Source organism: Lygodium microphyllum, chromosome 26 (genome assembly GCF_053477565.2).
Source record: "Lygodium microphyllum isolate KBCC chromosome 26, Lygodium_microphyllum_v1.1.10, whole genome shotgun sequence".
Lineage (NCBI taxonomy): Eukaryota > Viridiplantae > Streptophyta > Polypodiopsida > Schizaeales > Lygodiaceae > Lygodium > Lygodium microphyllum.
The window spans coordinates 103,213,236-103,285,324 of NC_141160.1; the positions used below are offsets into that span (position 1 = coordinate 103,213,236).

General features: G+C 38.0%; 1 protein-coding gene across 1 annotated transcript; it reads left to right on the forward strand.

Annotated features, from left to right (window-relative positions):
* The first annotated feature begins 20,922 nt into the window (after positions 1 to 20,922).
* Positions 20,923 to 52,459, forward strand: LOC148013618 (KOW domain-containing protein). The gene is made up of 6 exons (XM_087667596.1): positions 20,923 to 21,223; positions 43,635 to 43,757; positions 50,419 to 50,514; positions 51,273 to 51,376; positions 51,470 to 51,606; positions 51,937 to 52,459. The coding sequence occupies exons 2-6, from the start codon at positions 43,698 to 43,700 to the stop codon at positions 52,104 to 52,106; spliced, it is 567 nt and encodes a 188-aa protein (XP_087523722.1). The 5' UTR covers positions 20,923 to 21,223; positions 43,635 to 43,697; the 3' UTR covers positions 52,107 to 52,459.
* Positions 52,460 to 72,089: the final 19,630 nt, after the last annotated feature.

Sequence of the window (72,089 nt, forward strand, 5' to 3'; positions counted from 1 at the left end):
ACAATTTCTGCACCAACACCTGCCAAATCTGGCTCTTCCAATAAGAGTAATTCGTACCATCAAGCTTAGTGATGTTGAAAATAGCATGATCAGTGGATAAACTCGCCATAATGCAAGCTGGAAGACTGTAGACAGTTCAAAATTGCTTGTTGTTTACTACAGAAAATGACCAAAAAATCACCAAAATCGAGAGAAAATGGCAAGAAAAGTGTACCCAACGCCGCTACCCACCAAGTACTAGTGAAAGTACATCATTTCATAATATTTCAGCATGAAAAATCCATATCAGTCCGGAGTTATATGCTTGCTATAATAAATGACAGTAGGGTACTGTGAGAGTCAATTGCTAACCAAATCACTGCACCAAGTCAATAAATGACAGCCAAGACATGACCAGCCATAAACGGGCGTAAATAAGCACCAAATAGTCATCAAGACCTTGAGCAAACACCCAAACATGTCACCAAACCATCCGTCAGTGAGTAGGCATACCCCTTGGAAAATAGGGCAAAGTATACATAACACTGGCAAGACCTGATACCAGTAGGTGTATGCTCACTAGAGTGCAAAGCCCAAGCTCAGGTCAAAAGCAATTTCAAGATATCAGTGCATGAACCATGCAACATGTAAGTGTAAGAGATCCCAAAGTCTCAAGTATCTGCAAAATGCTCAAATAGCATAAACCTCCTGCGCTCAATGTTAGTCAAGCATACAATATCCTCCCACTAGCACAAAAAGGCAGATAAACGAGCTCAACAGCTCAAGCAAACCAAGTCAAAGTACCAAAGACAGGTAACCAAGACAATGCCTCAATAGCATCCAAGGTCGTAATGGAAAAAGCCAAGTCGTAATGGAAAAATCCAAGTCAATGTCCAACTGCTCAAGGAAATACTCAAATGAATGTCAAGATGAGCTCAAACAACTGCCATCCACAGCCAAAGCATAAAGCATTCACCAAGACATCATAACTCGTACTAGGTAGCCTAGGCATAAACCATGTCATAGATGAAATGTCAGTTGCAAAGAAGTGACAGTCAAACCCAAATCGAGCTCTAATCTCAACTCAAAATCATTTCGAAGCATAAACAAGACATGTGGCATAGTCCAAATACATCATGACATCATACCGAGTAGCCGGGAGCACCCCGTGAGACTAATAGGCATAACCCAACTATAGCATAAATAACTTCAGCCGTGAAGTTTCCAGCAGCATATAACCTCTGTAAATTAAGCAAATCAGTGCTCAATCCAAGCTCAAATCCATAGGCAAACCAAAGGCATACATTCCCGTATGTATAGGCACCAACCGGGCATAATCGGGCATCAAATGCCAAGACCTGTAAGCATAAAATTGAAGTAACAGATGGCTGCCCTGTTTTGGACAAATCTGGGATTGTTCAAAACAGTCAATGGCTGAGCTAAATCGGCTCCAAATGTGTCTCACATAAAAGGCATAACATCCACAAGTGATCCGATATCAATAGACATCAATAGAGGCATCACATAAGCCATAGGCATACAAATACATGCTCTCTCGGACCTAAAATCTATTGAAAAATATTATGTCATCAGAATGTGGTAAATCCAACAACACCATCACGTTCAGAGCATGCCAAAACCCCAACTTAGACTCTTACCTTACCTGAATCGGGTTCTGAATGCCCGAGATATGACAAAAAGAGTGATTTTTGGGCCATATTTTGAAACAAGCGCAAAAAAAACATGAGCTAGCTGGGGGGTTTGCTGTCCCATGTGTCAACAATGGGGCCTAAAGGGAGCACAAATGGGGGCCAAAGAAGGCCTACACCAAGCCTCAGCAAGCCTTGATAAGTTGAAAACAAGATCCAGGTGAAGGAAGCTCCAAGAGGTGTGAGCTATGGCTGCCCACAACCTGTGAAAACCCTGTTTACCTAGACGTGTGGACTGAGATAAATCTCTGAAATAATGAAGCAATACCTCAATGTCAATGCCTTGATGGTGCCTCAATAGGCTGGGAAAAATCTCGGGAAGCCAAGGAGTGACGGGAGCTCAAGAGAATGAGCTATGGATGCCAGGAAGGAGACCCAATGCGGGAGTTGATGGGAAGCTGAGAATGCCACGAGCCAAGCTCAAGAATCAGGAAGCCGTGCTCTGATACCAGTTGAAAGGTGAGAAGGATCAAAGCTTGCACTCGAGAGCTATGGCAGGAGAGCAAGAGCAAGAAAGAGAGAGACAAGAAGTGGGAACTCCAACAGTCACAATGTGTGACTAGGCCTTCCTTTATTCAAACTGTCACTAAAAGAATAAAGAATAAAGTGACTGTGACGGGCGCCCACCACCTACAGTGTGCAGTGGCGATGACTGTCAATATAGTAATACACGGGCGGCTAGGCGGAGGTGCCTTTATCCCCAATAGTCTTCCATTGAGAAGTTGGTGGATTCCACTACCCAAACAAAGGCTTCAATTGACAAATTAGTAGGATCCAATACTCAAATGGTGGCTCAATTCTCCCAATGGATGTAAATGCAAATGGGAACCAAGGAAGAAGTTAAGGAGAAAGCTCATTCAAACAATGAACCTTCAGTCCAACTGCAGTCACCTAACCAAAATGGTCAAGGTCATGGTGTCATTGGATGAAGGGGAATTCCCAATAGTTAATATGAAGTAGGTGAGACTTCACAAAGGCATGATGACTATTTGGGCAGTTTGAATGGTGCTAATTCCCAAGCTTATGGGCTGAATTCCCAACCTCTTAGAGGTCCTCTACCAACGGGAAGGTTTCACACTAGTTCTCAGCCACCTATTGGAAGAGTACCATCTTATTTTGGAGGTTCAATGACTACTAACCATGAGCAATCCATTTTGGGACAACAACCCTTTCATGAAAGAGAGCTGAAGAATAAGATCATTTTGGCAAAGTACAATGGGCAATCATCTTCACCATTCAGTCTAGAGGAATGGATTTCAAAATTGGAATCTTACTTTGATATATTCCCTAGAACTGATGATATGAAGATTCATTTTGCATCTTTGCATTTGGAAGGATTTGCACATACTTGGTGGAGATACATCAAGAAAGAGAATATAGTTGTAGAGAATTGGGATGCATTCAAGACACTTATGGCTAAAATCTTTGTCTCTCCTCTTGAAAAAGAGAAATCGGCACGGAGATGGTATGGATTAGAGCAAAAAGCCCTAAGTGTATAGGATTATACAAATCAATTCCTCAACCTTACCATGTATGTAGAGAGTATTAGTGACAAAGCTAAACTCCACAAGTATATGTATGGTTTAGAACTTTCTTTATCAGCTGATGTTATGGCACAAAACCCTGCCCATCTCTTCAAAGCTATTGAGCTTACAGAGCATTATGGAAGGAAATATAGAAGGGAGTATCCATTTCAGCATAGTTATGGACAATCAAGGACTATTTTAAAAAGAGGGACAAGTTGGCAATGTTTATGGTAGCAATCATGTACCAAGTGGGAGCGTAAGAGTGCCAACTTATCCATTGTTCAATGCTTCAAGACCTCAAAGCAATTTCAGGACAACAAATAGTTCAAGAGTGGATTTTAAACAAGGGGCATCAAGTTTAAATCTACTCACAGCCAATATGAGTCCAAAGTCTATTCCTATGGACCTCTACAAAGAAAGGAAGGAAAAAGGTTTATGCTTCGAATGTGAGGAAAAGTATACAACTGATCATGCAACAAAGTGTGTATATAAAAATACAAAAGCCAAGGTTCATAGTATGTTAGTCTTTGAGGATTCAGAGGATGACACTAATGAGGTCAATGCATTAGTAACTATTGCTAAAAATGAGGATATTGAGAAAGAAGTTGGGCAAGAACATTTTAATGATTCTACCGATACTTTTCCTCTTGATCCGGATGGTAGTATTCCTTTCAATCTAGGAGGAACTCATGACGAGCCGCTTGCTTCCACTAATTGTTCCATTTCCATGGATGCTTGGATAGGTTCTAAGAGCCCTAATACACTTCGTATGAAGGGTAATATTCATGGGAAGGATATGTTTATCTTGATAGATAGTGGCAATACACACAGATTTATGAATAATTCCATTGTGTGGATAAGTTGAATTGTCTTCCCACTGACTTACAGCAACCCATAAGAGTTCAGGTAGCCAATGGTGAAGAAGAAATTAGCACTCAAATATGCCCATAGGTTTCTTTATAGCTAGCCAAAAATTATGAAGCAAAAGTAAACTTGATAACCTTAGAAATGGGGCCCATAGATATTGTACTTGGGTGTGATTGACTGATAACATTGTGCAAAATTACTATGGATTTCTCACACCTGTATATGGAGTTTATCTTTAATGGACAGCTCATCCATTTACAGACAATCTCTAGTAAATCAGATTTTCAGCTTATCACCATTCAACAACTCAAGGAGTACAAGAGGCGCTCACATATTTTAATTTTGCACATGGATAAAGAGTTTGAAGATCGGTCCACAAATTCAATAAATCATCCAGATTTGAAAGATCTTCTTGAGGAGTACAAGGATTTGTTTGAAGTACCTACTTCATTGCCTCCTAAGAGAGTAGTAAATCACCCAATTGATTTGGAGCCCAACTCAAAGCCAATTAATAAGCCATCCTATAGATTGTCCAAGTGTGAATGTGAAGAAGTAGCCAAGCATATCAAGGAGCTTCTTGAAATGGGATTCATTGCACCCAATTCTTCACCTTATGCATCTCCATTCTTGTTAGTTAAAAAGAAAGATAGATCTTTAAGCGTGTGTATTGATTACAAGGATCTAAACAAGATCACAATAAAGAATAGGTACCCAATACCCAGAATTGATGATTTGCTTGATGAGCTCAAGGGGATTAGATTCTTTACAAAGATTAACTTGAGGTTAGGGTATCATCAAATTCATATGTGAGAGGGTGATGAAATCAAGACTACCTTTAGGACTGATCGAGAGCTCCACCATTTTCTAGTGATACCATTTGGGCTTACTAATGCTCCAGTTACCTTCTAGAGTTTAATGAACAAGATCTTGCAACCTTTCCTCTTTCAGTTTGTCCTGGTCTTCTTTGATGACATTTTGATTTACAGTAAGACCCTTTAGGACCATATATCACACATGAGGAAGGTTTTTTATGTATTCAAGCATCACAGAATCTTTACTAAGGAGAAGAAATGCTCTTTCATGTAGACTGAGGTGGACTAGTTGGAACATATTGTTAGTGAAAAAGGGATCCAGACTAATCCCAAGAAGGTGTAGTGTGTTAAATATTGGCCAACATCTACGAGCACTACTCCACTTAGAGGGTTTCTTGGTCTATCCTCATTTTATCACTACCGATTCATTAAGCATTATGTGGCTATTGCAACTCCTTTGAATGATAGGTTGAAGAATGAAGCTTTCTTTTGGGATGCACTTGCGAACAGTAGCTTCAACCAGTTAAAGGAACTCCTTACTTCTATCCCTATTCTAGTATGCCTGGATGTTTCAAAGCAGTTTACTATTTAATGTGATGCCAATGACCAAGGCATAGGGGTTTTTTTATTATAGGAGCATGGAGTGATTGCATTTGAAAGTCTCAAGCTTACAGATAAGGAAATTGATATGAATGTCTATGACCAAGAGATGTTGGCTATCTTATATGTGATAAAGAAATGGTACCATTACTTGTATGGTAACTAGTTTAGAGTTGAAAGTAATCACATGATCCTAAAGTATTTCCTCACTCAACCCAATCTTACTCCTAAGCAACATAGGTGGATAGCTACACTACAAAATTATGATTTTGATATCACTCATATGAGGGGCAAAGACAATGTAGTGGATGATTCTCTTTCTCGTATATGGGCATGTAAAGTTTGAGCTATGACTGAGCTACATAGTGATCGGATTCAAGAATTACAAAAAGCCTATCTTTTGGATGAAGAGCACGGCCATGTTTTTCAAAAATTACAGCAAGGTCTCATGAAGGATAACTCCTATTATTAGGTTAAAAATGGCCTAATCTGGTTAAATGGCACAATTGTTATTCCCTCTACTTTTTCTTTTACATAGAAAATTATGGAGGAGTTGCATTCTTCGCCTTCTTTAGCTGGACACCTTGGAATTTTTAAAACCTATGATAAGATCAATAAAAGCTTTTATTGGAAAGGACTGCCAGGTAGTTTATTGCAGCCATTATCTAGTCCTACGAGAAAATGGATGCACATTACCATGGACTTTATTACTGGCTTGCCTACTACCAAAAAGGGATGGAATAGTATATATATGGTGGTGGATAGACTTATCAAGGCAGCTCATTTCATTCCAACCAAGACCTAGTTTACTGCTTCTCAAGTGGCCAGTTAGTTTATGGAGCAAATTTTTAGATTACATGGATTATCATAGGTGATTGTTCATGACAGAGATTCAAAGTTCATGAGTAACTTTTGGCAGGCGGTATTCACATCCATGGGTACTAAATTGGCTCCCTCTACAACCTATCATGGACAGATTGAAAGGGTAAACAAGTGGTTGGAGACTTGTCTTCGCCATTTCTGTCATGATGTGCAAAAATCATGGGATTCTTGGTTGCACTTGGCTGAGTTTGCCTATAATAGCTCCACTCATGCTAGCATTGGATTTTTCACCCTGTGAGACTATGTATGGTTATAAGGTGCCCTTACCCATAGTCATTTTCAATAAGAGAATCAATCCTCATTGGAAAGAATGCAAACCCTTCTTCAGCAATATAAGATAAATATTAGGAAAGCCCAACACCAAATGAAGATGTATATAGATGAGAAGAGGCGACCCTTAGAGTTCCAAGAAGGAGAATTAGTTTTGTTGAAGGTGTCCAAGTCTCAGTATTCTACCTTGAAGAATGGATCTAGTAACAAGCTTGCTCACTGATTTTATGGAGCCTATAAGATTTTGAAGTGCATTGGAGACTTAGCATGTAGATTAGAGCTACCCTCTTTCACTAAGATTCATAATGTATTCCATGTTAGTCAACTCAAGCCTTTCTATGGTGCTCCTTTTGATACAGTTGATGAGTTGCCACCTATTGATGAAGAAGGTCTTATCTTATTCAGTACATCCTTAAGGCTGTCATAGGTCAACGTGAGAAGAGGCTTCACTCTCACTCTATCATTGAATATTTGATTAAATGGAGAGGTTTGCCACTTGAGGAATCTTCTTAGAGGCTTGATTCTATACTAAATGAGTTTCCTTACCTACGGGACACATTGGTGGGGCTGAAGCATACTGACTATGGAGCCAGTTATAGTGCAAATTAGGTTGTCTTAACAGCAGATGTTTTAGAATAGTTTTTATTTTGCCTAATTTTTAGAATTATGCTACCTATATAAGGTCAAAGTACTCTTCAAGAGCTACATTTTGACATGTGGCATGCTTCATTTGGATACTTCTACCTGAAGTTATGGCAAATTTGGTTTAGGAGGTTCTGTTCTTACAAGAAGTTGTCTTCTTCATTTTGAGTCCATCTCTTGAAGACTTTAAGGCTCCAAATACTTTTGAAGGACTCTTGATCATGTATATAGTTGAGGCTTACTCTCATTCCTTCATTTCAATCCATATTTCTTTAATTTTTTCATTTATTTCCCTACTTGTATAGCTGAAAACGGAGTAGTACTCTATTTTATTTATCCTTTCCAACTTTTGTAAGTTTATTTTTAGGGCAAGAATCTTTGGGACAGAATGGATTGTAAGAAGCTAGGAAGAAGAGATGTTTAGTGTAAGAATGATAGTAATACAATGTCACACTAACATAGGTATAAAAGGGAGAGACGTGTAAATTTTCACATCTTTTGAAACATTAATACATTACTATCTCTTTCCTCATCACCTTGCACATAGCTTCTATGGCTTCTCACCTCTTTATATCTTTCTATCTCCATTTCTAGTATTTCTCTCTCCGCGTCACTCTCTTTTTCTCTCTCTCCTACACTTATTCTCTCCTTTACAATCTTCTCTCTCCTCTCTCTCTCTCTCCAGTCCACTCCTTGACATCACATTGTTTATACCTATGTTTGTGTGACAATGTATTATCGATAATCTCTCACTAAAATATAAGTCTTCCTAGCTTCTTACATGATTAAATTTATATTCCAATGCCATTTTGCAATTTGTTGTTGTTAGGGAAATGTAGAGTAGTTGTAATTGCTAAAACTATATATCAATGCTATTTTACATTTCTCCTAGATATGAGGATGGTGAAAAAGGAGTATTATTTAGTAGGTAAGCATATAAACTTCTACAATGTAGATTTACACAATAAAAAGATTATAATAGCCTTCTAAGCACCACAATCATTGTTGCTTTTAGCCAATATATAGATAAAAGTTATGAAACAAGCATCCTCCCCAAAATTTCATAATGCAATGGGTATCATGAGATTGTACAAGTGCAATGATTTTGTGAAGGCACTCACTTCCTATGGATTCCCAAGACAAATGAAAAAATCCAACCCATCAAGGTAAAAATACTCTTGGCATCACAACAACTAACAACAAGTTGCCAAACCTATCCATGCATAAAGAATAAACAAACAACAAAGGCCACCATTGTAACAACTTAGAAATCAAAGAAAGGTCCAAAAAGAAATCCAAAGATAAAGATCCCCAATGAAATTCTACACTCAACAAGAGCAAAAAACTAAAGTTAGAGGTCGAGAAATCAATAGAGGAATGAATTCAAACTCCAACACCCTAGAACTTAAGTAGGCGACAATGACACAAAAGCATAAGGAGCCCCCCAAGAAGGAACATGTGTGTTTCATAAAACCTTACCCTCCTTATGGTTTAAAACCAAATGTTCCTTGCTTGTAAATGACCATAAGAATGGCAAAAGCAACATGATAGCTATTCTCTTTGGGTCTTAATCAATTTGATGTCATGTTCAAGATAATAGCTAGGGCTTACAACTATACAAATGTGGGAGTGACTGTTGAGGCTATGGAAGAGGAGGTAGCAATTGCTATATTAATGACATGGGAAGAACACAAGGTTATATCCAAGAAGAACCCAATATAACATAGGAGTTTCTTGAGACACTATCAAACCAAAAAGCATAAAATCTAAATGTAATATATTCTTATAATAATAGCAGCCCATGCATATACAAAGGAAAATATGAGTTGGATCAAAGATAAGATCATAAAGGGCAGTGCTTTCAATTGAATATGGTATCTAAAAATGTTGGAAATATCTAGGAAGAGAGTCATATCATGACTAACATTGGAAGGTCTAGAGCTCAAAATATCATCCCATATTTGTAACACCAACCATAGTCTATTTGATAATGACTCAATGATGCCAGGAGGCATATTTCATGGTGGATTCCGTGCCACGGTGGATTCCGTGAGGTTTTACGGTGGATTCCGTAAACTTTGTTGACCGGGGCTCATACACAAAGTGGATTCTTTGTGCGAGAAGTTGATGGGGACGCCTATCCTTTTCGGGCGTTTCATTAATTTAATGTGTACATGGGTGATTCCATAGCGGGTGATTCCGCAAAATACATATTAAATTAATAAACGTTTATGAGTTTAGAGTGCGTACTCGTGATAAATTAAGATTAGGATTGATTTCTAACCAGTTGATTTATTTATGTAGCTGAAGACTGCTAGGTATTCACTTTTGTTAGTTTAATTGTATTATTTGACTAACGATCGTGAATGCTTCAGTTGATGTGTAGAGATAGCAGCAGTGGCGGAGGAAAGCATTGGAGGATAGTGTGTATTCGAGTTATCACTTATATTTTGATGGGCACATACCTTAGGCATGGCACCTATATTTTGTCGCTCCTATTTATTAAGGCATTGGATATTTATTTATTATTTTGTATGTGCATGGGTGCACGATTATGATATTTGTATTTGGACATTGTATTGGGTATGCCTGACTCTTTGGGCGCCTGCCCATTAGCTTTATTTCTATTTTGTGCTAAAGCAAACTCAAAAAGCCAATAGCGTGCTATTTTGTAATTTGGGCGATTATTTGAGCTTGAAGATGATTAATACATAAAATACATGCTTTGTGGAGCGCACACATGAAGGCATGGGGAGAGATTGCACCCAATCGGTCTTTTGTTCATGTCGTGCATGCTTTCTACCTTAAGTTTTGTGCAAAAAGTAGAGTTCTTTTGTTCTTGGGGACCTTCTGGCGCTCATTACGCGAGCATACAGCATCCGATCTGTGCACCAGTCAATTCTACCATACCCTTACAAGTGAACTCTTGTACCACCCCCTGTGTGAGGAGGGATTACACATGGTGAGTTATATTCTAGTTATTTTGCTAACCCTAGCATGCTCAAATCAATGATAAAATATAGATAGCCCTATTAGTGATAAGATTGAGTGCCTTAGATATACAACTTAAACTTCTATTAGTGGTATCTCCCTCTGAGTACTCAAAAAGTAGTGTATAGAGGTTAAAAAATAAAAACCACAAAAATGGAGAAAAACCATAAAACAAAATCTACTTTAAAAATACTCAAAATAAGAGAACTAATAAAACCATAAAACAAAAGCTACTTTAAAAATACCCAAAATAAGAGAACTAATAAAACTTAGCCAAAATTGGAAAATGGAGTAGCAGAAGCAAAAAAACACAAAACAATGCATACTGGTGGTGGTCTCCATAAATAACACAAGGAAAATATTAGTAATTCACATGTTTAAATTAAGTCTAAAAGAAACAAAAGTGTTATTTTTTTATAAAATCACTCTCATAGTCCGTGCAAGGGGAAATTTTTTAACTGTACACATAAGATCAAGCATACAAAAATAAAAATTGGGGCTGACAAGGCACGACGAGGTGAAAATACCTTCGCAATGTCATTTGGAGTGAAGAAATTAGCACCTTGAGGTGAAAGACATGAATTGAGAAAATCAAGGAAAACAAGACATGAGCATTAGAAAATCCAACATTTTTGTATCACACTTCTTTCTCAAGCCTGTAACTTCCATAATACAATTATTGATATGAATCTAAAGCCCAACCAAAATGGAGTGCCCTAAGTTTCCCTAACTAACGTGAAGAATAAGGGTGCATGCCCGATTCCTTACTTTCCATCCGTACAACCACATGACCAAAACATAGCATAAGTGGTCTAATGATATTGTTGCCAAAGATCTAGTTGGTGTAGTGTGCAAATGATCTAAATTCATCTTACTACTATATAATTTTAGCTATAGGTTTGGAAAGCCCCGAACCTCTAGAGGGCTTCCTGGACCTACCTCTTTTCCAAACCTCCATTTTTCAATCAAAACCCTCTCTCCTCCTCTCTTTCTCACGCGCAATATCTCATTTTTTCTTCCCCTTCCCTTTTTTCATTAAAGCCTTCCCCCTCCCCTCATCTCCCTTTTTTAAATTAAAACCCTTTCCCCTCTCTCTCACTTATAATCTCTCTCTTTCTTTCCCCATCCCCTTTTTATTTAAATTCTTCTCCCCTTCCCCCTCTCTCTCTCATGTGTAAGGCCTAGGTTCTCTCTCTCTCTCTCTCTCTCAAAGTGTGTGAAAAACTATGTTCGAAAAACTTTAAATTAAAAAAATGTTTTAAAATGTTTAATTAAAGAAAAGTTTAATCTAATTGAGAAGAAGAAGAAGAAGAAGAAGAAGAAGGATAAAAATAAAAAGATGAAGAGAGAAGGGGGAGAAAGAGAAAAGAGAATAGCTTTTTTTAATTAAACATTTTTCTTCTCCCCCTCCCCCTCTCTCTCATGCATAGGGCTTAAGTTCTCTCTCTCTCTCTCTCTCTCTCTCCTTATTTTAATTAAACAAAACGTTTACATTAAAAAGTTTAATCTAACATAGAGAGAGAGAGAGAGAGAAAGAGCAAAAAAAAAGAAGAGAGGGAGGGAGACAGAGAGAGGGGGAACAGAGAGAAAGAGAATTATAGAGAGAGGAAATATAAAATTTAAGAGAGAGAGAGAGAGAGAGGAAAAGAAAAAAGGAAAAGAGAGAAGAGAGAGGGAGAGTGACAAATAGAAGAAAATGAGAGAGAGAAAATAAGAAGAAGAAGAGAAAGAATTTGAACACAGTGAGAGAATTACAGCGAGAGGAAAGATAAAATTTAAAAGAAAGAAAGAGAATTATAGAGAGAGGAAATATAAATTTAAGAGAGAGAGAGAGAGAAGAAAATAAAAAAGGAAAAGAGAGGAGAGAGGGGGAGAGAGACAGAGAGAAGAAAATGAGAGAGAGAAAATAAGAAGAAGAATTATAGAGAAAGAATTTGAACATAGAGAGAGAATTATAGAGAAAGGAAATATAAAATTTAAAAAAAGAGAAAAGAAAAAAAAGAAAAAATAGAAACTTTATTTTTAATTAAAATAAGGAGAGAGAGAGAGAGAGAGAGAGAGAAAGAGCAAAAAGAGCAAAAAGAGCAAAAGAGCAAAAGAGAGAAAAAATATACACACACACAAAGAGCAAAAAAGAAAGAAAAGGAGAGGGAGGGAGGGAGAGAGAGGGGGAACAGAGAGAAAGAGAATTATAGAGAGAGAAAATATAAAATTTGAGAGAGAGAGAGAGAGAAAGAAAAAAGGAAAAGAGAGGAGAGAGGGGGGAGAGAGACAGAGAGAAGAAAATTGGAGAGAGAAAATAAGAAGAAGAGAGAATTTGAACACAGAGAGAATTATAGAGAGAGAAAAGATAAAATTTAAAAGAAAGAGAAAAGAAAAAAAATTTAAAGAGAGAAGAAAAAAAGAGGAAAGAGAAAGAAAGGAGAGGAGAGGGGAGAGAGAGAGAGAGAGAAGAAGAATAAGAAGAAAGAGAACAAGAGGAAGAGAGATGGGGAAAAAGAGAAAAGAGAAAATTCTTTTTAAAATTTAAATATTTTTTGAGAGAGGGAGGAAGGAGAGAGAGAGAGAGAGAGAGAGAGAGAGAGAAGATAAAATTTAAAAGAGAGAGAATGAGAGAAGAAAAATATAAAATTTAAAAGGGAGAGAGAGAGAAGAAAAAAAGGAAAATTAGGAGAAAGGGGAGAAGAAAAGGGGGCGGAGAGAGAGAGAGAGAGGAGAAGAAGAGAGAGAATATAAACATAAAGAGAGAATTATATATAGGAAAAAGATAAAATTTACATACTTTAAGAGAGACTGGGGGGGAAGAGAAGAAAGTGAAAGAAGAAGAAGAAGAAGAGAGAGAGAGAACATGTACAGAGAATTATAGAGAGAGAAAAGATAAAATTTAAAAAGAGAATAAAAATAAAGGAGAAAGAGAAGGAAAAGAGAGGAGAGAGGGGGAGAATAAAAGGGGAGAGAGAGAGAAGAAAAGCAGAGAGAGAAAAGAGAGAGAGAGAGAAAAAAAAATTAGACATAGGGAATTTGGAGGAGAGAGAGAGAGGAAAAAGAGAAGAGAGAAAGATGAGAAATGGATTGTTGATGTTGGAATTAACATCGATGTTGGAATCAACCCACCAACGATTTTGTAGCTCTATCTCCATGTGTTGTTGCTAACCCCCATACTTTCTTGAAGTCCCAGAGGACATGAACACGAGTCATTTTATTAGGTACTTGTATTCCTTCTTGTTGTGCACTTCTCTCCAAGTCCACCTTTCATTAAGTGTTTGCTTATTTCTTAAACAAATACATTCTTAGCCTTCTATATGCTCAATAACAAAGGAAGAAAAGGAAAGAGAAAAAAAACATAATGAATAATCCAAAAGAGAACAAAGTTCAACCTTGCATTATGTGCAATCCACGTGTGCCTAGGGGTCCTCAAGCTAGAGATGCTCAGTGGCACCAATTGATTGAGCCCATCTCTAATCCCCTAACCCTCCTTCCCCCATTATGTATTTCAACACATATAAAGGCCAGGAAGCAATTAAAGATCTCTTGCCATACTTGTTCCCCTAATTTGATTGCATCTTTCTTTGTTCCATTGGTTTGGCCCTCAAGTGCGGGACATACTTAGGGAACCTTGATCCACCTACCATTTGACCATCTCTTAATTGCATGTGAACTTGCACTCTTTGCACTTGTCTATCTGGCACCCTCCTTAGTTAGTACTCTAATTGTGGGTATCGATGAGGTAGCCACAACACCAACTCTCACACATATCCTCTTGTCCAAAAAACCAACTACTTCAAGACCCTCTTTGACCAAAGGAATTGACACATTCTAGGAAGGGGGGTATTGTTGCAATGATAGTAAGATACAATAAGGAAGGGGAAGATAGATACATAGATCAAAGGCAAAGAATAAAAAAAGTGATAGAAAAATATTTGAGGGTACTAACTGAATATACAAGTGAGAAATATGGTGCATGATTTTTGAAAACAATATAGGATCTACAAAATATATTGTAATATAACAATGAATGTTGGCTCTCTACCATGCAAGTTACTAAAAAAAAAAGCAAATAGGAATTCAAAAACACAAATATGCAACCAATATCTATAGTAGTAAAAGTCTAGCACATAGTTGAATATCCCATGGGTAGGTAGTAAAGGCCTAGAAGCAATGTAAGCACATAGAGCCATTGTAGAATGAACAAGACAAGTGAGAAGGGTTAAGGGTGGATGCCTAAAAATCCTATGTACTTAAAGTTCAAAAGCAAACAAGATGAGTCATTCTTGTGTGTATAGTTTTTCTCTTTAATCTCTTCCGTGTACTCTCTACCATTCCTTGGCCAATGAGTGAATGTGTATGCAAAGTGAAGATTTGAGCTTGGGAGTGAGTGTGTGGATCTATACAAGTGAGGATTAAGCTTGAGAGAGGGACGAGGGGTATAATCTCCCACCCTTTGACGAGCCATCTCATCTAGCACAACCTTGTTGACACAATAATCTCTTTAAGCAACATAACAAGGGAAATTTTGTCAATATCAAGTACCAAGGCACATCCTTAAGAAGCAATGGGCAAGTATGCACTTAGTTTACCAATAAATTTATCACCAGATCCTCCACATGAACCAAAATAATGGATCACATGATAACATTGCAAGTTAATAATGACCTTCTCTAACACTAACATAGAACTAAGTGAGTGAAGACCCCAATCATATCAATCATGGTGGGAGCATGAAAGGATTCCAAGCAGTAAGGCTTCCATGTTAGAAACTCGTGGCTATAGCCACCAGAAGTTGAGAATCAATAGAAAAAGACCCAAATAAACTTTGATTCAAAGCATAAGACAAACAAGGCACATGGTTAGAACAAAGTAGTAACAACCTTGAAAGAAGATATGGGTGTATTGAATTGTGTTACAAGTGAATAAGCCAAGAAGAACCATAAATATAGTTAAGTAAATAGTAGGCCTATAAGCTATATAAAATAAGTTAAGAGGAAGTCATAAACATACTTAACTAAACAAACATTTATTTCATACCTTAAGAAGAGAAGACATCATATTTGGGTTGAGTGTGAAGTGCTCAAGCATATAATGGTGGCTAAAATGGAGCTAGCCATATTGATGCCTTTGCCTTCAACAATCATGCTTTAAGATCCAACAGGGAGATGATTTCATACAAAATAGCTACACCACAACAACTACTAAAAATGAAATATCAACTTCATAATACGATGCACAACCTTGTAAGCAAGCAACAATAGATCACAAATAAGATCTTAGTAATCAAGTGCATGCTACTAGTAAAAAGTTCAAGAATATATAGAAATAGATTTAAGCACTTATGACCTACCATCTTCAATACCTCTTTTGTAAAAACCGAAACCTTTGTAAAACTTTGATAGACAAATAAAATGTCCTCTAGTTCTTTCCCACCCAACTACCAACCATGAGGACTCCCTATGATGGGATGAGTTGTTCATGCCATATGAAGGAAGACTGCAAAGACATGGGATTCTCAATGGACTTTTGGCTTAGTCTTTAGAGTACTTTTAAATAGACCCAATGAGAATTAAATATATCCATTGACTTTTTGCAATATACTTTGACCTACTATGCCAATCTTTCAATACATAGGTTATGCCAATTATAAGCATTAGCACATGTGACATGCCAAGTTAAAGGCAAGAGACCAATATTTTACAAGTATCTATTTAAGAAGTTACATTGATAGCTCGAGTTAATGACAAAAACAATGTTAAAGAGGATTCCTAAAGCAATGAAGTTAGGTTTTCACTTCTTTGATAGGATGATGTGCAAAAGTAAGGCCTTATTGAGTAATGCTTCAATATCTCATTTGCATTTTTTTAAAAATGTGCTAGAAACTAGGCAATTGGCATGACCACGAGGAATCCATTAGTATCATTAGTTTCATTATTTGAACTTGACTTAGCCTTCATTTTAACACGAAATGTACATGTATCAAGACTTTGCCCAACCAAAAATAAGAATATTGATGTTAGGTCACTAGAATGAATTGGTGAAATTTGGACCATGTGCCAAGTTGAGTAAGTGTTGCATGTTTTTGGTAATTCTACTTCACAACTATATCCAATAGGGCTTTCTTCTCATTCTAATGACATGCTTATACGCTCAAGATTTGGTGTCTTTCAAAAATTAAAGCGCAAACTTAGCATTATTTGAAAAGAAAAAAATGAAAGATATCTCACTTAATGTTGATCCCAAAACTACAAGTGATATATGCGCTGAATGTTGAATGTTGACCGCAAAACTACAAGTGACATGTGAATCTAATGTCCCTGCTTTTCTATTCTCATCCCACAAAACAGTTTTGAGGTTGGAGCAACTTAGCCATATGAAAACAATAAAGCATTGAATTGACAATAATAAATTTGAATCAAAGAGAGAGGGAGACTTGGGGGGGAAAACACTTGTTCTAGGAAATGCCATGATTAATGGAAAATTTTATAAAAACATAGAGAGGGAAACTTAAGGGGGGAAGGACACTTGCTATACTAGATGACACACCAAATGAGGTAAAAAGTATTAGGATATGAAAGTTCACCCTCCAAACATACATATCCCTTAAAAATCGTATAACCCTCCAAAAGTGCTCACTTATCATAAGCATTCGTGGTAATCCTAGTTCTCCTCTAATTTAGCCAACAATGTAAATATATATGCCACACCATCTCCATTCAATAAGGTACATTGGGCTCCATTAGTCAATGCATGGACAATGGGGTCCACATAGAAACTCTTTTAAGTCCATCAAACTATTAACACGAGCATTTCAAATTCTCCTCATGCATGGTACTAATAGGATGGCCACCCTAGCCCAAGATATGAGAATAAAGGAGAAGCAAATAGCTAATGCTAGAAAATGGAAAAAAAGTTAAAGTTACTAAGCTCCATCTAATGAAAACACAAGGTACTGATGGAATACAATGGCATGGGGATCTTTGATTTGTTGAGGTGTTGCTCGTAGTGTCTCTACCAAATATTGCTTCATATGACCATTTAGTGATCCATACAATCTAACTCCATGGGTAGTGCTCTAATACTGGTAACCATAATGGTACTATCCTGGATGTACTCTATCATTCAACAACAACTTCACTCCTCTCTAAAGCCTAAGAGAACCAAGCTTACAAGCAAGGAGGAGGATCATTTAAAAGGAACTAGTGAAGCTCAAAGAGCAAAGAGACAATTATGAGATACTCGAGTTCACATGTTGTGTAACAAAAGTAGGGAAAGGTGAAAAGAACATTTGCTATGCATCACTACAATTGATTCATCCTTTCCACTTTCTTATGCTCTTGTTAAAATTTATACGCATGCACTTATTGACATTTGCAAGGATGGTCACTTAAGAAAATCCTTATCACATGTATTTTTCTCATATTGAATAATTATCACTGTGTGTGTAACTCAAAAAACATGCATTACTATCATCATGGTGCCACCTAGATTGCTAGGTGCTCTTAGTAGTGTAGGGTGTCAACTTTTTTGACTTAGAGCCATTGTGAATAGTTGGGCTTTATGCTTCGATGTTTTTTAATGTGTCCCTAATATGCAAAACCTGCTCATGTTGGGTGATTTAATTATTAGTGAAATGCCAACAAACGCTAATGTTCTATCAATGTGGCAAATGAAAGAGGCAACTTTGGAATGCTTTTATTTGTACTGCTCATGAAGCAAGGCACTTATATTGGTTGCACTTGGATCATTACAACTTTACATACGTTTTCAACAATATGTAAATTGATGAACTTTCTTGTGTGGATGTGCGCAAGCTTCACTCCTATCAGAGGCATTATAATATAAGTGAATACCATGCCCTTTAAGAAAATCATACCTTAGTGTCAAAATTGTTGCCTTGCTTAGGTGAGGTCCCTTTGTGATTTAATCAATCCTTTTTGAATGATGAGATTTTTCATATATCCACATTGCAACATGTTTTGGTAATTATTTTCATGCTATATGTAGTTTGGTGTTTGGGCATGGAAGATATTTATTTTGACTTGGAGAAATTGGCCCACCATGATGGTATCTTAAATTCATGTTATATCAAGAAGCAAGTTGAGCATGTGGATAGGCTCTATCTCTTATCATTATCGTAGATCATAATTATTTTGTCAATACACAATGCAAGTAGGTAATGTTGTACAAATTTCAGGTGTTTTGGTTTGGAAGGTATTTGGAGATTCATGTCATGTCAAGAGAAGTGTAATATGTGGAGATGATGTACCTTTTTAGAGTTTGTAGATCTTGATGCATTTTGTTAGCATACATTGCCACTCATTAGGTAATTTGATATTATAGTGCAAATTTCTACTATTTAGGCATTTGAAGGTATTTGGAGATACTTTCTTGTATGCTTTTTTATGTGAAGAAGCAATGGCAACTTGTGGAGTGATGACATACTTTTTTTTTGTTATTATTCATTGTTGTCAAAAGATTTTTTCACTGGCATATGTTGCAACTTATGCGAGATTCGAGCTCGTTACACATATTTTGGCATTTTGAATTGGGTGGTGACATATCAAAGTTTTGACTAGGGAGGTTGCAATTGCAACATATTAATATTTTGTGTGAGAGATGCAACTTAAGGAAAAGTTGACATTGCTACACATACTTTTTCATTTTAACCTGGGAGGTGTTAACTTGAAGAAGTTTGTCGCATGAAATTGCTATTGAAATGTTATGCTTTGAAAATCCTTATTGGCTAGTCACATGAGGTTGAGCACGATAGAAGAGCACAATAGAACTATAATGCTTTGAAAATCCTTATTGGCTAGTCACACGAGGTTGAGCACGATAGAAGAGCACAATAGAACTATAATGCTTTGAAAATCCTTATTGGCTAGTCACACGAGGTTGAGCACGATAGAAGAGCAAATACTAGTTTTAAACATGCCAATGGATGGTTGATTAATATATCTATACAATATAACAAACTCAATATGTGCATTATTAGTTGTTTGCTCAAATGGATGCTAGTGCCTTATTAGCTTGCAATTCTTAATGCCATGCCCCTATACTACACCAGAAGTTTAATAGGGAGTTATCAAGTGCATCTAAGATTAATGAGGGTATCGGTTAATGTTCCAACAACGGATGCAGATTTGTGCATGGATTTTCTAATTGAAATTGATAGTAGCTTAGGAGGTCGCTTGTCACATAGGGAATTCATTTTCAAGAAAGTATATTTCATTTGGTACATATTCCTGTGTTGAATAAGTTGGAAGAATGCCTTGCCAATGAAAGTTGTATCGAGTTCTCAAATATCAAGCTACTTTAGCCAACCAATTGTTGTGATGTAGGAATACTTGGATGTTCCAATACACATTAACACTACTTAATAAATAGGGAAAATTTTCATGCATGGTTGCCTGACAATTGGCATTACTACATGGATATGTGTGTTTCCCTAACAATTGCATTGCTATACAGATATGTGTTTTGCAGGGTAACCTTGCAAAATTAGAAGCATAGCACGAATAGGATTAGAACGACAACTCAAACATAAATGGATGCCTTTTACTATACATTGACAATATGCTTCATCCAAGCACAAATTCCCATCATAATATATATAGTAAGTGCAAAAGACCTCTCAATTTAACAACAATGTAAAAAGCTGATATGATTAGCATTTAAACAGCCAGGCACAAAAGTCTAGAATGTTTTGTAATCCTCAAGCACATTAGAAGCATATTTAAGATGAAGGATTGAAAGAAATACGAACCAAAACCTCACTCAATGAGAAGAGAAACCTGAGCACTGCACCCCAACATTATCACATACTTTCAGGTGTCACAATACTCATCATTTTAAGAAGCTTTGTTTTCAAGAACTTGTAGATACTTGTGCAAGAGACAATAGGGCCAATAGAGTGGCACTTACAATGGTGGCCCTTGACAGTAGTCAACAAAAATTTATTCACACATTAGTGCATACTTGACCCATTAAAAGGAAAAAGCCATAGAATGATGACAAAATATATTTGCAAATCGGAAAGTTTCGATTATAGGACCATCATATTGCTGGACTTGAGCCCTTGTTTGTTATGCCAGAGCTTGATATATTAGCAAAAGCAAGAGGAACCTGAGGTCCTTAAGTGTCAACCATTTAAATGGCTTATGTTAGATTTCTTTTTGGGGGTTGTTACTTTGTTGGACCCGAACCCTAGTTCATGTAAGATTAGTGTTAGATTTCTTTTTGGGAGCCATGACTCTGTTGGCCTCCACAGCATAGTTCATGTAAGACTAGTGTGTCACACGACATAGTATACATGCACAGAGACACAGGCACAATCTCAAGGGGTTGGTGAGAGGCAACCCTGAAGCCATCCATCAACTTTGACTAGACGCTCCGCGCCTAGACTCAGCTCGTCGCTTCATGTCGGGGCGGGTGCGATTTTATAGGCAGGGGCGGGTGCTGGACGCGTGGCACCCACCCCCATGTTCTCTTTTTTTCTTGTGGGGGCTACCAGGTGGGGGCTACCAGGTGGCACCTGCCCCCCACCTCTCGTTAACTAATAGTAAAGATGTGTCCAAGGGGGAAGCTAACATGAGAACAAAGTGGAAAGCAAATTGAAGAGAGACCAAGTTTAGTAGAGCTAACAAAGGAAATTTACTCTTCTTACCTTATGTGCTATTTATCGCAGCGAATATATTTTTCCGTCTTCGCCGAGCTTTCATGGCGACCTCGTGTATCCTCTAGGGTTTAGATCGTCGGTGTCTCAGCGGCTGTTGTGAATTCTGTTATCGGGTGCCTGCGTGACGCGGAGCCTCTGTTTCGTGGCGCACTGTATACCTATACCTGCGGGCCTGTGAGGTGCCTTTGACATACAGCGCAGAGAGGAGATGCGCTCTGTCCTATCGCGAACACTGGAAGGAGACGGCAAAGAGCTGAAAAGACTGCTCACTTCGAGGTACTCTCCGTTTTGTACTGTTGTGCAAGAGAAATCGAGGAGTTCACACAGGGAAACATGGATACGTTTCATTCGCCTCAGTACTTGGCACCACGATCAACAAAATTAGTCTAGCCTTTTTGAGTTGCATGCATCTAGTTCATCACTTTACCCTGTCCTTGCTCCAGATGGAAACGTTATTTCTCAATAGAAGAGCGTGGAACGGTCAATCGTATACTTCTACATAGTGAAGATTGCTTTTAATTGTAATTAAAGATTTAAAAAGGCAAGCTTTAGGGAAGGCAAAGTGTATCTATAAGTAACTGCCGTGAAATGTACTTGCCTGATGATAATCAAACAGGGGAACCTAGCTTATGTTGGCAGTATGGTTCAGGTGCTAAGGGATCATTGTCTCTTGAGCAAATTTGCTGAGTCAAAAACTATATTACGAACTAGTGGAAGTTGCTATTATCTGTAGCTACAATATCCTAAATGTATTCGCATTTTGGATGTTTGGCATTTTCCATTTGAATTGTGGTATCTATGATCAGATTGGTTTGTTGTAGAAGCCGGGGATTCAATCATGTCTTGAGACATGATTGGATGGTTTGTGGAAGTCTAAGAGGATTCAGCGAGATTACATTGCTCGTGCAGAGTAAATTATGGATTGATGGGTCGTAAGATGTGGATCAAGAGCTTGTTTTGGTATAGGAGGTTGGAGATAGAGAGGAGCTTGGTTCCATTGAGAGGAGTTATATTTGATTGCTCATTATAGTTTTTTTGGCTTCAATTTTTGGATGCTTTTTGAGCTAGAGTTGCTTGGCCATTTGAGGTCAATTCTAAGAAGTTTGCATGAGGGGATTTGGTTTGTTAGATATGCTCAGTGCCCCACCCTCGTAAGGTGCCACTAATGATCCATGGTGCTCTAAGTTGTAAGGTGCCCATTATGAGGAGAAGCCATGTGTGAGCACAGACATTGGGTGGATCTTGACTAGTATGTCAAATGAGGTCTATGTGATAGGATGGCAAAAAGATGACTTGTGTGGATCTAGTCTTTGGGTTAGATAGAGTAGTTATGTTGGCAGCAACTTGAGGTACAACGCATTGAGTTGTAGGGTGTGGGAGTTATCAGGGGTCCCTATTTTGGGTTTTGGGGATTGCGGAAGCGGCCCTTGGTTGGGGGGTCTCAAGAGGGCCAGGGGCACCCGACATGGGTTTGGGGGTAGTGCCCCCAGCCCGGTGGTAAAGGGAATATTCCTTGGCCAATCAAGGAAGGTTCATTATATGGTTGGACATGTTGACTAGACTACTTTCTTGGGCTATAAAAGGAAGACTCCTCTAAAGCCATTGTTAATCTCTCTCTCACCCAGTCAAAGTTTTTCTAGCTATCCTTAAGCACTTTGCCTATGTAACGTGCTCGGTCCTCAAATCGCAGGACACGTCTTAGAAGTCCATCGAGAGATATATCTAGAAGGCACCGCCCGGCACTCCCAAGGAATGACACAGGGTTTGCCAACTAGGGTTTCTCGAGTCTGCTCCGCAACGGAACTTATCCGGCCGTTCCTACTAGGATCGACCTGAAGTCCGGGTTCCTAGTCAACATTATCCAAGGTCATAGACCGACTTTTTCCTAACATTTCTCGTTAACATTTCCTTTGAGGAAAGCTCTCGGCTAACCGAGACCACCCTTCCGTAGGATAGACCCATCGGTCACATCTACCACGCTTCCCTTGGGGTTGTTTTAGTTATCTAATTATCTACCGCATTATGTTTGACATATAAAGGCAGCTTCCTTAATTAACCCATTAATCACAGGTTCCTTTACGTAATTTAGGCCACAGACACAAATACAAGATAAAACAAGAGCAAACACTTCCTTAACTTATCTTCGGATTAATGTGTTTCCTGCCCATACAGGAGAATTAAGTGTTCCTTTTTGCCTCCGTAGAAAAATCCTTCCGTCTCTCGGTAACAAAACCCGAAGGTTTATCCTCCCAAGATTCCGCTTTGTAACTAGTATCAAGGCCTCGAGATCCCATCTCGAGTCACGTAGAACACTTGTGCAGGGCCCGGAGACATTGGGATTTATGGCTAGAGCCCCCACTAGCGCCCAAGCGTTCTCCTACGCCAAGTAATTTCTACGGAGAGACCTCTTGCGGCGGGTTCGGTCCACATTCCCGGTGCGGATTCATAACCCCCTTGGTTATGGTTTGGCAGTTCGCGGGGGGTAGCCAACGCCATCCTTCCTTAATTATCCCTTTAGGAAATCAACCACAGTTGAAACAACCACCTCAAAAACAATTACTAGGGAAAACATCCCTTTTGTTTCCATGGCAATCAGACATCTTAGACCCAGCTATGCAATCATCAATCACACCCCACTTGGGTTAACATCCAAAACCACATTAACAAACAGTTGAATGCACAACCTCTTGCTTCAAGGCATCGCAATCCCATTGCATGCACAATCAGAATTTAACTTGGATGTATCAAAACACTTGCTTAAGGAATTTACAATCTTTTCAAACAACCAAGCATTACTTGGGTCAACAATCCATCTTTAACAAGATCAACCTTCGTTAAAACCATTTCAACAGTTTCAAGCAACATGCTTAGCATGAATCAACTATCGTAAAGTTCGCTCTTCCCCTTGGGTTAGGGCTTGTACCCCGTTGACCCCTAAATTATCCCTACCTTAGGTTTTCCTATAGTATAGTCAAATAGTTCCTGGATAGTTCGGTCGTCCTAAACTTGGTAGGTCAATTTTCTTTCTTGGCAATTCACAACTATCCTAAATCCATAGGTCTAATGGACTATATCTTGGATTCAATCTAAGGTCCCTTTGTCTTGCGCGGCCCTTGACAGTTGTGACTTACTTGTCAATCTGTCTAGTTTATTGAGTTTCACAACCATAGAGCCTTTGATGAATAACCCTTTGTTGGAAAAGAAACGACTAAGCCCTTGGGGTTGGGTTTTTAGGTTTTCAAGGTATGGCAATAAACCCTCCTTGTTGGTCATTAGTTGGACATTAACTTTAAGTAAATGCAACATCTTCTAACCTTCTATCTTTGAGTGTGATACTTTGCAGGATTTCTACTCTTTATCTTTTTCTTTCCTTCCGCCTAAGCCATGAATGCAATAAACATTCGTACGCAGTGAATGTTAATCAAAGGCCTATGATTCATTTAACTCTATGAAATATAAATTATGATTGCCTTATATCTCCCTAATGCAATTGTGATACCTTCCTTTTCTGTCATTGCAACCCCTAGTGCACCCTTATCTTTCCGTTCCCAATGTGTGCAATGTAACCTAAATATCCTCCTTGCTAAAATAGACAAACAAAGACCTAGTTTGATACCTACCTGTTAAGCAATGATCCTTCAGGAAAGGTGACCTCCTATTGCTTGCTTGTCTCTCTCTTCCTCCGTTGCGTACAAGGTGCTAGAGTGAAAGAGGGACACCCCTTTCCTTCTCTCTTTCCCTCTTCTTCCTCTCTTCTTCTTCTCTCTCCTTCTTCTTCTCTCTCTCCCTCTTCTTCTCCTTCTTCTCTTCTCTTCTCCCTCTTCTCCTCTTCCTCTTCTACTACTTTTCCTCCTCTTCTCCTTCTTCTCCTCCCTCTTCTTCTTCTCCCTTCTCTCTCTCCTTCTCTTCTTCTCTCCCTCTCCTCTTCCTCTTCTCTCTCCCTTCTTCACCTCCCTCTTCTCTCCTACCTCTTTTGCTTCTTCTTCACTTCTCCTTCTCACTCTCTCCTCTTTCTCTCCTTCCCTTCCTCTTTTCTCTCTCCTTCTCTTCTCTCTCCCTCTCCTTCTCTCCTTCCCCTTCTCTCCCTCTTCTTCTCTTCTCTTCTCCCTCTTTTCTTCCTCTCCTTCTTTCCCACTTCTCCTTCTCACCCTCTTCTTCTCTTTTCTCTCTCTCCTCTCCTTCCCTTCCTCTTCTTCTCTTCTCTCTCCCTCCACTTCTTCTCTTCCACTTCTCTTTTCTGCTCACGGGGGGGTGCTGACATCATGCCAAGGGGGGGGCCCGCAGTTGACTTGCGACGAGAAGGGGGAGGGGGTGGTGGAGTATGCTGATGGAAGGCCCCAAGGGGGGGTGCTTCTGGCCGCCTGATGAACGAGGAGGGGGGGTGTATTGGCGAATGCCCAAGGCCACTGCTGTCGCACGGCGGATGACGAATCACGGGGGGTGGAGAAGAAGTTGCTGTCGATGCCCTCAGGGGCCGTTGCTGCAGGGAGAAGGTGGCGTCCTAGGGAGGGGGGGCGGCGTTTTATAGGTGGAGGGGGAGGCGGCGAGGCGGTGCTACCGGTGCGACCCGCCACCTGGGGGGCTGCATGGCCCCCCTTCTCCCACTACTCTCACTCTCTCTCCTTGCCATGCAGTCGGCAGGGGGAGAGAGAGGGAGTAAAAAAATTTGAAAAAAATTTGATTTTTTTTTTCTTAGGGAGAGGTCTCATGAGGCACGGGGGACATTACAGCCTATTATTTGTTTGGATCGCCATCTAGGCTTCACATTGGAAGCGCACATGTGGATTGAGCTATCTTTATATTAGTTTGTTTGTACCATTGTCATTATTGATTTATGAGTATGCATTTTACATGGAGTAGGGGACAAAGTTAACCCAAAAGTTATACACTTTATGGATAGAATGTTTGATTTGTGCATTGCATAATGTTGAAACTTGTGCAAATTTGAAGTACACCAGTAAGATCATAGCTATGTTTGGGATTGTCGAGCAAACTGCCATGTTGATTATGCATTTGTCATGATAAATTGTAGAACTAAGTGGTAACTTACATAATTGTCTTTTGTGTTATCTTCTATTTTGTTTTGCAATGTCTTTAGTGTTAGATGTGGTTTTCTTTTCTCTTTTTTCATTATAGGTATGATGGCGATGCTACAACACATCAATGCCATTGTTCATAGGAAATGAGACTTTTTGAGAGTATGGTGCAACTTTATTATGTAAGAAACATCGTTCTCTTCTGGCATCAACCCACTTGTGACTTCAACCTTAATCCATCCTTCTTGGTCCTTATTATTGACACAAAGTGTACTAGAGGTTAAATGCTTCACAAAATTGAGACCATTGATGACATAGGCAATGTGATATTCCGAAGGTCCATGCACTAGGGTTGGGTTAGCTTAATGAGGTTGACATTGGCTAACCATTTGTTTTGAGGTTAGCATTGGCTAGTCGGGTGCTAGTACTAGTTGCTTTTTGGTCTAGACGTCTAATGGGTGAGACAAAGGACTAGAAACTAAAGTAAGAAGGGCTGACCCTGTAAAACCAACATTTCTTCCTGGAGAGGGTGATAAAACAATCAACAAATAAACATAAATTGAAATGGACAATTTATCTTAATAATTTGGGACATTGGACACCCTGTTGGCTCCAAAACTAGTGCCCCTTTTGGTATTTCTTTAACTTCAATTGCCAATGGATTGGTTGCAAGTTGAGATTCCACAAGCTCCTTGGCTAATCCAAAAGCTCGTTACTGGTCCAACAATCAATAAAGAAATTGGACAACTCGCCCCTTGATTTTCATTGAGGACTTACTTTAATTGGACCCCAAATGGCCAATGGTACCCCAAATTTACAATGGATGGCTAGGCATATGAAATCCTCGACAATACAACTTGTAGGTGCTGATTCTAGTATATGATGGCTTCTCTTGTTGGCAACCATAATGTTTGTAGAAATTTAGGGTTTATAGTATAAATCCCTTTGCTGTTCACCAAATATGGTTGAGATTTGCTCCAAATAGCCGAGAAATGCTGAGATCTCAAGGATGGGCTGGAATAGATGAGAGAATAATAGAGAGAGAAAATTCAGAGTTTCCACACGGGGAAACCCCTAAATCTAACTGTAGCTTGCACCAATCAGTATTTAATGTTGCCATCTGTTGCCTTGAGCCTCCAAAATGTTGTTGCCTTTTGTTGATCTTAGCCTCCAATGGTTGTGTTCTTTGTAGAAAATTGAACCAGTTGTGAAGATATGCTCGGGTTTGAACTGAGGAAACACAGCTTGTACGACCAAGATTGAAGCACAAAGACTCAAACAGAGACAACCCTAAACTCAAAATGCAAAATGCAAAAACTCAAAACTCAAATACAGAGAGAGAAAACTTTGAAGTGAATGAATGCTGTAAATGAACGTAAGAGTGCATAGAATGCCCAAGAGTAGAGCAATGCATCATCAGAGAGTGACGTCCACTGGAGATGGATTCCAAGTGCAGTAACCACGAGTTGGAGATGAGAGTGTTGAGGCAGAGAACTATTAGGTGACAACATGAGAGGTGTTTGCTGATGTAGACAGCTTGCTGGACAACAAAAACGTAGGAATGACAGTGATCGCTCAGTGGAAGAGATGACAATAGCTTGTAGTTCGGTATTAGATACTGAAAACGTAGAGGCTTATGAGGTGCTATGATGATGTAGCAAATGGAGACCTCCAAATAGCAGGGAAATTGGCTGAAAACCGGCTGTTTAGGGTTGGAAAGTGATGTGCTGTAGTTGGTGATGGCCCATGGCAGAAATTTGCATAGTAGAGTGAGAAACCTGTACGAAAGGATGAGGTTGAATGGTGGCCAGCCCCTCTATTTATAGATATTGAAGGGTGCCCCAAAAATTAGGGTTTTGGAGGACCATTGAAACTCTCTCTAACTGCACATTAAATTTGTGTTTTTCATTAATTAAGTGTGTTTTGGGATTGTTTAAAATTGTTAATTAGTTGTAAAGCGTGTTTTAGCTTAATATCCCGTCTCAAGCCTAAAATTGAGCCTAAAAGGAAAGATTAGCAATGTTTATCCCAAGGTGTCCCACCCCAAAGTAGCCAAGGTATCGGACCAAGGGCGCACATTAACTGTCTAGTGGCCTGCCAAGGCTATAGAGGTGATAGTTATCTTACCAAAGGAGTCCAAGTAGTTACCCTAGAGAGAACAGGGCATTGAACAAAGGGTGCTCGTTGGCTGCTCAGTGGCCTATCATGCCCTACAAAAGCGGATGGAACCACATTGAACTTTTTTATCTTTTTTTTTTTGGTTTTTTGGGGTGAAAAGTTAATTTTAAGAGTGGCGGCCGATTAAATAATAGTGACCCAAAAGACGGGAGTAGGGATGGTATACCCAACACATCACAAAACAATATAAGCTAACCCAAACATTTGAGGATGTCTATGACGAGGGAAAGGTGATGAAGTATCATTTGATAAAGGATGGTGGTGTAATCCATTGATGGAAACTACTCACTTAATTACAACAATTAACCAATTCACAAAATTGAAATGCACACTTTACGATACAATCTTGGACATTGGACAACTCGTGGACCCTAAAACTGGTATCCTTTGCATTATTTCTTTATCTTATATTGTAAATGGAAGGAGTACAACTAAGATCTTGTGATCTCGTCCGCTAATCCAAGTGTCTCTTACTGTCAAAATTAACAAGTAAGCCTTCAACAAACCAATTTGGCCCTTGGTTTGCTTGGGGATTAGCCTTCACTCTACTCCTTGAAAGACAAATGTAGCCCTAAATTTGATATTGGTTGGTTGACCTTTTGAATCTCCTTGAAATTTCTTTATTTTAGTTGTTGGAATTCAAGTCCCAGGCTCTCAAATTTGAGCACATATCACGAGACAACTGTCAAAGTTTTAATTTTTGTTGTAAATTAGGGTTTACATCAGAGATAGATTGAAATATCTTCTAATGGTTCAAACTGTTGGAAAATGCTAAGATAACTTGAGAGATGGCCGGGAGATGAGAGAGAATGCTGCAAAGATAGATATTTCATAGTTTCATCATAAGAAACGTTGAAAAACTGTTGTTGCTCAGCTCAAATAACCATGGAAGCTGTTATCTACAGCCTAGGACTATTAGAAAGAGTGCTTTTCTATCCTATACATTATCATGTGCACTAAAAGGACCTTGGGCTGCTATTACTTGCACTTGAGGGCTCCAAATTGCTGTCCTGTAGGACTGATCCCTGGTGGCTGCAAATCACGTGAATAGCATCTTCTTGGTCTCTAACAGTCTCCTCCTCTCTTACAATGGCTAGAATAGACTTTCGCTAGCCACTTAAAACCTTTTTTTCACTTGCATGGGTAAGTTTTACCAAGTGGCAGTCTTCTAATTCCATTTTTAAACATTATTCAGCTTATTAAATTACATTTTAGAATATTAATTTTATAATTATTCTAATGCTCAAAAAATTAATTCTACCAGTTAATAATTAAATTGATTAGACCAATTTGTATTTCAAGTATTTTTGTGTAACAAACCTTTTGTATATTAATTGTTACTGAGACATATTGGCTCAATGATTCCAAATTAATTTGATGCTCATGTGCTTTGAAAGATGATTTGTTTGATTTAAGTGTTTTAAAGTATGATTAAATGTTCATCTTTCTGTTTAAGGGTGACCTACAGCTAGTATGCTCTATAATTATACTTGGATTATCATTGACGAGATATTGAAGAGAAATTGAATGTTTAGTTGAATGGTAAAATTAACTAAAAGCTCAGATGACCAAGACTTTTACACTCAGATAGTCACATTGACTAGAAGTCCATATAATGAGTGATTTCAGAAAGTGAAATCAAATACTCATGATCAAAGAAACTAACCTTGAATTGGTGAATCTATATAATGAAGCTCTCTAGAAGCTAAATTTGATGGCTTCTAAAATATAGGAGGTTACTATTTTTGAAAGTTGCTTAAATGGAAATTCTGTTTATGTCAAAGGCTCCAAAATTTCGCAAGGAACAATTAAGTCTTAAGCATTTGAGAGATTTTTAGAGTAAAAGATTTGGAAGCTTCTTTCTCTAGGAAAGTGACATATAGTATCTAGAAGATGACGTGTTAGTTTGAAGAGACACGTGTTCTTACACTTGTCATTTTCAATAAATACTTGTCATTTGTGGTCTCTACTTTTCACTTTTGAGCACCCAAGCCCATACCTATATATTTGAGATCTCTCTTTTCATTTGGAATAAGCTCTCATGTTGAAATTTCAGCCATATGTTTTGTATTCTTCTATCTATCTCTCATGCAAGAAGCACTTTCTACTTAGTTTGATTTAATCCAAACACTAAAGCAAAAACTGAGCTTGTTGCCTGAGTTTGCAAAAATTAGGGTTTTAGAATCCTAATTTTTAGAATGGTAGCAAATTAGCCTTTTGTATATGGTTTAAGCACTTGGTGTCCGTGGTTTTGTTTCAATAAACTCTTTAAAGGGAGAGGGGTTTGTTTCCCCTCTCAATGTGGTGTTGACTCCTCTCTCTCTCTCTGTCCGTGTCCTAATTATTATGGTGATAATTGATCAAGTTGGTTAAATTCAAAGTATTGTTATTTTCACGTTTTTTTCCGCGCTTACATCTTGAGCAATTATTGACTCTTAGATAATTAATTAATGCCTAGTCTCTAATTTACCACTGATATCAATGGCCATTAAATTAGTCTATATAAAAATCTAACATTGGGTATCACCTAGTACACGTTAGATATAACTTATTATAACTTTTGCCTTTGCCACCAATTGATATCTCAAGGTCCTAGGTCCCACATTGAAATAATTGACTTGTATCTCACATGTGCAAATCACATTAGTACATTTGATTAACGTTTAATCAGATGTTAAGCAAAGCAATTAGATTTCACGTCTTCATGGCATGGACAACAAAAACGTAGGTACTGCAGCAATCACGTGGTAGGAGAGATGAGAACAGCTTGTCGCTTGGTAGTAGATGTTGAAAACGTAGGCTTATCAAGTGCTATGATGATATAACAAATGGAGACCTTCAAATAGCAAGGTGATGGTTGAGAACAGGCCACCTAGGGCTAGATAGTGATGTGCTGTAGTCAATGATGGCTGGACAACAAATGGTAGGTTTACGATTGGAATCTACATGGTAGAGAGAAACTTCCACAAAAAGGTGAGGTTGAATGGTGGGCATCCCGTCTATTTATAGATGTGGAGGGGTGTCCTAAAAATTATGGTTTTGGGGGACCATTGAAACTCTCTTGAACCTCGTACGAATTATTATGTTTTTCATTAATTAAGCCTGTTTTGGGGCTGCTTAAAAATGTTAATTAGCTATAAAGTGTGTTTTAGTTCAACAATAGCAGCCTCTTCTCTCTCCCTCCCTCTCTCTCTCTCATAGCTTCCAAGTTGATTGAATGGTTGAGATCAAGCCTAAAAAACGTTTTCTCAGTTTGTATGGGCATTTTTACTAAGTGGTAGCTTGTTAAACCCATTTTTCAGCATTATCCAGCCATTAAATTAAATTTCAAAATTAAATACTTTTAAAAATTAATTATAGTTCTTGTGATTGTACTTAAAATTAAATGTGTCCATCCATAATTAAATCGGTTGGGCCATTTGCAACATGGAGTGGTCCCCAATCTTTGTTGATTCTTAGATTTAATTGATTAATTAATGCTAGTCCCTAGTGTCACCATTGACACTTATTGGTCAAACAACTGTCCTAGGGTCGAAACTGACACCAATTGACCATGAAAACCCAGTTAGTATAACTTATCACAACTTTTGTCTTTGAGATCCATTGTATCCTTGGGGTCCTTGGCCTTTTACTATGAAACAACTACCATGTGCATCACATGTGCTAAACCACCTTTCACATTCGATTGATAACTCAATCAAATCTTATTGATAAGGTTGTAGTATCTCAAAAGCATATTAAAATTTCACGTTCTTGTGGTAGACCTCCCCCTTGAAATCCTTGCAATAGTCCTTGATTGCGTTGCATTGTGCCAAAGGAAAAGCATATTGCACTAGAATTTCCGTGAGGCATCACAGTCACAACATTGGCCAGTGTTGTCTAAGCATGCTATATGCTCCATAACTTTACTGAAAGTTTCCAGCTAGCATAAATATCAAATAATACCAAGAAACAGTTCAAAATTGTTGCTAGAAACCCATTGGATGCATTTGTAACTCATGTTTCTCAACTATTCTAACTTTGCAACCATAGTAAAGCATATTCTTAGCATAAACCATGGTTGAACTTGCCAATGGCATTCACTAATGTGCTACTGTCCATGGAACTAGTTGTAAAACATTGAAGTCTAAGAATAATTTGATTACTCACCAATTTGAGAACTGATCACAAACTGCTGCAAATGTGACCCTAAACTGATCACAAACTAAGTGCAAAAATTGATTTAGCAATGATGCAAAATTGACCTCAAAAGTGACTATAAATGGTTTTTAAATTGATAAAAAGTTGAGCTAAAACTGATTAGAATTTGATCTCAAAATTGAGACAAAAGATTATGTGCAGTTGATCATGAACCGATCCTAAATTGGTGCAAAAGGGTAGTCTAAGAGCCACAACAACAATCGTACTTATTTGCATACATTTCATAGTCAGTAGCACACCAAAATATAACCTTATGGCATACATACTGTCAGCATAGTATCTTGGATGCATGCTAAATACATTCGAGATCCACTATATACGAGAGCTATTCAAAATTGGTGGAGTGGAGGTGCTACCTCCCCCTCGAGCATCAGATAATGCTTTGGACCCTTGCTCTACTAAACTTGACTGATCTTGAACTGAAGTAGCTCTAATTGAAAGACATCTAGGTGAAGGTGCAACAACTGAGGATGGTCTGCCAAGTCATCTTCTTCCTCCATTTTGTATTCATTGGTGGATAGTTTTGAAACTTCACCAAGTATATCCGGGAAACTTTACCTTTAATCTTTCTTTTCTTATGCGCCAAGATTTGCTCAGGTATCAAGATCTCATTCAGGTTCTTAACCTCAAGCTGAATTTCAGCAGATACATCCTCTGGCACATCACCATGAAAAGGCCTTAACAAACTAACATGAAAGGCATTGTGTATTTTCCAATGTGGAGATAATTTTTGTCGATATACCACATCGTTGATCTTCTCTAACACTTGGAAAGACCCATAGTATCTCATAGCTATCTTCAGATATAGTCTCTTTCTTTCTTTTATCTTTTTCAGCCTTGCCTTTTCAAAATGCAGCAATACATAATTGCCCTTTGCAAATTGCAAAGCACGTCTATGGTGATCAACTATCTTCTTTTGCTTTTTCTATGATCTCTAAAGTGCATACTTTATCTTTGCATAGACTGCAGCCGAATTTCAGCATAGACTTTATCTTATCCTTAGTTTGCAAGATAGGTGATACTTTCTTGTCACCCTCAACCACCTCAAATGGAGCTTTGTTAGGGGAACTATGCATTGTGTTGTTGTAAGCAAACTCAACCAATAGCAAATACCGCTCCCTTGTGTTATCTACTTTGAAACATAGCATCTCAAAAGTTTCAACACTGTGGAATTTGCTTCCTCAGACTAGCCATTTGTCTATAGATACAAGGATGATGAGAATTTCAGCATGGTATCCTTATTTTCAAACAATCTCTTCCAAAATAAATTGATCATTCGAGGGTTTCGATCACTGACGATGGACTATGGTATACCATGATACTTAAAGATGTGTTGCAAAAACAATTGTGCCATATGATTGGCCTTTATTTTATTCCTCACCGGAATGAAATGGCCTTGTTTGCTAAACTTGCAAATGATAGTCAATATCCCATCATTTCTTGTAGGTGTCCTAGAAAGCTCAGAAATAAAGTTCATCGCAATGCTCTACAAGGGTCCGTCTAGAATAGGCAAGGGTTGCAACAAGCTTGGCATCTTTTGCCTATCATGCTTTCCCTTTTGACATACAATGCATGTCCTAACAGACTGCTATACATCACACTTTAATGTTGGCTAATTAAAAAAATGCTCCGCTGCCTTGACTATGGCATTAATACTTTTGTGTCTTGCATACGGAGGAGCATGATTTTCAATGATAACTCTAGGCCTCAATCGCTTTGTGATAGATAGTCATCCATACATTATCAGAAAGAAATCCATCTCTAAACAAAAATTGCGTATGTCTCTAGCCATTGCAAAGCTGATCATAAACATTAGCAAAGTCTGAATCAACAACATTTTGGTCTTTCATGACATCCAACTCAGTGTGATAAACCATGCTGACAGCTATAATTTGTGGTTTATGTGACAGTGTATGAGTCGCAATACTCTTTTTACCATCAATGTATACAATCTAAAACGAAACATAGAGAGAATTCACCCATCTCATATGTTTCTTTGACAACTTTGTCTGTGTCAAAAAGTACCTCAAGCCTGATAATTTGTTTGCATTGTAACAAATGATGTTTCCATGTAGACAACGCATGAGTTGTAGTTAAGAGCTCTTTCTCATAGACTTACAAATTCTTCTTTGCACCATGGAGAATTCGACTCTCATAAGCCACAACTCGATTGTCGTGCATGAGAATAGTCCTAATGTTGTTACCACATGCATCACACTGAACCACGAATGACTTTCTTAGATCATGCAACACAAGCACAAGATATGAAGTCATCTTTTTCCTTAACTTTTCAAACATTGTAATTTTTATGCTGTCCATCTAAATGGCACATTTTTCTTTTGCAAATCATGTGATAGAGATGTAATTTCAGCAAATCCACGTGCATAGTTCTTGTAGTAAGAACATAAACCCAAGAAGTTGTGGATCTCATGTATATTTCTCAAAGGTGGCCATAATCATATTGTCTCGATCTTTGTAGGGTCCATATGAATACCATCGGCTGATACAATGTGTCCCAAAAAGTAGAGTTAATGCAAAAAGAATTTACTTTTCTTAGAAGTCATTGATAACCAGCCTATTCTTATGCTGTTCATTGAACATAATGTCCAAGTGTTTTTTATGCTTTGCCTCATTCTTTAAATAGACAATTATGTCATTAAAAAAAGTGCCCACAAATGCCCTATGCGGCTTGAAGATGCGATTCATCATTTGATTGAAAGTGGAAGGAGCATTCGTAAGTTGAAAAGGCATGACAAGAAACTCATATAATCCAAAATATGTCATGAAAGTTGTCTTAGGCACATTCTCCAGTCTAATGCGTATCTGGATACACACTTTTCAAATCTATATGGCTGAATATGGTTGTTTCCTGCAATATATTCTTAACATCATTGATCGAAGGGATTGGAAACCAAATTTTTTTAATGATCTTATTCAAAGCATGATAGTCAATGCACATATACCATGGACCATTCTTTTGTTGCATCAAAAGCATTGGAGATTAAAAAGGAGGTGAGCTAGGTTTAATCCACTTTTTTTCTAATAGCTCATTCACTCGACTTATAATCTTTGTTGGGTTGCATGGACTTTGTAGGGTGTCTTATTAGGTGGGCTACTTTCAAGGATAAGATCTATGCCATGATCTTTAGGCCTTTTAGGTGGTAGCTGCCCTAGAAGTGACTAAGAGAAGCAATCAACATACATTTTTAAAAATGACATGCGATTCTTCTCTAACTTGGACATATTCTCAACATTCTCACTATAATCTTTATCCTTGGTAAAAATTAAGTATGTTGAAAGATGATTTTTCATTACTTTAGAAATGGCAATTGCTATAGATACAACGAGGACAAGATTCCCCTTTCAACTTTACATCAAGTATGAGTGTCTTTTCCTTTTGTTGAATAGTGGTCTCTTTTATGTGTGAATCAATAATTGCATACATACAATGACACCATTGCATACGAAGCAATACATTACAACCCTCTTCGTTGTTCACGTATCCTTGTATATGGAACTGAAGCTTTCCAATGTGTGGTGTGATGGGTTTTACATGTCATTCCAACTTTTCCCATAGGTCCCATCTCATCCTCTTTGATGTCTAGACGAGTTGCCATGTCTACAGAAATGAAGTTGGCTCGTGCGCCATTATTAAAGAATATCATTGCATGTTGATTGCTAATTTTGCTCCGTACTCTGTACAACTCTATAGCATCATCATTGGACTGATCACAAACAACATTTGGCACTGATCCCATTGATGTTTTCGGTTTCTTTCCCTTAGAATCTCCTTGATTCTTTGATTTTCCAACTTGCTGCTATTGGGACAGTCCCTTGCAATGTGACCCTCTTGTAAACAAATAAGGCATTAATTTGCAGCCATCAATTCCGCATGTTGTGCTAATGTTTTGAAACTTTTCTTTACTGTTTTGGCCTCTTTTCAAGCTGATTTTCAGATCTGCCCTTTTTCTCGACCTTAAATAACTTTTTATTCGGCTTCTCCCCACTCTCTATGAAGCCTCAATCCTTTCCACGTAACAAAGCATTTGCTGTAGTAGTCGTCTCTATGAACTAATAAATGCTAGAGACCGTGGATTTAATGCAAAAATCCTTGATTGCTTTAGGTAGTCCACAAATATATTTTTCCACTTGCCCATGAAGGGGTATGGGGAGATGAGAAGTGACAGGCAGCAATGTATCCCAAAACTTCTTATTGTATTGTTTCAAATATTTGCATTCCTTAGTATCTAGCTTATTCCAAGCTGTCATGATGTCCACTTTAAGAGTACTTGTGAACCAATTCGATGCAAACATTTGCTTGAATTGTATCCATGTTGACAATACCCTATCTTGTATCAAAAGTGTGGACCACCACTGCAATGCATTTTCCTTAAAGCAAATGGTTGCCTTTCGAATCTTTGAGGACTCAGTGGAATTTGCCCTTGAATAGGCTGCATCAGACTGTGGAATGAAAGTCAAAGCTTTCAACCTATCTTGTGCACCACTGAAGGACTCAAACTTCATTGCTTTTCCACCCTCATCATAGTCCTTTGCTACCCCTTTGGGTGTCAAGGTATCATACACTGGCTGCTACAAAAAGGGTGCATTTGCTGAATTTACATCAAAACCAACACCAAATGGAGCATTTAAATGACTAGTACTCATTCCTTGAGCCCCATAAACATTCGGGGGTGGAGATGCATTACCAAATATGCTACTTTGTGCCCCAGGTATCAAGCCAATGCTTCTATGTATAGGGTTTTGCACATTTTCATCCATACCTGAATACATTGGCCTTGCACACCATGCATTGGCTGTTACATACCATAGGGATTTATGCTATACATTTTCCTATGAGCCCCTATCTAACCATAGTATGAAAACTGGTGCTTCCACCAAAGTATCTTGGCTGCCCCATCATGGCATGTATGCTATGCTGTCCAAAATCCATTGGATTGGCACTTCCCTGATGGCCTTGCACTTACATTCCTTGCCTCATAGGTACCAACTGTTTTACTTTATTAGCATCTTTGGGAGCTTCAAGTGAAGGCTTTGGCATTACCTTCGGTGCACCTTGTGTCCCGAAGGTGTAGAAGATGACTTCTTTTTCTTGCCCTTGCTGTCCTTCTTTAGAGCATTGAAAAATCGGGTGAACTGAGTATCCTTTGCCAATTCGGCAAAGAGATTTGCCGCTGTTCTCATTGGATTCTTGAACTGGCCCTCAAATTTCTCCACTTTGTTGGTCATCAGTCTCATTGCCTTGAAGGTCTTTCATCGTGCCCAACAACAACATTTTCAGCTTGCTGTCCATGGTCTGAGCCTTGTCCAAAATAAAACATTCCATTTCCTTAACCTCATGTGAATGTCCATACTAAGAGGCATTGTCATTGCTTGATTCTCTCTCATTGTTTGAAGACATATTGCTGTAATTTCTCAGCTGAGAGCAAAAATCAGTAGTAGGACAAAGCTTTGGCTTGCAATCAAGTTTCCTCGGGCCCACTAAATTAAGGGATTGAGTGGTATCCTAGCAATGGAACTATGAAACAAGTCTTTCTCTTAGAGAGGATGGTAATTCCTTGATCAAGCACTTAATCACAGCAATAAACAAATAAACATAAATTGAAATGCACAATTTATCTTAATAATCTTAGACATTGGACACCTTGTTGGCCCCAAAACTGTTGCCTCTTTCAATATTTTTTAACTTCAATTGCCAATAGATTGGTTACAAGCCAAGATTCGACGATCTCCTTGGCTAATCCAAAAGCCCCTTGTTGGTCCAACAATCAGCAAACAAATTGGGCAATTTGCCCCTTGATTTTCATTGAGGACTTGCTCTAATTGGATCCCAACTAGCCAAATGTTGCCCCAAATTTACAATTGATAGCGGAGCATCTGAAGTCCTTGATAATACAACAAATTGTAGGTGCTAATTTTAGTGTATGATGCTTTCTCTTGTTGGCACAGGTCTTAAGGTGGAACCATCCTTCCTTCCGTGGATGGGTGGTAAATCTTTGATTACAACTTAATTACAACAGCAAACAATAAATGCAAATCTGAAAATACAAATTTACCTACTGATCTTGGACAATGCACACCCAATCGGCCCCAAAATTGGCGGTCCTTTCGGTATTTCTTTAGCTTTATTGAATAAGAAGTTGATTTACAATGGAATTCTCCTGATCTCCTTCGCAATCCAAACTCCCCTTAGTGTCCAAAGTGACCAGCAAGTCTTCAATCTGATTTGCCCCTTGATTTGGGCACTTAATTGGCCTTCACCCACTTCATAGATGATGGACATGCCTCAAATTCAATGGCCTAGCTAGTCCTCCACCTGAATTTAGCTTAAATTCACCTTCAACCTTGAAAAATCCAAGTCTTGGAGCTTTCAATTTTTTGGTATGCTTCTTGAGGCTGTTGCCAAATCCTAATTTTTGTTGCAAATTAGGGTTTATAGCAGAGAAAATTGCAGTTTCTTAGTCTCCAAGGGTCCAAATGGTGAGATCTTCGGAGCAAGGATGTGAAATGACTAGGAGATGAGAGAGAAAGCTGTAGAGAGAGAAAATTCAGAGTTTTGTTGCAAAGAATGACTGAAAATTAGTCAAATGCAGTTGCTGCCTTGCCACAACAGCATTAAATGATGTCGCCTACAGCTGAGACATCCAAATTAGCTGTCACCTTGTACCTGGATGCAATCGTCTAGCTATGGAGGGTTCGAATTTGCAATCGCCTCCTCAAAACTCACTCATGGCTGGTTGCAATGGCTGAAAATAGGCTGGCCATGGTTGCTCACAGCTCTCCCACATTTGCTACAATAGTTTTTCGAACATTATTCATAATTAAATATTGATTTTCAGTCTTTAATTACTGGAAATTAATCTAATAATTATTTCGGTGCCCAAAAAAATAATTTGATTGGCCAATAATTAAATTGGCTAGGTATCTTTCACTCTTGAGTCTCTCTGTGCCATCTTTGACCATTAGATCGGCGTTAGGTACCATTAAATGCCACATCTCTAATGTCACCAACTGACACTTATGGCCAAATGAATGACCTAGGCCAACAATTGACACCAGATACCACAAAGTACCTGTGCAACATAACTTATAGCAACTTTTGCCTCTGACATCTCGCGATTTTCTCGGGTCTCGGACTTGTAAATTTACTCTGACTCCAATTGCACCTTACATGTGTAACATTTACTTAATCGTGATTAAAAAATTTATCCACATGTTAAGTGAGGTTTCAAAAATACATGTCCTCATGAAACAAGGTGGTTGTTAAACCTTAATTTTTGATTTACAATAGAAATCCCTCTACCATCCACCAAATATGGCTGAGATTTGCTCTAAATAGTTGAGAAATGTTGAGATCTCTTGAGGATGGGTTGAAATAGGTGAGAGAATCTTAGAGAGAGAAAATTCAGAGTTTCCATACGGGAGAATTCCTAAATCGCACCAATCAGCATTGAATGCTGTTGCCTATTGTGTGGAGTCTCCAGAATGCTGTTGCCTATTGTTGAATGTTGTCGCCTGCTGTTGATAAAGGTCTTCCCATTGTCACCAGCCCAAAAATGGCTCTTGTTTGCTACCTTAGCTTCCAATGGTTGTGTTCTTTGTAGAAAATTGAACAAGTAGCCTCCTCTCTCTCTCTCTCTCTCTCTCTCTCTCGTGTAGGCACCAAACTGACTGAATGGTTGAGATCTCCAAACTGATTGAATGGTTGACATCTAGACCAAAAACGTTTTCTTAGTTTGCATGGGCTTTTTTGCCAAGTGGCAGCCTTCTAAGCTTATTTTTCAGCATTATCTAGTCATTAAATTAATTTACAAAATTAAATAATTTTGAAAGTTATTTTTCAACCCTTTTAACCCTACCCCAAATTAAATGTGCAAATCCGTAATTAGATTGACTAGCCCATTTGCAATCTGGAGTGGTCTCCAACCTCTTTGACCTTTAGACAAGCATGCATTAATTAATTAATTAATGCTAGTCGCTACTGTCACTAGTGATACTTATTGGGCAAACAATTGTCACAGGGTCAAAATTGATACCAATTGACCACCAAAACCTAGTTGGTATAACTTATCACAACTTTTGCCTTTGACACTCACTCATTGCATGCGCAAGGGCGTTGACTTGTTACCATGAAATAATTGCCATGTTTATCACTCGTGCTAAAGAACCTTTCACATTTAATTACTAACTTTATCAAATATTATCGGCAAGATTAAATCATCTTAAAGTTTCACCCGTGACACCCCTTCATGTTGAATGGATAACTATTGTCACCTCCTTGTGCTTTCAAATTATGATATTACATAGCTACCTACATAAATTCTCATTTATGAGAATTGGAGGATAAAAAGGGAACTCTATGATAACAATCTTGCCCTAGTGAGCTATTGCTTGAAGGGATTATGTCCTCTTTGAATACACTTCAAATCTTGGATTTGAGAACATGTTACTCAAATATTTAATATGGTTGCGACCATAGAATTCAACCTATGCACTATGGAAACTTACTGCACATTACCCTAGCCTAGAATGGCTATAAAGCAAGTAGAACATCTCACTCTAAGAAATGGGGCAAAAAGTCCTAATTGAGAACATATCAGCTTCATTGAAGGAAACGGTATAGTAGATAGCCTTGATTGATGAAGACAAAGCTGCTATAACTTCCGGCGATGCTAAGTTGTGGTGGATCTTTCATGATTAGGTGTGTGGTGGTAGATGTAGTCGCTTGATCATGAGGAAGTTGTGGACAGCTTTGACTTATGCTGAGATGGGTTGTTGATGTTGGCTATTTATCTCATTGTGTGCTAGTGTGTATGAACACAACGCAATTGTGCGTATGTGTGTGTGTGAAGTTTTTTCAAGTCACTCTTCACCTCCTCATTCTAAGGGACAAGGAGTAGGGACTTGGAAGAGTGATGCCATCCCAGGAATTGAATATCTCAAGAATACATTGCCCAATTTGTGCTGCAAGCTTTTTTCTGGGAGAGGGTGGAGGATGCATGCCTAAGAGGTGATGGCATGATGTTGATCTGCTAATTAGAAGGCATGTGTAGCCAAGAAAGATGGGAAGTACGGTGCTGGACGTTAGGCAGATTGGTCATGCTCTGCATCTTGATCCATATCATAAGATGTAGGGTCCTCACATTGATCCTCATGATTTACATGATCGCAGACTTTGCAAATGATATTCCCATTCTCAGTGGTCTTCGTGATGATCCTCATATTTGAGATGGCCAAAATGCTCGTCTTCACAAACTTAGTCATCACTTTGAGGGTCCTCACAATCGTTGTGGGAGTCCTTCTCCATTTAATCTTAACAATAGTACTGGTTTGTGAAGTGTATCCTTTAGAGAACCTGCAAAAATAACAATGAAAAATGCTACGTTTTGATGGGGACTGCCTCCTAGAGTGGTTGATGCTCTGCTAACTGCTGCATTTTGACTACAATGGCCTCTAGGGAGCAAAGATGACCTGCTATTCCAAAAGTTCTGCTTTTAGGTCAGCTAAGCCGGCTGCATGAATTGTCCTGGTGGGGAGGATAGATGATGGCTGGAAGGTTGTGACAGGCTGTGCTTTGAAGATAGTAGAGTAGAGACTGCTGAATACTGCATTTTGGAAAGGACAACCTGCTACGAAAAAAACAGCCTGCTTTCCTTTGAATACAACCTGCTGTATCTCGGAGAATACCTGCATTTTGAGGATATCAGTAGGAAAAGAACCGATGTCAACTGCCAGGTGGACAACATGACGTTGCTAGGATGCAGGAAATCCAAGTGCAGCAGATTAGATTGAAAATGCTGCAGTAGAAGGGGCTCTCTGACACTTTTCTTTGGCAATGATACCATGTGAAAGTGTACAATGGGAATAGGAACACATAGAGGGGAGAAGAGTGGATGAATCATAAAGGAAACAAAAGAAAAAACACTGATCTGAACACTGATACAAGGCTGCACACAGTCAGCCCCTACAGACACTGGGGGGTGTTAGTGTGGTTTCCGGACTGATGGCAAAAGATGGGAATCTGAACAAGGAAGATCATTGAGAATGATGGCTGGTTGGAATGATATGATAGTGTGATGGATGTGTAGAGGCATGAACCACATTGCCTATAAATAGGCTATAGGAGCAAGAATATGCCAACCTGATGGAGAATCATGGTGCCAACCAAACTGGCTGTCCAAGATGATAGATGTTGCCTAGCTGCCTCCGTGGCTAAAGTAGGAAACGCAGATCAGTTTGCAGTGTGAACAGGCTAAATGAACTAGTGGATGAAATGATCAAGTTGCTTTTTTAGGGTCAGGCAAGGCGGCTGAGTGAAGTGTCCTGCTGGGGACTGTATACAACAGCTGGAAAGGGTGTGACAGGTTGTGTATTGCTAAGTGGGCACTGCTGAATGCTGCATTTTGGAGAGGACACCTGCTGTGGACTGAATATGACCAAAACAACCTGCTTTCATCTGAATACAACCTGATGCACCTAAAGGAATACTTGTATTTTGATTACATCTGTCAGAAAAGGGACTGATGGCTGCTGTAGGGGGGGCAAGATGAGGTCATTAGGATGCTAGAAATCTGAGCGCAGCAGATTAGATTGAAAATGCTGCAGTAGAAGGGTGCTTTGACACTTCTTTTGGTGATGATACCATTTTGGAGTGCACAACAGGAGTAGGGATACAGAGAGGAGAGGAGCAGATGAAACAGAAAAGAAAACACACTGATCTGAACATTGATATAAGGCTGCACATGATCAGCCCCTGCATGCTGTGTATTGTCTTAGTGAGGGCGCTAGACTGATGGCCAAAGATGAGAATGTGAGGAAGATCAATGAGAGTGATGGTTGGCTGGATTTAGTTCAGCGGTGAGGAATGTGCTACGATTCTTTTACTTCGAGCTTTAGTGGGCTTTTGTGATCATTAATTGTTTTGTTGTTGGTCATGTAACTGCTACACATTTATATGATCCTCCTCAGTTCTGAAATCTTTATGATTCTGTCATTCCTTAACTGCTTTAGACCTCTTTTTTATTGTTGCATGATATGGCCTTATGGTAAGCCATTACTGCCACTGTGTGAGCTCTTCAACATAATATTTCTTTTACAAGCTGTGGTGCAAGATTTTTAAACATGTTTGCTGTAGTTTAATTTTGGAGACTGAAATTTATGCTTCTTGTGTTCCATTTGGAAGCTTGCCAATATTAGGCCAATGATTAACAAAATGAGAGGAAACATTCCTGGCTGTGGTGTGCTATTGCTTACAGGCAAAGTACTTGTAGACCAATTCTCCAAGTCTTGTAAGTTGGAAGCTCTTTGCTGTACCTGGTATGGGCTGGAAGAAACCCCAAGTGGTATTTAAGCACTGGAAAATCCTTCGAGGTGACAAGGTACTGTGTCATATTTTTTTTTGTGTAGTATTCTTATCATTCCTCACAATTCTAATTATCATAGTTTAGGAGTGTTCATTCAGTGCTCACCAGGGAATGAGGACTAGTCAATTTCTTTTAATGTGCAGTATTTGTATTATTCATTAAAATTCTAAGTAACGATAGTGCTCAATATTTATATCGTTAATTAAAATTTATATTGATAGTGTCCACTCTCCCATGAAAGTTAAATGGCTGATTGTAATTTGTAATGTAAAACCTCTGTTCCATACTACATGAAAAATGAACCTTCAAAGGATGGAAAAGTATTGGGTCTCCAGCTGTGAGGCTATTTACTTTTTTGTTTGTTTAATGCTGATAAATTGTCATCCAAGGATTAATTTGTGGTTTTTGGAATTTTGTGCAAATTGGTCAAACTGAAAACGAAGTAGAAGAGGAAGAAGGCTACAGAGTTAATATTGGTAAATTACAAGGATTATTGAGCGAGCTTGGGATCATGTGACAACCCATCAAACTAAGAGAGGGGAAACGAGAGAAAGGTAGACACAATAATTAAATAGAAAGCATTAGTCACAGCAAGGTGATCACTGCTAGGTGTAAAGTCCCTTAAATCTTTGTGTGTATAAACTTATATGGGTGTGAACACACTCTTATTTGTACCCTAACATAGAAATGCATTTTATTCTTTGTGTACCGTGACTTGCTGGTACACTCATCTTGGGATTCTCTCACTCTCACTCTCAACATTGCTCCTACTCCATTTTTGACTCGCATTCCATTGTGCACCCATCCCAACAAATTGGTATCATAGCTGCGGCAAAGGTGTGTGTGCTTCCCGAGGCAAGCAACGGTCTACCAACAGTGTTTCAGGCTCGTTTTTTACTCGCACAAGTCAAGTTGTCAGTTTTCAGACACGTGTGTACTACGCAAGGCAGGCGATAGGTCAGTTTTGACTAGGCAAGGCAGGTGACACGTCAATTTTGAGCAGATGATAGCGTTTTCAGGCAGGTGACGGCTTGGCGGGGACTAGGCGATAGCAGGCAAATGCTCACGGTACATCAATGGCTGCTTTTTCGTCATGTTTTGGGCAGATTTTTTTCAGTTTTAAATATTAAAAAAAAAAAGCAGGCCCTTGCTCACTGACAGGGGTTTGCGTGTGTAAGCATAGTTCTCAGATTTGTGCATATTTGTGCTTGAAAATTTAGGGGTTTTCCCAGATTTGATGTTGTCCATGTATAACAGTGACATTGGACTCGGAAATTGCAGAAATTGTGCACATTGGGCTTGAAAATTTTGGGGCTTTTGCAAAATTTGCTTGTTTTATATTCTCGGGAACATGTATTAATACAATTGAGGCAGATTGGTTAGTGAAGTTTGGGGCTTTTGCTGAAATTTGTGAATTTTGGTAAAATTGATGTGTGAAATGCACATTGGGGACATTGGTAAAGCAATCTTGGTGCTGTAAACAGTGAAATTCAAGTTTATTATCTCCAACTTGTGAGATTTTGAAGAAATTGCAGAGAATTTTGGTGTTTTTGTGAATCAAAAGTGTTGTTGGGCACATATGTATGCAGTACACATGTTAGGCAGCTCCTATTGACTTGATGTACTGTGGAATATTCATGGTGCAGAAGTCTTAGTGATCATTTGTATATCTAGGATTGTTGCAAATGTATTTTTGGCGATATTGCTGAAGTGGGAGTCACCTTGTAGTGATGTATGCATGGATTGTGTGCTGAAATCTCAATTATATTGATGAAAGTCATTCTTTCTACTATTGTACATGTATTTGGATCAAATCCTGCTCTTATTTCTTGAAAGTTTGGGCTGAAATCAGCTGAATATTTAGCCTAATATTTACTATCATAAAATACAGCATTGGTACCTTGCACTTTGTTGAATAATGGCCACTAATGCTTCTAGCAGCAGTGACACTAAATCCCTTTTTGAAATCAAGAGGTTTGATGGCACTGTCTTTGATCTGTGTGGAAGGATAGGATGCAAGGCATTTTGTTTCTCAAGGGCTGAGATGATACTCTCTTGGAAACCAAGGTTGCATCTATGACAGATGAGGATTGGACTAGACTCAATAAAAAGGCCATTATATACATTAAAATGGTTGTATCTGATGATGTACTTATAGACATTAAGCGCCTTGATACGGTTTATGCCATATGAAAAAGTTGATGGATACTTATAAAAACACAACTCTAGTGAATGAAGTGCATCTCATGGGCAAGCTTGTGAATATGGAGGTGGATGAGTCTAAGCTAGCATTTGAGCATTTGAGTGCTTTCATAGGGATTTTGTGTCAGTTGTTGCAGGACTTTGGTTTGCAGCCCTTCAATGATAAACTTGAAGGCTATTTTCTTATTGATGACTTTGCCTAATGGTTGGGAGTCTTTGGTTGTTTCACTAAGCAATAACTTACTTTAACCTTTGATGGTGTTAGGGGCTCTATTCTCAATGAGGAGATATGAAAAAAGTCTAGTGGAGAAAGTAGTGGTTCAGCCTATCATCTTAGAGGCAAGTTAGAGAAGAGAGGTGATGCAGGAAATAAATGCAAAAGTAGGAGTAAAAGCAAGGGCAAACAATAGGATGTTACTTGCTATCAGTTTGGGGCTTAACGATTGTTGGTATTACAAGAAAGAGCAAGAAAGGAAGAAACATGAATGAAAGAAAAAGAAGGATGACAAGAAAGATGATGATAGCTCTCCTTAAAAGAAGTTGCAAAGGCAAATGTTGCATCTAGTGTGGTCATTGAAGAGCTCTCTGACATTGGAGAGATATTTGTTGCAGCCTTATGCAATGATGTAGATGTTATGGCAGCATCAGGTGATATGCACGGAGGTGATTGATGCTTTACTTTCAGCTCATGATGGGCTGTTCCAATCATGGATAGTGTATAGTGGTGCTGCTTGTTATATTACTTCCTCTTTGGAGTCTTTTTCAGAATACACTGCAGGTTGCCTAGGCAAGGTTTACTTGGGCAACAACTATGCATGTGAGATAGAGGGCATAGGTATCATTCAATTGACTCTTGAAAAAGGCCAAGAGCTGATTTTACAGGATATCAGATATGTACCTGGTATAAAGAAAAGTCTATTGTTAGTTGGGTAGCTTGATGCAAGAGGATATTTTACTATATTTGGTGGTGGATCTTGGAAGGTCCACAAGGGCTCTATGTTAATTGTCAAAGGCAACAAAAAGGAGACTTTATACTATTTGCATTGTAAAGCATTAACTTATTTTTTTAATTTGTCCAATTCAAATTTTTTTATTACTTGGCAAGTTTTTGGTTGTGGCTGAAGTTCATTCACAGATGGAACTTTGGCACAAAAGACTTGGTGGTATGAGCTAGAAAGGCCTTCAGGTTCTCTCTTTAGGGAAGTTTGATGTAAAAGGCTTTGGTCTCAATTTTTATAATGATTGCATATATGGAAAACATGTGAATTCTTCTTATTACTTTGGTGTCACTGAGAAGTCCAATGCTCTTGATTTAGTACACTGTGATGTGTGCACTATGCTTGTTATTTCATATGGGGATACATGATACTTTGTCACTTTTATTGATGATTTTAGTAGAAAGTCATGGGTGTATGTGTTAATGAGCAAAAAGGAAGTGTTGGATGCCTTTAAAAGGTTTCATGCTTTTGTTACCACATAGAAAGGGCTTAAGTTAAAAGCTATAAGAACGGATAATGGGGGTGAGTATGTCTCTAATGAGTTCAAAAAGTTTTGTGAGATACATGGCATTAAGAGGGAGTTGACAACCCCTTATAATCTTACAGCAAATGGCGTGGTTGAAAGATATAATTACACTCTTTGTGAGAGAGTTAGATGCATGTTGTTCACAACTAATCTCTTATAGTAGTTTTGGGGAGAGACTATTAAAACTGCAGTTCTTGTATGCAATTGCTCTCCCAATCGTGCATTGGAAAATGGCATTCTTGAAGAGGTTTGGTTTGGCAAACTTGCTTCATATGACTATTTGCGAGTCTTTGGTTGTGATGCCTCTGTGTATGTTCGTGTAAATCAGAGGACTAAACTAGACATGAAATCCATCAAGGGCATCTTCATGGGATATGGAGATGAGGGATAGATGGGTTATAGAGTTTGGCTTCCTTAGGACATGAAGATAGTACATAGTTGAGATGTAGTATTTAATGAGGCAAAGTTGCTGAAAAATGCTACACAGAGTGACCTTGAGAAAAAGAAGGTAAATTTCAGCATGAACAGCCAACCATTCAGCAACTATTAGCTGAAGATTCTGTTCCTTTTGATGTTGAAAAGGAGCAGCAACCTATTGTGCTATAGCCAAAAGATAATGGACAGCAAATAGATGCATAGGATGGAATAGGACAGCAAGAAGAACATGTTGAAAACAGGTTACAACAACAAGAAAATGTTGAAAATCAGTCACCAAGTGATGGTATGCACATACCTGAGGATGTAAGCCCATTGGCTAACAATACAGATCATTGGGTAAGGCCTACATGTGTTAAAAGGCAGCCATAGAGGTTTCAGCCATCTTTGGATTGCATTTTATTGATCGATGAAGATGAGCCTTTGACATTTAGAGAGTCACAATTATGTGAAAACAAGAGAAAGTGGGAGCTTGCTATGTAGAAAGAGATGAAGTCTCTGTATGCAAGTAAGAAATGGGAGCTTGTACCTTTGCCCAAGGATAGGAAAGCTATCCCTAACAAATGGGTTTACAAGGTGAAATGTATTGATGGGAAGCCCAATTACAAGGCACGTTTGGTTATTAAGGGCTATACACAGAAGGAAGGCATAGACTTTCAGGAGGCTTTTTCACCAATGGTGAAAATGACTACGCTTCATGTTTTGTTTGCTCTCATCGCATCCCTGGATTTTGAGTTGGATCAGATGGATGCGAAGATTGCTTTTCTTCATGGTGACCTGGATGAAGAGTTGTACATGAAACATCCTGAAGGTTTTGCTATTCTAGGGAAAGAGCATTTGGTTTGTAAGTTGAAACGTGGCTCATATAGGCTGAAACAAGCCCCTAGACAGCGATATAAAAAGTTTTTTCCTCAGCCATGAACGTAAACGTAGTTATGCAGATCATTGCTTATACACTAAAAAGTTTGATGATGGAAGCCTTATTGTGCTGATCTTATATATGGATGACATGCTGATTGCAGAAAAGCATAAGAATACTTTAAATGCTCTTAAAAGGTAGTTGAGTTCAGCCTTCTCAATGAAAGATTTAGGAGCAATTGAACACATTTTGGGCATGCGGATTAAAAGAGATAAGAGGGCAACACTACTTGTTTCTCTCACAGGACAAGTATATTAGCAAAGTATTTGATAGATTTAATATGGGAATTTTGTGATTTAGACATGGCAACAGATCTTGACACTAGAAAATCTACCAGTGGGTATGTCTTTACTTTGGTTGGTGGGGCTATTTCTTGGTGTTCAAGGTTGTAGAAAATTGTGGCACTGAGTATTATAGAGGCTGAATATATTTTAGCCACAGAAGCTTCTAAAGAAGCTATTTGGCTTGGCTGTTTGGTCAAGGATTTTGGTCTCTCTTCATGTACTCCAATGCTTGGTTGTGATAGCCAGAGTGCAGTATGTCTGGCTAAGAATGCCATGTTTCATGCACGTACCAAAGACATAGATGCTTGGTACCACTTCATTCCATAGGTCTTGGATGATGGACTTGTCACATTGATTAAGGTCAAAACCCAAGATAACCTTGTAGATGTTCTCACTAAGAGTCTTGGAAGGACTTAGCATGAGCATTGCATACAATTAGTGGGAGTTGGCTAGCTTAAAGGTACCACTTCAGGCCTTTGAGTGGGAGGTTGTTGGGTGTAAAGTCCCTTAATCTCCGTGTGTGTAAACTTATACGGGTGTGAACACACCCTTATTTGTACCCTAACATATAAATACGTTTTATTCTTTGTGTACCGTGACTTGCTGGTACACATCTTGGGATTCTCTCACTTTCACTCTCAACACTGCTCTTGCTCCATTTCTGACTCGCATTCCATTGCACACTCATCCCAACAATTATCTGCCTAAAATTGTACACGTTAAATATGTAAGACTTTGCCTTAGAGCAGCTTCTGGGAAGAATTTGAACAGCGTTTGTGGTGTTTTTGGTCTTAAGGGAAGTTTTGTCTATCTCAGGACCCGGGATGTGGTCCTGAACAATGATGAATGCTTAATGTTGAAGCTAGTTGGATATAGTAAAGTGGTTTTCTCTAGGTTACTTGCAATGTTGGGTCCTCATTTGTAGTGCCTGAGAAGGTTAATGCTTCTATGCTCTCTCTTTAGTTTCAGAAATCGTCTAACTGTGATTTGACTCACAGTTAGACTCATTGCTGCAATCATCACATGTAGTTCCTCTTCCTTTTATTGTTGTCTGCTGTTGTGGCTCTAAACCATTAGCAGATTAGTGAACTTCGTAATTATTTCTACCTCAAACCTACAAGTGGTCCTTTAGGCACTTTAGCTTCTAGTTTGTATGAAACGAAAGCATTTGCCTTTGCCCTTTACAACAAGATTGAAAAGTCTAATCACTTCCACTTTTCATGTGAGGTTTGATTGTGTTAGGACTCAAAATCGAAGTTTAGCAAACTATTATGGCTGAATGATTTGTTTGTTTTGAATCATGATTGAGCAGGTAATGATAAATTCTGGGCGTGACAAGGGGCTGACTGGTGTTGTAACTCGTGTTATTCGCTCTCAGAATCGTGTACTTGTTCAGGGGAGGAATTTGGTTAGTGCTTTCAAAATTCTCAATGATGATGATGATTATGTAATCTAATTGAAGGGAGCAGGTAGAATTCTGACAACCTGATAATCCATCTCCATCAATTTGATTAACCTTTAAGACTGCAAATAGTTTCTTGACCAATCGGTACAGTCACAGCTTTAAAATATGAGGAAGTTGAATATGCTAATATAAAAGGATAGTGGCTTGAGGGTTCAGAGTGTCATTTTGCAAGGCACTTTAACCTAATAAGAATGCCTTTCATCACATTATTTCACAACTCCAAAATTTACAAGGGAGCAGGTAGAATTCTGACAACTTGATAATCCATGTTCATCAATTTGATTAAACTTTAAGACTGCAAAGAGTTTCTTGACCATTCAGTAAACTCACAGCTTTAAAATATGAGCAATTTGAATAGCTAATATAAAAGAATAGTGGCAGGGTTCAGAGAGTCATTTTGCAAGGCATTTTAATGTAGTAAGAATGCCTTTCATCATATTATTTCACAACTCTGAGAATTACAACATTACCTTCTAAAGTTTTCCCAACCAGTAGTAGCTTTTTAAATATCCTAGACAGCCACAACACCCACCTTAACATCATCATTTTGTTCTTTCAGCAATGTTTATGGACTGTTTAGAGTAAGAATGTGCCATTTTGTGCAGTCATGTTGAATAATCCTTTTCTAGCCAGGAGTGACTTCTTATATAACTAGGCAGAATAAAAACGAATGTAAAAGAAAGATACTTCTTGTGTTACAGGTGAAGAAGCACGTGAAGAGAACTGAGACGCAACAAGGCGGTATATTTACCAAAGAGGCTCCCCTGCATGTGTCAAATGTGCAGCTGCTTGATCCTGTCACGGGGTGAGCTTTAGTAGGATGTCTATGAGAAGCATCCATGAACTTTAAACTTCTGGCCATGATCATCAACAACTGGAATCCATGGTTTCTGTGCAGTGCTCCATGCAAAGTGGGTTATCGGTTCTTGGAGGATGGAACAAAAGTCCGTGTTTCTAGAGGCATGAATGCTTCAGGAAGCATAATCCCAAAGCCCGAAATCCTCAAGGAGAGGAAGAAACCACGCGTTACAGAGTGTAAGCTTTCGAAACTTTGACTTGCAGTATGATTAATATCTGTTCACAGAAAACATTTTGGGAGCAGATACAAAAACCTCGACTTCAAATTGTAGGAGGAATTTTTAAATCAAAATGTATATAATTGCCATTTTTATACTAAAATTTGCAAAAGTTAAAAAAGGTTTTGAACCTTCTTTAAATTTTGAAGTTTCTTTATAACTTCAGCAATTCATTTTACATTAAACCTTTGTTTTTATGAACACTGTTTAGCCCATGATGGGACTGGTGACATAAGTGGATGAATACCAATTTTCAGAATTTGGTGGGATGATACGTTTTGCTTTACAGGTGGGCCAAGAGATACTCCAAAAGAAGAGGTTTTAAGGAGGACATATGATCCTTTTGAGGATGGGAAAAAGGGATTGCCTGAGCTCTTACGATATAGCATTAAGAAAACCGTAGTGGCGGCACATCTGCGAAAACAGGCAGAGTTTTCAATACCGGGGTTTGATGGTTGATGGCTGATGGCTGATGGCTGATGGCTGATGGCTGGCACTTTGTAGCCTGCCTATGCAAGGCCTCAGTGGTATTGTAAAGTTTTTGATTTTTCCTTAGAACATGAGATAAAGTACATTTCAGAAAGAAAGAAAAATGGATCTAATGTTAGGACAGATGTTTCAGTGGTTGGCTTCCTTACATTTCTGACTAGGAAGTGTAAATGTTGGGACCTTCTCAAACATGCGAAATCCATATTCATCACCAGAAAAATCAAAACCCAAAAAAGGCTAAAGTGTGATAGGAAACATGGCAGTAAGAGTATCTTGCACCACCATACATGAGGAATGATTGAAGTTGTGAACTCTCTCTCTCTCTCTCTCTCTCTCTCTCTCTCTCTCTCTCTAAGTTTGTTTTACATATGATGTGTTTACCTATTACGTTTAGGGATTTTTGGTAGGTTCTTTCTTTGTTAGTGGATACTCAAGATCTTTGTGAAACTATTATTTTCAAGAATTTTTTGAGAATGATTGCATTTACATATACCTTATTTAAAACTGCATCATTTTGCAGCTACATTATCGAGTAGATTTCATCTCTTTGTTACTTTCAAGGTTGACACATAATTTGAATAACCTTGTTTACTAGTTTTTTCTTTGTTGCATTGTTAGACCTAAAAAGCAATGGATATTTTGTTTATTTGATTTAGGTCTTAGGCTATTTTACTTAATTAAAAAAAATATACATATCCAATTGTGAATAAATTTATTAGAATGATGGAAGATTAATTAGGTGGAATGTTTGATAGGTTGTCAAATGTGATAATAGTGTCGAAGTTGGAAATGAAATCTATTGATTTGTTTTTAAACCTTCTTGAGAGGAATTTGCACCTAGCCTTTTGGAACTTTGGAATTGTGAAATTGACACCTTGCTTGGTGATTGGAACATGATTGATCATCCTAGGAATAGGTTGCATGGCCTAAGCACCATGACCAAGGAGGTCCAATGGGAGTAGCTTACTCTATTGCATTGGCTTGGAAGATGTGATCAATGTGGTTAATTGAAAGGGAAATAACATCTTTACCTAGTATAGCCACCAGCATGGGGCAACATGAAGGGTAGCCAGGTTTGATAGGTTCTATGCTAACAATAGTCCATGGTGGCTATTTGGTGGTTGTACCTTGCCACAGTGAGTGACGTAGCTTGCTTAGACCATCTTCCCATCCAATTGACCTTTTTGAATGATTGAATTTAGAACATAGGAGGGTCCCCCCATCCTTGAGAGAGAATGTACTCTTTCTTGAAGACCCCCAGTGCATAGAAAGATTTAAAATAGTGTGGTAGGAAGCAAAGGTGGATGGGATGGACCTTGTTATTATGTGGCTAAGATGCAATGAAGCTACAAGTGTGGAGGTGAAAAAGGCATGGCAAAACTCTTGCCCATTAAAGGATGGTCATGCATAATGTTGCTTGAGCCAGAAAGAGCCTTCTACATGCTCTTGGCTTAACATGTAACAACCCTTGTTCTCTATTATTTTGCTTGAAGTTGAGACCTTTGTCTAGAAGTAGGAAGCAAATCGTGCACATGGGACTAAGATTCAATTGAAATCCAAGAGGCAAGTTTAGGGGGATGCTCCAACAATCTTTTTCTTCAATGTCTTAGCCAATAAGCATAAGAGGGAGTGCGTTCCATCTATAGTGGATGGTTATGGAGTTGTTCACTCCATTATAGAAATCTTAAATGCTTTTCATCACCAGTTGGTAGGAATCGTGGGCTCCTAGCCTTCCTTGGTGGTTGATTATGAATCGAAGAACCAAGAGTTCCTTACAAGATACAACATTGATATTTGTAAAAGGGGAATACTGTGGCTCCACAAACTAATGATTGTAGATGAGGTAGAGGAAATAGTAGGGGAGAAGAAAGATGGTAAAACCCTTGGAGTAGATGGCCTTTTGGTTGAGCTATACAAAGCTCTTTGGGAGATGTGGGAAGGACTATGTGAGGTTTATCAACCACTATTTTCCACAGCAAAGCGTCCCACAAAAGATCAATCTTGCTAAGGTCATTTTTAAGTCTATCCAAAAGTTCTAAATCTCGTAGTGGAGGCCATTGACAATACTTACAATATCCTACAAAATCTCATGGCCAAAGTCATTGCTAGGTGAATCAAGTACATGTTGCCTAAGGTATTCCACAATAAATAGTACGGTTTCATCCATGGATGTGAGATTCAGGACGTTGTATCGGACCTTGTAGCAATGGCGGATTGGGCCTTGGCAAGTGGACAATGTGCACTGTTAATCAACCTTGATTTTTGATAATGCGTATGATCAGGTTGGATGGGAATTCATCTTGCTTATGCTTAGCACTATTGGGTTTGACCAATATTTGCCAACATGGTGAGCACGCTTTTTGTTAATATCTTAGCTTGTGTGCATGTTTATTCAAGGCTTTTGACTTGAAAAGGTCAGTGAGGTAGGGGTGTCCTTTGGCCCCCTCTTGTTTGCGGGCCCATTCTTGTTTGCGGTCATAATAGATCCCTTCTTGCCACATATGTGATAGCATATATGGCTACAAGTGCATTTCTTGCCACTAGTTCCTCAATGACTTACACTCTCCAATGGAGAAAAGTTGACCTTTGCTTTTTGCAGATGACGATTCTAGTTTGGTCAATGTAAAACTAGAGGAGGTGGACACCCTATTGAAACAATTTGAGCTCTTCGAATTGTTTGGCTCGTTGTTGAGTCATAAGAAGACTAAGATGCTTTACATAGGATGGAAGGAAAGTCCTTCGTGCATGGCCAACTACGAAGCCGAGATTGTAAAGAAGGGGAGATCATCACGAATCTAGGTTATTCTCTTGGTATAGGAGTAGCCTAGAGCCAAAGGTTCAATTGGTTCAAAGAGAAGTTCTCATCTAAGATACAAAGATGGAAATTAGATAGCTGCTCCTTTGTGGGGAGACTTGTTATTATGGCATCCATGTTGCTCTCAATGGTAGTCTTTGGAGTTGCTATCTTTGCATTTAGCAAAACGTGTTAGGCAAATTTGGAGAAGAAAAATAGGGACTTTCTTTAGAGTAAAGGAGAAACTCACAAATGGCACGTTGTAGCATGGGGTTGGTAAATGTGTCGAAGAGAGACAGTGGGTTGGGGATCAAAGGCTTGACGCGAAAGGCAAAGAGGTTGATTTTCCATTTGATGCATAGAATTGAAACTCCGTAGTTGTGGGCATGCATTATTAGATCCCTAATATCATAAATCAAACTCTTGGTGGGGAGGTATGAAGTATCTCATTAGGATATTCCGTTGTGTAAATACATCAAGGTCAAGGTACTAGACTCCATGGAAATACAAAGAATAGTGGAGGTCTAGAAAGGATTTAGTGATGATGCAAGTTGGTGTGGAAGGCCAAGGTTGGTTGGTGGCCCTAGTTTGGGGTAGTTAGTGTGGACCTTCTCAGAAGCCTATGAGGATAATGTATTGCCCATTGTAATGAATCCTAGGCTAGCCAAGAGGTTGCATGATCAGAGCATTCGAATGTATTTGATGCTAAAACATTGAATTGGGTTGATGAGAATGAGTTAATCAGGAAGGTGCACCACATGTTGACATGACTTCAGACCGAAATAAGGAAGAAGTTGGTTGATTGCAAGAAGATTGAAGATTTCTCAATCAGAGGGTCAGACATGTGTGGCATCTTATACCTTAAAAGTGACTCAACTTGGTCTTATGGAAAACATTAATGAACAAGTTTTCAACAAGAGAGAGATTGAGAAAGTCCAAGAAGGTCTCAGATCTATGTGAAGTGTGCAAGGGGGAAAGAAACTATCAAACATTTGCTTTGGGATTGTGTTAAAGTTCGAGGAGTTTGGAAGAAACTCTAGAAATGGATTGAGAAGGCTGGCTTCCATGTTGTGGCCTGAGCTAAAACAGTGATCTTTGGTGATGGGAGTACAATGAATGAAGGCTCAATTGGTTTTGTGGAATGCTGCAAGAGTAGTTGGCATTCGGGCCATTTGGCGGCATAGAGGTGAGAAAATTTTTGGTAATAATTCTAGGTGGAAGTCCATAGATGTCTCACTAATTAGGAAAGACATACTTGCAGTCTTACAAGGCCTTAGAAAGTTTGGTCTCCCCCTTAAAGCAAAGTATAAGGCTTTTAATAAATGCTAGTTGTGGATTTTGGCATGTTAGGTCACGTTCCTGCCATTGGTGGTTGATGTAAATACTCTCTATTGATACACTTCGCATCATTAAAAAAAAAGTCTACTAATTCATGGCTTGGATTAGCACATCTATCTTCTATTTTAATTTTCATGATATGTTGTGAAATGAAGCATATTGATAAATAAAGAACATATGTAATAATTCCAAGGAACACAAGAAATGATTAAGCCATAGCCATGCCATGTTGAAGTTGCACACTAATACTCATGGCACAATGTAGCCATAGTATAGAATCAAATCAAAGTATACAATGGAAATTTGTATGAATCACATCTTAGGCAATGGTGGCCATGGAAACATACCACCATGAAAAAAGTGAGAGGTCCAAGATCAGATCTTCAAGATGCAAGTTTCAAATGGCGAGTGTAAGATGTGCTCATTGCTTTTTCTCTATCTTTTATATCCCAATCTCTAATTCTCGAGGTTAGGGCTAATTATCTTGTATGATGAGCCATGTTGAAATTTAATATATTAAGAAGTTTTGCACAATGAGCTCAATCATGTTTTTGTGTAAGTCATGGAAAAGAATCAAGGTATGAGGATGGTTGCTAAGTTGATTCTTTCATAGGTAGGCCTCACTATTTTAATAAGATATTTTATCATTGTATAGTTTCTTAAAACCTTTACTCACTTATCAATTGCCTTCTCAAGTTCATATATAATTAAACTAACTTAATCCATAGGAGGTAACTCCTCAAGTGCTTTGATTTCAAGATCCACATACTTCTTGAATCGGGAGACATGAAACACACCATGACTAGGCATAGTAGAAGGCAAGTCAAGCTAGTAAGCAAGATTTTGGACTCTTTTGATGACTTCGTAAGGATCATAAAATTTGTGAGTTAATTTGTTCCATTTCAATCAAACCTAATCATGGGAACATTCAAGCAAACCTAATCTTCCATTTCAAACTCCAAATGCCTTCATCACTCCTTGTACTTTCATGGCATCTTAAGCCTTGTCGATATTATCTTTATATAAGTTCATTAGTGCTTTCATTCTCTCTAGCTCGACCTTAGGTTGAAGGTTCACATCATCATGGAAAAGGACCGAGAGTACTTATACTTTATAATCATAAATTGCTTAAAATGGTGACATGTCAATGCTTACATGGTGGGTATTTCTATAATAAAACTTTGTAAGGTGTAACCATTGATCCCAAGAAGTGTCATGATAAAAGTGTCTTAAAACTTCTAATCATTTGTTGACCCTCTTAGTTTATTTATCCATTTGAGGATGATAGGCAATACTCGAAGTCAAAGTAGTGCCCATGGATGTAAACACTCTTTCAAAGATTCCCCATGCTCAATGAAAACCCATGAAGCTCAAAGATTCCTTCTATGAATTGCGTCCTTGCTTTGTGAATAATTGACTTTGGTGGATATAAAATGGGCGGATTTTGTCAATTGATTGACCAAAATAAAAATTCTACTCCACCCATGCTTGATGGTAGAAAGCCTCATAATGAAATCCATGCTAATATTGGCCCATTTACCATGATGAATAGGCAAAGGTTGAATTAAAGCATCAAGGAGAGTGTATTTAACACCTAAGACGACTTTAGAGCATTGAAATTTATAAGAGATGCATTATTTACCATTAGTAGGACAACTTGGATTGTTTAAAACCTTTGACAAGATCCACAAGAGTCTTCATTTTGGAGATGGGTTGGGTTGCAAGAGGAAATACTTTAAAACTTGATCATTTCCTTTAACTTTGAAATGGTTGCCATAGAGATAGTGATGCCACTTCATTATGGCATGACAGATTGTAAGCATTTCTTGTTCATAGACATTCAACATCTAGTCTTGATCTAAAATTTACTTCAATATCACATCCTAGTCCTTATCTTACATTCTTTCTATGGACTCAATATTCTCATCTCCTTATGGTCGCACACACTCTCCACTTCAATAGTGTGTCACTATCTCTTGAACAAATGCAATTGCACACACTCTTGGCTTCCTTCTACACATTTGCGATTCTCACAATGTTTCCAAGTGTACACCAAAATCTTGTCTCCTTGACTTTCTCATTATCATATCACTACTGCCCAATCTACAACCTTGAATCTTGAGACATAATGTTATCCTACCATCACATTCTATCCACACTATGTTTATTTATGTCCTAAGCCATCAAATCATCGTTTCTTTCTATCCTATCCTATCCAATCATTCACACAGTTATCTTCATCCTACAATCATATTGCTCTAATTGTATACTCAAATCTCAATCATCACTCTACCTTATATGGGAACAACCTCATCAACAATCACAAGTACTCTCTCTTCCAATTTCCTCACAGTATCATCATGAAATGGTCTATCTCCAGCCGTACCCAAATCATCACCTATATATTGTGTTTTTCTCAAATTGGCCAACTATCTTGTCCTTTCAAAGGATGGAAACTGACTGGATAAAGTATAAAGAAATGCATGAGCATATGGGTACAAACTACTTTGTATGGATAAAGGAGCATACTGACATTAAGTTTGCTATTATTGAAGATGTTTTGCCCAACTCTTGGAGTCCTCTAAAAGACAATATGCTTGAAATTCCTTATCAATCACTTGCTATCCATCAGCAACCTTTCAAAAGATCAAGTCACAAGCACCTTATCAATCTCTCTCTTACTATCGTATCTAGTCACATTGGAATCATATCTCCATATATAAACATGCTCTCACTGTTGTTTCACTCCACCACCATCAAGTTCCAATTGCAATACATCATCTATCTATACGATGAGCCCATCTCTTATCGAGTCTATCATGAGACAAACTATGGAGATTGGATCTTCATCGAGGTATCCATTAACCAAAGCCCAAATATCTTCATTGTCAACTTACACCCCTTAAATCATCGCAAGCAAAGATTGATGCATATCTTCTACAACAACAACAACGACAAGAACAAGGTCTCATGCTATAGCCATAATTGTAACCTTACTTTTCTTATAGCCAAAATGATTGGCAGAAAGTCTTTGTATTGCAAAAGAAAATCCTATTTTCTTTTGAGAAGGGAGGAAGAATAGTAGAATATATTGTTAACCTTTTCTAGAGAGGGAGAATGTTAGAATGTACTCATATGAACATGCACTTAGAGAATATCTATGGAGACAATATCTAGTTATTTAGGAGAACTAGATAAGATGAATCTAGAATATATGGAGGATATTTCACTAAGAGAATGTACCATATCCACACCTTTATTGCATATATATGTATACTCTTAGCTACTGCAATGTAAGTGTGTAAGCAAGTGTGCAATACAAGTGGTTCATTCTCCATCTCATTGTCTCATTGTCTCATTGTCTCTCTCTCTTTCTCACCATCACTTTCACTACAAAAAAACAAAGAGCTTGTTATTATTTGTGTCCTCCAAAGCTTTCTCCTCCGCTCCCTCCAAATATATCTTTCTCTTACTCATCCTGAACAAGTACACCTTGCAATGCAAACAAACAAAACAAGGTTTCCAAGTCCCAGTTGTATGAAGTGCAATGCAAACAAACAAAAGAAAGGGTTCCAAGTCCCAATTGTATGAAGTGCAAAAAAAGACTAACCCAACCATTTCAACACAATCCAAATTGCATTTTATATGACAAATTTGGATTATTTTTTCCTGAACCTTAAATTGCATTTCATGCAATATGATTCTTGGACAAGTGTGAATTTTGTCTCATGAAACACAAGAACAAGCACTAGATGCTTGTTGCCTTGTTCTATTCACACTTGTCTAACCTTAAAAAAAAAAGAAAAGGTTTTTTAAATCATTGTAATAAAGACAAGAATGTTGTAATAAAAAAACATGCAAAACTCTCTTACTTGACGAATCTAAGTGTGTGAAGTTTATTGATTTGGCTTGCAATGGTTTGCAATGGTCTCAAGCATGGGAAAGAGAGTGATGATTGAGGTGCCAAAAATAGGGTTTTATAAGATCTAATTGTTAGTCTCGAAATTGTGCTCTTTTTAGAATAGAAAAAAGATACTTTTTTTGGACATTCAAAAAGGCCTCTTTTTGACATTAAAGTAATCTTGGGACTTTCACCACATGTGGGATATAAGTGTCACACTAGTTAAGGTGAAGTTAAGATGATGCACATGTCACATTAGCATAATAAATTATGTTTTTTTTCAAAAAATGATTTAACTTTATATTTCTTCTTTAATGGATTATATAATGAGATAAATCCATTGAAGGCAACAATATTAAATTTTTTAATATTATTGAAAATTATGCAAATGATTTGTTTTATGAAACATGAAAGGATAGCTCTTTAAAGATAGAAGTCCAAGGTTTTCATGTTTCACGAGTTAAGATTAAATCTTACAACCTATAATCTAAGTGTTAATATTTTTTGCATTTTGTCATACAAAACACAATTTGAGGAGTCAAGAGGTGTTGTAAACAATAACTTTCATGTTTCATATGATGTTGGATCAATTATACTCTTATTTGTATATGTCATATGAAAAGCGATAAGTGTCTCTTGAGCTATTTGAAAGATCCATTTTCTCATTTCATAAAATACTTCTAATTTTTGTTGTTGTTATTGTAGGTGCTTCTCAATATTGTGATGGCAAGAATAAAATCAAGAGGATGGAAGCGAGATATTGATTCTAGGGAAATTCCACATAAGATCCATCTATCCTCCAAGCCTCCAAAGCATTCGAAGATAAGCCTTAAGAGAAAATTTTCTCAAGGTGTGAGATGTCTAAGGGAGATTAGGAAGGCAATAAAGGCTCTCAATGATACAATATCAAAACTTCTATTTCAAAGACTTGTCAATGAGATTTGTGATAGCCATAATCTGAATAGTTTCAGGTGGACAAAATGAGCTCTCAAGTGCATCTAAGAGATTGTAGAAGATTTTTTGATAGATTTTTTAAAGGATGCTTATATTTGTGCTAGCTGTAAACATAGATTGACACTCATGGACAATGTCATGATCATCTTGAGAAGGTTGAGATATATATTCTCTAAAATTTTAGAGATATTTCCTCTTATTGATGAAAAGACATACAATATTTTGAATCTGCCACCATATAGTAGGAAGGAGGCAGGCATATGTTCTAAAATTGAAGATATCATACATAAAAGAGATATGAGACTACATGAGGAGGAAAAAGCTACGAAAGAACATATTGAGAAATGGAGGAAGCACAAAAGGTAAATAGCAAAAGAAAAAAAAGCGGAGTAGCTAGAACCTTTCTAGAAAGTGAGCTCTCACACTTGGTATAAAGAGTAAGCCTAGAAGGCTTCAATGTGTATTGCTTTTTACTATGGTGATAGAGGCAAGAGAGTTGATATTGTTGCTTTAGACTCAGAGTGTATTCAAATCTTCAAGGATAAAAAGGGAGAAATAAATGATTTTATTCTTATTGCTAGTTGGGGTAGAATATGCTCAAATTTGTTTATTATTGTAAGAATGATATTTTTTAAAGCAACATTTTTTCTATATATTCACTATATTCTTTTGTTAAGTGTCTATATACATGAGCTCCCTTTCAATATACAACAAAACATTTGAGGTGCTTTATCCTTCAATCTTCCATTACATGAGGACAATGCAAGTTGATTTGACACTCGAATTGACTTCGATAGTTTAGAGATTCTTTTGATTCCATACCATGAAAAGTAAGTGTTTTCCATTTTGTTTTAAGATATTTTATTTTACTAAATCATTGGTATATGATTCTTTTTAGTTCTCATTAGCACTTGATTGCATTGATAAACAATTTTTTTCATAAAGTCTTTGAAAGGAAGCTGTGTAAACACTAAGATATAAGTTAAATAATCCAAGGTCTCCTTGATAATTTGAACTTTAATTTATTGTAAGTACTCTAAATTTTATTGTTTTTGATATACATGTGTACAATGATTGATGGAAGTGCTATAAAAATTGCCTCCAATATCTTTCAATGTACCTGTACAAATGGAGTATATACAAGTTATGGTGAGGTTTTGATCAAAATATATCAAGATAGTTGATTCCATAAACTATTATAGCCATTATTGTAGTCGGAGAGTAATTACAAATCTAAAAGATTGGTTAAGTTTATTTATCTTAACGATGACAAACTTGTAAAACTAATTTGGAATGCTAAGTTTAAGATAGATTTCACTCAAAAGATAATCAATTGCAAAATAATAGCGAGCTAACGATATTTTCTTTCAAACTTGTAAAGGTAATTTGGAATGCTTAAGTTGAAGATAGATTTCACTCAAAAGATAGTCAATTACAAAATAATAGTGCGCTAACAAGATTTTCTTTCAAACATATGATAGTTTTCCAAGAATTATTACAATAGTGAGCATGCTTGCTATGTAAAAGCAAAGATTTTCAAGTATATAATCATCGATTGCATGTAAGAAGACTAAGGAGACAAGTATGCCATAGAGAGTGTGAAATTAAACAAGGAAAGGAGAGATGCCCACAAATGTAGCAAGTGAAAGTATACCCTCAACATCTAAGGCAACCAAGCTATCAAAGAAAGATAAAAGGACTCCTAAAAAGGATGTCCCTTCTAAGAAAAGCCATGGAAAAAGAAATAGCTTTTCTATATTGCCTTGTAAGACCTTGTGTATGTAAATCATGAAAAATATATGCTTTATTCAATTTCCTAGCACTATATATTCTTCTCTCTCCTCTTTGATATCTACAAAAAATTTAGCATAAATATTTGATATTCAAGAAGTGAAATCAAATCTATACTTATATATAATTTGATATAGAAACTTACCTATTTGTCATTAAGTTGAAATACAAATGAACATAGCAATTCAATTCTTTTATTATGTAGATCCATCCTCACTTGATGTAGTATACATGATGATATAACCTTTAAGTTTGTAATAATGTCATGGTTGAACCAAACATCAAGATCCACTATAGGATCTTTGGAAAAATCATCATATTTTTTTTTTCCACAACAACTAGACCACCACCAACATAATGCCATCTACTATAATATAACCTAAGAATGAACACTTGAGTAGCAACCATATATTTACAAGCAACAAAGTCTTGATCTATCTTACAAATTATATTATCTTCTATTCTACTATCCCATTCCTCATCGATAAATTGTAAGACATGATCATATACTAGTTTCTTGATTAACATCATGGTCTTTCATAATCTTATTTTAGTATTGAAAAAGAAATCAATAAATACATTAGTAGGAATAAATAAATCTATTTTCTTAGTTTACTTGAGATATTAGGTTTTAATACTCTTTGTATCTTAGAAAACATTTTACATATGTGGCTTGCTAGTGGATGGACTTGCAAAGGCCACTTAAGGCTTGTGAAATTAGGCAAAAGAAGTAGGGATTATGCTCTCCATTGGCCATGATATTCCATTATTTGTGAGAGCTCTTTTTGTCCTACTTTTGTATATTTCTTTCCAATCAAACCATGTATAACATCAAGAATAGACTCCAATGTTGCCATTCTTCAAGATTAGAAGGGTGGATACCTATAAATATAAATAAAAATAATCATAATAAAGCCTAATACCAAGTTTAAAAAGAGAAAATAATTGTGAATCAAATGCTTACAATTTGGTATATACAATGGATTATTTGAAGTTCTAGCTTTTGAATGCAACTTTTTAGGCACAAACACATGCAATACCAGAGCTCTTTTATGCTATTCTTGTCTACAAGTTTTAAAATATTTGGTTCTATCCTTCTAAGCAACAGAGATGGAAGAGCTCTCGTATCTCTATCTTTTCCTATGTTTTACTTGTTGCTGCATCATAATCGAGCTAATTTGCTAATCATAGTAGAAATCCATATTCCATATGTTTGGAGTGAATTAAATACAAATATGGATGTGATTTGGGAGCTTGGGCACCTTGTTGAAGGTCAATTTTTTGTATCCATGGCAAAGAGAGGGGGGAGAGAGATATATAAGCTATCACAAAGGAAGGAAAGAGACAAGAAGAAAAAAATATTTGAGGAAAAAAAGATGACCATCCTAAAAGGCATTTTCAAGACCTCAAAACTCCCAAATTTACTCCACATAGAATAATATATCAATGGATTCTCCATGAGATGTGAAAGTGCGTAGTAGGTCACACCAATCCTATCCCATGCCTATATTCTTTAGAAATTAATTTATATTTGGTGTTTATAATAGTGAGGAAAGAGCTACTAAATAACCATGGTTTGCCAATTTAAGATTATTATAACATGGAGAAAACTATATAATCCTATTCTCTCACAAGAGGGTAGGCAAGTAAAAGATGTATACATGGTTAAAACTTAAGTAGAGGGATGTATATGGGTATAAGTTCATGTTTGTCTTTTACTATTTTAACATATTACTCCTTAGTTAGTCACCCATCTTTGATTAGTATGATCATATTCTACTCAGACTACACATTTCTAAGTCACTTTGCAAGGTCGTGTGTGAAGGTTGCATCATTATACACTCTTAAAAAATAATGGATAATGGTTTTGACATGGCTTCATCACATCCTATAAATTGCAAGTGGGCATAGCATCAATGATGATTTTAGGAGCACCAAAGCATCTGATCATGATAGAAGAAGTTGTCACTAATGAGTTTAAGTAGCAACAAGAGATTAAGTAAAATAATGCTTTATAGTATGGGTACCAAGTAATGAAAAAGGATAAGACCAACCATTTGTGAAGAGTATAGGAAGAAGGGCATGTGGTGCTTTAAGGAGTCCCAATGAGTTGAACCATTAGAATATAGAGTACATGTATGAGCTACCTCATAATACTAAGAAGAGACTGGTACAAGGACAGATTATAGTATGGGGACTAAGTAATGATAAGGATGGGATCAACAATGCATGAAGGGTTTGAGAAGAAGGGTAAGAGATGCCTTAAGAAAGCTCAAATGAGTTGAAAAACAAGAATCTAAAGTATGTGAACGAAAATATGCAATTTTTAAAAATTGTAAGGGCTACTCTTTTACTTTATCATTCATACAAGGTTGAAGATGGGATGGCCAACATGTAAATAAACACAATATTGGTGAATTTGAAAATTTCCCAAAAGTCTAGGATTCATGGTCAAAACTTTAGTTTTATGATAACTTGAAGAGTATTGCTCCAAATTTTGTGCTCAATAGCTCACTAGATTCCATTTTCAAAGCACTCTCCAATTATAGGTCACATGATGGGGTTTTGAGATACTTATGGAGATGTTATCCGGATCCCACTTTTTCAAGTATCTAATAATGGGAATGGAGAGATTCCCAAATTCATTAATATGGAATTAATATATAATTTCTTACATTGGTTTGTGTGTATGTGTTTGGGTAATTTGGAGCTTTAATTATTAGTTTGGGTGTAATAAAGGGAGGTTTTGGACCTAAAGAGAGGTATCAAATAGGACAAATTAGACTAGTTGATTGTAGTAATAAGCACATTTTCTTTGAAGCAGTATAAATGTTTATGTTAGATAGGAATATTCTCTTAGCTTCAAGCTTCTTGGTTCATAGCCTTTTATGTATTTGCAAGTTAAATACCTCAAAGTGTAAAATTAGATGAGATATGGATTTGCATGGGATATCCTTAGAGGGCTCCCTTTGTTAGGATAAGGATCATGAGTAGGGATGGTTCATAAGATAGCTTGATTGTAATGTATATAGCAAGCAATGAGCCAGCATGTCAAGGGGTGTTGATGGGGTTAAGGGGCGAAGGAATAGCCTATGTTAGGGCATAGGATGCCAAAAGATGAGGTCAAGGGAACAAGGACCCAAGGCTCAACGGATGGGTGATTAGCATAAATGGACTCACCAAGGATGGCCTAAATATATAGTTCATATGTTTTCCTAAAGATACCAACATAGTGCTAAAAGAGGTTATTGTCTTGAGTGGCAAGGTGACCATAACATAGAATTTGGCATACTTGGCAATGAGGGTATGAAGTTTCTAGTGTGGTACTATTAGCTAAACATGAGGATAAACCATTTTCTTGAAATAAAATCTTCTCGAGAGGCCATCCATCTTGGTACTATCATCGCCTTGTTGCACTTATTTGCAAGTAACCACCAAGCTAAAGTCTTGTTGTCCATATACACAAATCTTTCAAAATATGGTTTTGGAGAGGTTAAAATTTTTTTCAAGCACCTCTTATTAACAAGTTGGCATATGAAAACTACACCCATCTCCGTGTTTTTCCTTCTCAAAGCTTCAACATCCAGTTGGTCACTCTGCTCCCTCTTACTTGCCACATCTATTGGCTGCGAGACCTCTTTAGCAAGCTGTGGTGTACCTTATGGGTCTTGGAAAAGCTCTTTCCCTTCATCCCCTAGTAACACATGTAGAAAACAAATAAATTTGTAGAAGTATTCAATGACACAGTACTTTTGATTATGTACAAGGCACTGTTAAAATGTTGCCCTTGGGAACCCTCCAAATAGCCATGTTGAACCTTCTCCTCATGGCCTTTTTGAGAAAGAAATCATTCATATGAATGTATTAAAAGCCCTAAATTTGAAAATCTATACCAGTAGACGTCTATTGCACAAAAGTGGCCTCTTGCTCTTCCAAGTACACTTGTGAAGTCGTGATCCATTCCTCTATAGAGATAGTAATGGTGGACAATACATGGGATACATGTGGTAACACATGTTCTTGTCCCACTCAAGAAAGGAAATCTAAAGGCATGTCCCTAGGGGTGCCCTCCATTCTCCTAGGCTCTCCTAGAGGAGCATTAGAAGTGACTTCACTCATCCTAGGCTCTTGAGCCTCCTCCACATATTGCAACTCGATAGCATCCATTTGCAAATACATAATTGCATAAGAAACTCCAATTTAGCATTAGGTATAAAGTTGGACATGTAGAATGTGGGAGGACTAGCACAATGTGAGGCGGATGGGTGGTGCAAAAATCTAGAGGCTCCCCATCGCTTGAGCAAGTCACCCTTAGGACCTGCACAATAGGGGGGGTACAGAACACTCTAGGCCCCCCTTTGTGTGGATCCTAGGGGGATCCACACAATGTGGGGGGTGGGAAATATTTGAGACTCCCCTTGTGTTGTGTAGGCCACATTCAGGGACTTGCACAATATGAGGGGAAGGGGAGGGTTGCAAAAATCTCCAAATTCCCCCTCACATGAAGGGAGAAGCCCAAGTGGAAGCAAGGTGTGAGCTATGGAAGATGGAGCAAGAAGAGAGCAAGAGAGAGAGACTCAAGATGTGGGAACTCCAACAGTCATAATGTGTGATCGACCTTCCCTTTATTCAAATGCCACTAAAAGAATAAATAATGAAGTGACAGTGATGGACGTCTGCCACACCTATAGTGCACATGTGTAGGTACTGCCAGTGTAGTAATACATGGGTAGCTAGGCACATGAGCCTTTACCCCAACAACCTCCCACTTAAAGGAAAATGTGCCTAGAGTGAAGAGGGAATAAGAAAAAAAAGGTGATAAATTACAATGTGTACATAGAGTACAACTGGATGAGGAATAGAGGTTATCTCATCCAATGCCCATCAACTTCCTAAGGAAGGAAAAACGCTCTATTGAGAGACTTTTCATGAGCAGATCTGTAGGATTTTGATTAGTTGAGATCTTGACAAGGTCAACAAACTTGTCCTCAATGACCTCTTTGATAAAGTGGTACCACATCTCAATGTGCTTCGTCTTCACATGGAAGATCAGATTCTTGGCTAATTGGATACCACTCACAGAATCCAAATGTAGTGTAGAAACCACGTCAGTCATACCAAGGTCTGCCACCAGAGAGCCTAACTAGGGAGCCTCCTTGCAAGCCTCACTGGGCTGAAACATTATAGGTCTCCATAGTAGTAGAGAGTGTTGTGCATTTCTACACCCTAGACATCCAAGAAACAACACCCCCAACAAAGGTAAACACATAGCTAGATGTGGATTTTCTATTGTTTGCATGTCTTGCATAATAAGAGTTAGTGTACCCCATGACTTCCGTATTCTGGCCACCATAACATATGCACATATTTGTTGTGTCCTTCAAGTACCTCATGATACCCTTGACGGAATCCCAATGCCACATGCCAGATGTAGCCATATAGCGTGCAACAACTCCCACTGCAAAAGCTATGCCATGACGAGTGGCTATCATGGTATACATCAAAATACCCACTGCGGATGCATAAGGGATCTTGGCCATCTTGGCCTTTTGCTCATCAGACTGCAAACAATTAGCATGGATCACCTTCATATGAGAAGGAAAAGGACAACCAACAGACTTAACATCTTGCATATGAAACTGCTCAAGGATCTTTTGGATATACTCCTTTTGTGATAACTAAAGAAGCCCTTAAGAGCGATCACGTGTAATGCGCATCCCAAGAATATATGAGGCATGTCTCATGTCTTTCATCTCAAAGCTCTTCTTGAGCTGAATTTTCAGAGCATCCAGCTCATCAAGAGCTCTTCTAGCAATTAACATGTCATCCAAATAGAGCGCCAAAATCAAAAGGATGCCATCATGAGACTTCTTCTGTATAAACATGATCCATATCATTGCATGTATAGCCCTGAGAATGCATAAAAGCATCAAACTTGTGGTACCATTCCCTAGGTGCCTGCTTAAGGCCACGAAGGCTCTTTCTCAATCGACACACTGGATGTTCCTTGCATGTTTCCTCAAAGCCCTTAGGTTGTTGTATATAAATCTCCTCATGCAAGTCCCCATGTAAGAAAGCTATCTTAACATCCATCTGATAAAGGTCCACATCTAATAGAACAACCAATGCTAGTACTAGGAGTAGGGTAGTCATCTTGACTATAGGAGAAAAGACTTCCTTGAAGTCAAAACCATGCTTTTGTTTAAAACCCTTAGCAACCAATCTGGCCTTATAGGTACGCTTGGGGCATCCAGGGGTGCTCTTCAACTTGTACACCCACTTGTATGGCAATGCATACTTTTCATCAAGCAAAGGAACCAACTTCCATGTATGATTTTTTTGTAAAGAGTCAAACTCTCACTGCATGGCCCTATCCTAAGAGTGACTATCACCATGGCACATGGCCTCATCATAAGTGAGAGGCTCACCTACATCTATCACCATCACATAATCAATGGAGGGCTCAAATTTCTCAGGAGGACATTTGGCTCTAGCAGAGTGTCTCAAGGCAGGCTGAGGAGCCTACACATTTTGTCTAACATCATGGGCATGGGCTACTGGAGCATGCTATATCTGCTTAGGTTGCTTATGCATCCTTTCCTCATGGAAAACTATATCATGGTTGCGGATGACTTTCCAAGCATGTGGATCCCGTAGGTGATAGCGCATCTCATCTACATCCCCATAAGCAAAAAGATGCATTTCACAGACTTAGGATCCAGCTTTGTATGCTTGTCCTTGGGTACATGGTAGATAGCCTCATAACCAAAGGCACGTAAATGATCATATGAGGGAGGTTTACCAAACTACATCTCCTCTGCAACCTGAAAGTTAATAGAACTGTAAGCTCACCTCCATTATCTGACCATAGGCATTTCAACCTATACCTAGACTAGTTTCCAACCAATACAAGCCAACATTGAAAGATAGCCAAAACAATAGTTTTCAATTTTATGGGATATACCTAGACCTTATGTGAGTAATCATCAATGAATGTGACAAAGTACTTCGCACCTCCTAACGATTGACAGGGCATAGGTCCACATACATCAGAATGAATAAGAGCCAAAGGCTCATCCATGCGGAGAGTGCCAAACTTCTTGTGTAGTATGTGTCTACCTGCCATACAAAAAATGATCACATGACTCAAAACACTTATAGTAAAGGGATGGAAGATATTGCAAACGAGTAAGCATTTTCATTCCCTTTAAGGACATGTGCCCAAGGGCGATGATGCCAAAGAGATACATGTGGAATTGCAGTCACATATAAAACATGATCTACGGATTGAGATACAACCAAGGGATATAAAGTACCAAACTTGGCACCGCGTGCCAGAACAAGATTTCCATGGGTGATCTTCTAAGAAGAATCCCCAAAGGAAACAAAGTAACCTTATCATCCAGTGTGCCAACAGAGATAAGACTCTTCACAAGAGTAGGTACATGTCAAACATTATGCAAAGCAAATATACTACCTGAATGAGAGGCCCATCTATGACAACATTATAATAAACCTTCTTGTTGAGGAATAGGATAATCATGGACCTGCAAAGCTCACCTTCTTGTTGAGGGATAGGGTAATTGTGGACATGCAAAGCTCATCTAAGTCATCCCATACATCCCGATCTTGACCTTCAGGTTTAATGCTTTTACATTTGATCGACCTAATCTGAGATTTCGGCACCAAAACAACTTGCCAAATTTAGGTCTTCCAATAGCCATAATTGCTGCCATCCAACTTTTCATAGTTGAAGATGGCACTGATGACCAGTCATATTCTAGAAAAAAGAGGCACAATGTAGACTAAATAGGCTACTGTAATACTTGCAAATAGCCCCAAAACCACTACTAAAACAAGATGAAAACGAGAGGTATAGACCAAATAATGAGTTGTCCACAAACTATGACCAAAATAACATCAAATGGAGGAGATTGCTCTCATAAATAGTACAATAGTCTAAAATTATAGCATGCTAAAAATGAGGTACAACATACTCAAGCTCACTACAAACAAAATCCAAAGCTCAATGTAACATCCAAGTGTCAAGTAATAGTAGCTTCCATTGGAACAAAATTTTGATGCCAAAACGAGCAAACAAAGCTCCAATCCTCATGTGAGTGGCATCGAAGCATCCAAGATACATCAAGTACATAGCTGGGAGGAGCATAAGACCCAATAAAAGCTTCAAGCCCATAAGGTCATAGACCTCTGAAGCATCCAATGAAGTAGCTGAAAATTGATGTCAAATGTGCTAAGCTCAAATCAAAGCTCAAATGCATTCAATAGCATAACCAAGCATAGAGCTTCAATTTCATGCACTAATACATCCGATAGAATGCCCAAATAGCATGAAAGAGCATTGGGCATAGACTATCCATGTTAAAAGCTTGCTATCCATTGTATGTACAATAGTAAAATGACAATCAAGACTCAAAAAAAGTGAGCTCAATCATGGCCCAAAAGCATTGCTATCCATTGTATGTACAGTAGTAAAATGACAATCAAGACTCAGAAAAAGTGAGCTCAATTGTGGCCCAAAAGCATTCTAGGAGCATGGCCAAGCATGTGGCATCAACCATAGACATCAATGTATCATCCCAAGTAGCTAGGAAGCATCAACACACAATAGTTATATGCTTTCATTGATAAAATAACCTTCAGCCCCTTGCTTATTACACCAATAAAAATGACAGTAAAACTGAGCCAAATATGGGCTCAAATCAGTCCAAAAGCATTCCAATATATTGGTAAAAAATTTCCCGTGTCCAACATCAAATGAGCATCTCGAGAGTATCACATAAGCCAAGAGCATGACATTTCCTAGATAAATAACATTCAGCCCTATTATTGCAGTAGTGATATCTATGAGAAAACTGAGCTAAAAGAATTCTCAAATCAATCCAATAGCACCTCAAACCAATGACATATGATCCCCAAGTATCATCTGACAACAAAACATAGATATATGGGCATCTTGAGAAGCATATATGAGCTCTAAACATTGAAGATATGGATGTCCCTATTTTATGATAGCATGCTGCCCTATTTGCCTAGTAAATAGCTGAAGCTCAATGACTCAAAACCAATGCTCAATGTTAATGGTCAATGCCAGGAGGAGTGGTAAACAATGCCAAAGCCTTTGTCCAATGCCAGACAGTGGTTGAGCAAGCAC

What these genes read in the sequence shown, in the direction of transcription:
- LOC148013618 (XM_087667596.1), top strand. Translation starts at nt 43,698, where the DNA reads ATGGGCTGGAAGAAACCCCAAGTGGTATTTAAGCACTGGAAAATCCTT. An exon ending in CTGCTTGATCCTGTCACGGG is followed by an intron (nt 51,377 to 51,469) that starts GTGAGCTTTAGT and finishes GTTTCTGTGCAG; the next exon opens with TGCTCCATGCAAAGTGGGTT. An exon ending in GAAACCACGCGTTACAGAGT is followed by an intron (nt 51,607 to 51,936) that starts GTAAGCTTTCGA and finishes TTTGCTTTACAG; the next exon opens with GTGGGCCAAGAGATACTCCA.